General features: G+C 40.0%; 1 protein-coding gene across 2 annotated transcripts; it reads right to left on the bottom strand.

Moving 5' to 3' along the window:
• Positions 1 to 48,214: 48,214 nt before the first annotated feature.
• LOC139210866 (rab11 family-interacting protein 2) lies at positions 48,215 to 59,802 on the bottom strand. Of its 2 annotated transcripts, XM_070841051.1 has the most exons (7): positions 59,660 to 59,802; positions 58,673 to 58,765; positions 58,170 to 58,541; positions 54,472 to 54,878; positions 52,282 to 52,627; positions 50,954 to 51,023; positions 48,215 to 48,660 (listed from the first exon to the last, which is right to left on the bottom strand). In XM_070841051.1, the coding sequence occupies exons 3-7, from the start codon at positions 58,520 to 58,522 to the stop codon at positions 48,439 to 48,441; spliced, it is 1,398 nt and encodes a 465-aa protein (XP_070697152.1). In that variant the 5' UTR covers positions 58,523 to 58,541; positions 58,673 to 58,765; positions 59,660 to 59,802; the 3' UTR covers positions 48,215 to 48,438. The 2 variants fall into 2 exon arrangements, with proteins under 2 accessions (XP_070697152.1, XP_070697151.1); XM_070841050.1 differs by having other exon boundaries at positions 58,170 to 58,765.
• Positions 59,803 to 72,089: the final 12,287 nt, after the last annotated feature.

The raw sequence follows: 72,089 nt of genomic DNA, 5'->3' as shown, positions 1-72,089 counted from the left end.
GGAACCCATCTTTGGATTAGTGATGAACACAATAAATTCTGAAATAAGTGGAGGAATATGTACATCCCTTTCATGGAAGACGCTTAGGTGATTGCTGCCACGAGAGGATTTGTCAGCATAACACAGGATCTCAAACAATAATGTGTGTGTGATAGGACACCATGGAACACATTCATAGCCGAATTCACTGCCTGTTTTGTAAATGGATTTCTCCTCCATGAAACCGAGCAAAGGGCCAGAAAGAATTCTGCTCGGTTTCATCATCGTTGAGTTGAATACATTAAACCGTCTACACCATCATCATCATCAAAACGAGAAAGCAGAATTTAATTCTAAGAAAAAAACAAAAACAAAAAACAGGCAGATGTTTGCCTCCAACAGATCACAGGTTTTACTTAGTAATTGGTACATGTTACATGCTCTTTCCAGCAGGACCGTCATTTATTTACAAGGGTGTTGTGTTGCTCCTCAGTACAGAAAACCGGCCAGGCCTCTAAGAGGAGGCGCTGTCATTGTCACTGTGAGGTGTAGGATAACAGCTCTTGAGCAGGTTGTAATTAGAGTGGCTGAGGTGTAATGAGGGTGCAAGATTCCTGTTCCTGAAGCCGGTGCCAAACTGGACCGGGGTGCCGATGGCACACTGTTGAGTGGCGTCCCAGCCAGTGCAGGGTTGCCACCTCGCTGTCTCTTCCTGCGACTTGGAGCAGCACAGTGGACACCTCACGGAAAGCTGCATCATATCAGAGGGGACTTGTATTCAAGTTGCTGAATAATTTCACACTAGTTTCTAAGCTGAACTGGAGAGGCTCCCAACAGGTGGTAGTAATAATAATAATGATAATGATCCCGAGGAATAATAATAGAGTTATTAAACTGACTCTCAAGTGGAGAACAGAGGCAGTGCTTTGGCTCAAACGCTGTGTAAGACGTGAAAGAATTTGTGGTTTACTGATTTACTCGTAAATGAAAAGGTTTGTTCATCCTGGATGTTGTTTGAAAACACAACCTTTCCTGGCCAACTCCTCTTCTCCTTTGGTCACATTTTAACTTGTTCACAAGACGTGCACACTACAATTCCCAACACACACACACACACACACACACACACACATACGCGTCTCTTTTTGCACTCTTGGCAAAATGAAAACTTCTGTCAGAGTCAGATTGAAATTTATATCAGTTTGTCAGGCGCAAGCCAAAAATGATCTTACTGCACATTATTTTGATAAGTTTGGTGCCAGAGATAGAGAAGAAATGGAGGAACGAGGGAGGAAAGTACCCCACACTCCACACACCAGATAACTGCAGAAGCCAAGATTCCTCTCACTGCTCCATCAGTAAGTGCTCAACCTGACCCTAAAAAAACCCTTTGGTAGGGATGCCTCTTTGCATAATATTCCACCCCCAAACTATACTCTCTAAACTGCATGCAATTTTCTCAGGGACGAAACAGCATCAATCACTCTCAAAATTTTCAAAAACAATCCAGCTGCACAGTGCGATGTGTTTATTCAACATTTAAACTGCAATGCACAAATTTTTTGGGCCTTTTTTTTTTAACAGTCATGTATTGGTTCTGTACGCTAACATACTATATGTGTATATGTGTGTGTGTGTGTGTGTGTGTGTCTGCTTGTATTACTAACTGTGATGTGCCAGGAGTTCATCAAAGTACGAACTGCTACTACTGTACGTGACTGAACTTTTAAATTAGTTTGTGAGCAGTTCTCCATCTGACACTTTGGAGACAACGCAGCTGGGGAATCGGTAATGAGTCAAGGGCGGAAAAAAAGTGTTATGTCAATAAAGTGTTGACATATAATTTTCTTCCCTTGTTTATTTATTTTCTTAATGAAGGGAAAGCCTTTATCTGCGGCTGAACCACCACCATGAAATTCTTTTCTTGGCCGTGTGTGGAGTCAGCCACAGTGTAACACAGTTACACCATGTCAGGGCTGCAGCACAGAGCAATGTGACTCATTACTGCTCTGCTAGAGAACATAACCACAATAAAACCACCCCTCTCCGCCAGGGCAGGCGGCGGGGGCAGCCACTGTATTTGTGTCCGGCCCTGAGGGTGAAAGGAGTGGGTGAGCTGTGGTTATACTGTCTGGGTCAAGTCAGGGTTGACTTTTAGAGTACTCTGATGTTGAATATGAAAAAACTGTTATAGTGAAAATTATGATAGCTCAGGCTCATAATGTATTTATTCCTTACTGCACTTTTACTGGGTGAGACCATATTTAAATAGCCCATTACATTCATGGATATAGCTAGAACAGCGGTTTACTGCAATATCTGTCTGGAGTAAACTGGAACTGAGGATTCTGGCATGTGGTGAACCCTTCAAGGACGGGCATTTTCCCGGAGTCCTGTCGGGCTAACGGGAGCAGACCCCCACAGGCCATAAACTCCATAATGTAGGCCATCACAGCAGCTAGCCCGTGTAAGTCTGACTTCTGAGGGGCTTCCAAAATACCATGGCAGCGCTTTCATTTCCCCACCGCTCGCCAGGCAGCCTCAAGAATGTCAATATGAATGAAAGAATGTCTCAGGAAAATGTTGAGAGGATTAATCAACACCTGTACTCCTTGGATATGGGTTTACAAATGATTCTAGACTAAGAGACAGTACAAACTAAGCAAAGCAAGACCCAGGATTCATCATTTTTTGCATTCATCATATTATGAGTAGAAATCCATAAAGTTTGTCCTACCAAAGGCTTAGAGGAAACCAGAAAAATGTATTTGTCTTTAAACATGTTTGCAGTGACACACATGTTAGACATGAGTAAATGTACAATGTGAAAGAAACTGGGGAAGATTCATCCTCATACCGTGAGCTGACACACTCAACGAGCTCTGCGACAGGATCCTCTAATGCATAAATACAAGTTTATAACTGATACTAAAATCATTCTCAAAGCCAAGTTGTTTCTTACTTTTCAAAATTCATTTTCCCATTTCTGTGCAGCTAAGTGCCAGCTGCAAATGTGCAGTGATGGAAAAAATAGGGAGATCCTTTACTTAGCAAAAAATAGCACATGAAATTTCAATATATTCAATATCCTGTATTTGTATGTAAGTAACTATACCTCAAAATACTCATTTAATTTAAATCTCAGACAGCAAGATGTCAAACAAATGAAGGAATACCCATTATAAAATATCTGTTTTATTCAATAACAGATTTTGTAGAGCTCTATCAAAACATATCCTACCATCAAAGTGAATTGAATTTGACTTTCGGTTTCTCAAAGTGATTGCAACTTCTTCGTGTGAACCTTCAGCAGCAATCTGTTTTGTGCCATCTTTTGCAAACATCTGCACCCAAACACGTGAGAATAACAAGTATCACAAATGTGCTATCAGTGAGTACACCTATTACATTCACACTTATTCTAATGAACAAATTATACTGCATTAGTGCAACAGACGCGCTCTGTGACCCAACACTGAATAATATACAGCTATGTTGTCTGTGCTGATATGTAGAGAGCAGATGATGTTATGAGGTGATAATGACCGAGCCGAGGTAATTGCTCTGCCAGTAGGAGACCTGTAATCACTGCGCTGTGATTATGTAATGGACCTTGCTGATATTGAACAGGTGAGCCGAGAGTGAGTTGATTCATTTGGAGCATCCGCAACAGGGACTTCATTTACATGCATACACAAGATTACAGCTATTAAGGCATGAAAGGCAGTACAGTAGGACTTAAAAATCTGTGTGAGGTATGATGTTGCTTATTAGCATCATTAGAGATCATTGCATATGTATCAACCTTTATCACATCTCTTAAAGTCTCATCAAGTTGTGTTTAACGCATTCGTTGGTGATGAAGCTCATGTTACTAAATCACGGGTGGCTACTTCACTCAATTATTACAAGTGTCTTTTATTGAGTCTTGTTAAGCTCAACAACAATACTGTCTTAGTCAGACTATAGGTAATCAATATGGTGTTTGGATGTCAACAAACCCACTACAAGGCTCATCCAACTTCAAGGATAAGGCTGCTGATATTCTATATTTATTTGTTTTAATCAATAAATCCAATGGATAGACCAAAACTAACAATGAAGTGATCCTACAACCGTGTTGTCTGTGAAGCCAATGCCTGATATCATATCTATTCTGCACCATTCTTGTCCAAAAACACATTGATAAGTCACGTTCATTATGATGAACACACGAGCCAGTCCTGCTGCTGTAAATACTCAATAAAACACTAAATGTGTATTTAGGGATGCCATAAGGAGGAGATTTTCCCACCAGTTAATTAACTCATTAGCACCGGTCTCATGGATTACACCTGACATTTTACAAGAGGAGACATTTGAAGATGTTACTCAATATCTGTAGAGCACTCACTTTGATCTTTTACATAGATATTTTCCTTAAATCTGACAAACTGAATAAGTGCTTTTGCTTTTCCATAATCTCTGCCATTGCCTCGGTCAACTGTCTTTACTCTGTGACTTGTGCTACTCTGTGCTGCAACTCTGCTGTACGTAGCAGACACTTTCACTTTATAATTGTAATTGTATTGATAACATGCTTAGCATTTTACAAATTAGAGGTTTTAATTTGAGTTTTAAACATGGGTGCTGATACGCAAAAATGAACTAAATGTTTATTTCTATTAAAAAGAAAGAAAGAAAATCACAGTGGCAGTGCTGGGCAACTGGTGTATTCCCTGCACACTGTGTAATACCAGTAACGGCGACTACCACAGCAACCCTGCCCATCCCAAACAAATGCACTATTTATTCCTGTTAGAAATATGGCTGTTAAAACCTACAGTGTCCAGCTGTTTGAGGAAATAGCTGAGCTTTTTAAAAAATGAAACTACATATTTGTGGCTCATTGTTAAAGATTTATTAAGAGATCTCCAACATCTCTTCTACGTCAGTTGCACCCAATTGCTTTTTCACCTCTGTGTCAGATGAAGGTCAGAGTGGTGAGAACGTTGAGCAGAGCCCAACCTCCCTCATGCTGGACCTGTCTAACCCTGTCCCACTCCTCGGACACTATCTGTCTCCTCAAAACAGGAGGATCCACGATTCCCAAGCAAGGTGCAGCACGCTGCTGTCACTGCCCACCTCTTCATTGCTTGCACCTGCTAAAACATTTGAGGTATTTGAGCAGCAGGGCAACACATTTGCTTTTCATTTAACCTGCCTTTGGAGACCTTTGAAGTACATAATAGCAGAGCAGCATAGGTCCCCTCCCACCCCCCTTAATCATTTACCTAGTAAAGGCGCATTCTCTGCAGCTAACCCATCAAGCGGAAAACGAGTTTGGCCCGCTATTTCTTTCTCCCTCCCTTTTTACCCTCCCACCTTTCCTCCCTTACTCTCTCTCGGCCTGGTTTGCTCTGTGTGTGTCACCCCCTCCCCTTCCCATTGTGAAACCCTCATGCAGTTGCTCACTGACTCGACTGTATGTGAATGAGGGAGGCATGGAGCCAATTGTTGGCTACGTCTGGGCGTGAAAGGTTTCAAGAGATGGGGTGGCTGGCAAGCCTATTGATACAACACGGCTAATTATCTTTTGCGTCCAATCATGAAGAAATTTATTGGCAAAGGGAATATAGCCTTTGTATTTTTGGGCAAGATAATGAGACTTGTGTGCTTCAACAAGAAACATGAAAAAGATCTGGTTATAAATTCAAGTTGGGAAAGAAGCCAGACTTGGCCTAAATGTTTAATCATCCTCAGTGATGATAGCATATGTTTTAATTTTTGCTTGTGAATGTCCTTATTAGACAGATGGGATTGTCTGGGTGTGAATGTGTGTGTGAGTGTGTGTGTGTGTGTGTGTGTGTGTGTGTGTGTCCAAAGGGGAGAGAAGAGAAGCAATTAGAGTAATTCTCTCGCAACTGTAATTTGATTATTATGTATTAGATAAATCTGTTGGCTTTTATTCCTTATCTGAGTTCTGTGAACTTTCATGGGAGAAATAAGAAATATTTCCAACAAATTAAACAACTGTTTATATTTTACATGATCCTTTAATTAGAACCAGTGAGGTGATTGTCTGGTTCAGATGATTTGGACAATTCACATGGCAGGTCAGAAGCAACAGCCAAACGTATGCTGACTAAATGCTGTGACGACATGATCCACGATGAGGGCTTTAATGGATGAACCCCTGGCAGTCACACATTAACTACCCTCACCTGTGAATGCTCACCTGGAGCTGGGAACCGTTAACAGACATTATTACACACATTAAAGACACAGCCAAGAATCAGCAGATGCTTCGCTGGGAAATGTGCTTAGGAAATGCCGCAGGGCAATCTGCCCCACCAGCTAAGGCTATTTGTGCATTGCAGTCCCTGTGAGTGTGTGCAATAACAACAGCAGACTGAGGATGTCCCCGTTACAGACAGCTGGGGTTACACATGCAAGTTTGCATCCTGTTTGCAGCAATACACTAACATTATTGCCCAACACACTTGAATGTCTGCTACATAGCTGTGGATGTTTTTTTTCTAGGAATATAACAACTGATATTAGCTTATTCTGCAGTCTTATTCACAGTGAACACAGTGAATTAAAGTTTGGAGTCCAGCAAAATGAAGAAATAAAGTCCGGCTCTATGACCATCAAACATATGTAATCGTAAAGAAATGTTGATCCTGCCACCTCTCTGCTCTGGCTGAGCACAGCTTGAACTGAATCAAATGGACGGAAGGTGCAAAGTGCAGTCAAGTGCGCTGTGCAAAGTGCTGTATATGTGTGGCGCATCCAAAGCGGACATGGTAACAGGATGGGATTGGGATGAATCCATTATCATACTTTTGTGGGTGTGGTAGGGACTGAAACAATTTGGATAATAAGGGCGTTCCCTACTATGAGATACTGAAAAGTTTGGGGGAGCGGAGAGTTCAGAGGAGCTTCTCCTGGAAGGAAATGTGGCCAGTTGCAAGCGCAAAAACATGGAGATCCACACTTCCAGTCTGCAGGTTACCCAGTGTTCTGTGAGTTATGTTGTGCTTTTTTTTTTTTAAATCACAACGATCGATTCAGTAACCACTATTCCGATATATAACATTAAATACGGTAACAAACATATGATACTTATCAAAGTAGCACGCAATTAAAAACAATACAACTATGCAGTAATGACAAAGGATGTCACTACTGCACAGGTGCACTGTTCATGTATGGTTGACCTGGTCCAACCAAGCAGGAAGCCAACAGCATAAAACGTGATCACACCGTTGCCAGACAGCTTATGACCTCATGCAGAGGAAGAGTGTCTGCTAGAGCTGCATGATTAGGGCCAAAATGGTAATCAGAATTGTTCTGACCAATATTGAGTAACACAACAGTGCTTTCAATCGCATGTTGTGCTACATTCCTGCAGTAGAAATGTGCAAATGTTCAACATCAGAATAAGACTGGTCCTTAATCACAGTGTATCTCTCTTTGGCAAAATATGAATAAAGTATTACAAAATCTTTTAACCCATAATTAAATTGCTTTGATGAGTCGCTGTACAGAGTCGCGGCAATAAATGTCTGAGTTGACGCTGGACAATGAGGTAGTATTAGCAACTTTAGTAACCATTACTCTTCCTGGCCTTCGTGCAATTATTTTACTGCAGTTTGTGGTATTTTTTTCAAGTGGTTGAATAAGTTTGTTGTGTTGCTTTGTAGCACAGACACAAGTCTCTTGCACTCTTTGCTTCCAATCAAGGGATGATGATCTGTTTCGGGGGACTAGCTCTTTGCCCTCTGCTACAGATATTTGATTTAAGTTTTGCCCGTCTGCTCTCTGTTGTATATTACCCTTCTATTCTGCCGTGTGCATACACAGCAGGATTACAGCTCCCCAAAAGTGAAACATCTTGATTGCCCGTGGCTGGCTTCAAGTTTTTGAAGTGCTTGATTAGCCACTTTGTTAATCTTACAGAGCTGTAGCATAATACTTCAAACAACAGCAAGCATGTATAATAGCTGCTGAATAAGACTTCATAACAGTGATAGTTACTGTCAGGCACAGTGTTCTCGTACTACACACATAGGGGAAATATACTGGGATGGCACTATTTCTCTATATTGAGTTGCTGTGTTGTTCTTCTTTGGTGGTTGCACTATAAAGAAGATGCCGGCTGAACTGAAATCAGTAGCAGCTCTCTTTGTTACACGGTAGAGGCCTTCTGAGCCATCAAGGCATATTTGCTCCATCACTCCATTGTTCAAGACTCAAATCCACATTTAAATCCTCTCGCCTTTGTTTTCTTCCAAGTCACATGGCTGCCTCCCACTCTGAAAACTCTGTTAGCCAGTCCAACCAAAGGCATAGACAAAAAGAAACTACAATTATCTCAATCATAACTGGTGTCGGTTTATAGCTAAATGTTGAATTATCCTACATTTAAATGGATTTTCAGTGTTAGGTTTCTTTAACAACCTTTCTAGCCAATAAACATCTCTGGAAAAGGCCGAAAACTAAAAGTAGCAAGTGGTTGACTAAAACCCACACATCAATAAAAACGTGTGCAGTAAAATAAACATTAAGGGGTACTGGACAGGTTTCTGTACACTGAATATCACTCTCAGTCCTTCTGGTGCTATCAATGTCAGTCACATCTCCTTGCTCGCATTTTACAGGGCCCTTGAGAGGTTCCCTTTAATGCTCAATTTAACACAATCACCGTATGAAAGGACCACCTTCGCCACCTGGCTCTTTCCTTCGGGAGAAAACCAGGCTAAGGATCAAACTCTTGACCCTGGTAACTAAAATTGTTATGCCCCCTTACAAATTAATCTGATATGCATGCTTACTTAACATATTTCCTTTCCTCTTACCATAGCTCCTGGATCATTTGGGTTTTTTTGCCGGGTATAGCTAACTTGCTAGCAATGCTACTCCTCCCTCTGCCCAGTAGGAATGATGTACAACAGCATTAGTCCTTTTGACTACACAGTCTACTGACAGGCAATATGGACAGGAGATATGAACGAAGAGTCTTGATGCGTGACAGGACACTAGTGTGTACCCTACTAGCATCCTCAATCTGCATCTGGAGTTTTCATTAATCTGTATAGTATGACATAGTTATGTAAAGACCACTACAATCAGGGAAAGCAGAATTGCCCCTAAAGAGAAAAATAAGATATTTCTCCCTTGGTATTTGTTTGTGTTCATGTGCATAACTCCCTCTCTCTTGGTTATGTCAACCAGAACTAAAGGGCTTGTTAAAAAGGGCCAATCTTCATGTTATCTATAAATCCCAAATAATAGCAATGGGGTAAAAAAAAAAAGATGAAAAGGGGACATGGGGCTTAAATCAAATAAATCACACCTGGATCCTTGGTAAAAACTGGCAGAGCGCTCCTTATATTGCAGTTGAATTACTCCATTTGTTCCCTGAGATATTTTAATCCCAACTGACCTCAAACTTCCCATGAACCAGGGCCTGAACAAAAGGCCGCCCACTGTCCTTGCAGTAAATCTGTTGTCTCCCTTCTGGGCCCTCAACAGGGGATCATAGATCAGCACTGCTCTGCAGCTTGCTTCAATTTACTCAATTAACTCTGGTAAAGCACTTGTAAGTTCTGCAGATGTTGGTTTATTATCGAGGCCTAAAATGTACAAGTGGGTTCAGGAGCTCGGGGTTGTGGCAAGGTTCATGAAGGGGGGAGGGGACAAACTGATTTCAACCCTTAGTTTTAGTAAAGAATATAGATTGATTGATACAGATTATGTTGTTTAAAACAAGCCAAAGCATCAGCAAAGTAGCTTCACAAAGAAACAATGTCAATCTTTACATTCAGATATTCAAACCTAGCGATTAACAGGCTTGATTCAGTTAAACAATTACACAAAAGTTTAACTGGTATGACAGAGAAGTCCACTAAAGATGAGCGCACACAATGTAAATTATTTCCGCTGCCGAAGCTTCCAACCAGCTTCTCTGAATAAGGTTCTCTGAAGACCTCAGCCACATGCAATGGCTTAGCCCCTCCGCCTGAATCATTTGCAGATGACAAACCTCAAGTGGCTCGAGGTAAATCATGATCACAACATTATTGCAATGCTTACAATTATCTCAGAAATGACCTCGCACCTAAATAATTTGTAAAAATATTTTACATGTTTATCTCCCTCCACTTATCAGAACATCTCTGATTTGCTAAAACATAAAACTTTTTTTTTATCTACTGCTAACCTCTCTTGGATAAATCTAACTAAAACTGACGTGAGGAATGTAAAGTATACAGTAAGGAGGATGCTAATATTAACCATGTGTGGTTACCGTCATCATAAAACATTCTGCCAACACCATCCATGTGTGCCCATATATTTCCTTGCTTGGCCAACTACATTTCAATTAAGAGCAGCAACATAGGATGACATTCATAGTGCTTTAAAATAAGGTTTTGACAAATTATTTTCCTCTGTCAAGCTAATATGCTAACTGCTGGCTTGGCTCTATTGAGCGAAGGCTTATCTTTGGGCAGTTGGTGAATCAGAGGCCAAGTCAAAGTTGGGAAGCTCTACAGTTTAATGGCTTGGCAGTTGATTTTAATGTGAAAAGTACTGCTCGTACACAGGTACAGCAGCTTCAACCACAGCATATATTTCTAATAACCTTAGTCCTCTTAAACACAACATACCAAAACACTGGCAGGAATATTGCTCTCAGTTGGTTTGACTTCACTCTCAAGAGCTGATAGAGGAATCTTTAGCTTTGGCTAATTCAGCTTAAAATTAAATATTTTCCAACAGTTTTGATAGGACTGACTAAAAATATATGATTACATGAATAATAAGCACAGTGTTGGTAACTTGGATAGCGCTGTAGATTTTAGGATAGTGTTTCTCAGAATACGGAACAGACACTGATATAATTCAGTAGTGCTACTTATTCAGCTTGCCAACTACTCTCACATTATGAAGTACTATATATCACTGCTGCCTGTTACTCATCATAGATTAACAATTTAATCAAAATAGGGCCCACATCAGCTCTACATTTTAATCATCTTTGCTGAGCTTTTTCAGTTTTTTATTCATTTTCATTATAAACAGATTTTTTTTTTTGCAAAGGAGAACCATGATTTATACACATTTCTGGCCAAATTTTATGTCCTCGCACTTCCAAAATGTGGGTTGTCTGATGTTAGAAGACACAGATCACTGCAGTTGACAGTGTCATATGAAGTATTATTATAATAATCTAAAAAGCGGTCATCGACAAGTCTTTAAATTCACTCAAATAGCTGTGAAAGCTATTTGAGTGACCTTTTATTAGGATGTAGCTCCTCCAAAACAAGAGGTTACGGCTCCAGAGCATTTACTGTAAAACAGATTAGCGCTATGCAAATACAAACTGTGACATGCGAGGCATCATGAAAGAGATGACACTCACTGTGTCGACATTTTCCCCCATTTAAAAGATGAAAAGTAAGACAAAGTCTTTTGGGAGGCTATAAGAAGGAATTCCCCGCTAATGATATTCCCTGTGGGAAGAAAGTAATTTATTCAAGTTAATGCGTCTTATTTTCTGTTCAAGGTGTTTTCCACGGAATTACCAAACAAATTTAATTGTTAATCCATCTGCTTTGAAACAACCAAGATCTTGTTCAATAAGCTCTGAGTCAGCTTGATCCAATTATGCTACAACGGAGACATTTGTAATCATTTGCCATCACACCACCCCTGCAACCTACATAGATACATGCACAAAATCAGCTTATGCTATTTGGGAGAAAGCATGAAACTTGTGCTTGGTGAGCACCAGAGTAATGCAAACTGTTTGAAATGAGGAAGTGACCCCAGAGAGTTTGAGGTCAAGGGTCTTAGGGTAAGAATTGTAAATGACATGTTCACCCTTGGGCTTTATCTAATAACTTTTTGCGGAGAGGATGAGGCCCACTCATTTCTCCACTGTCTTCATTGACAGGTCTTTGGGGAGTGATATGCAAGTATGGAAGTGTGATGAACTTGTTTTCCTCCTCTAACCCCCCACCCCCCCAACCCCCACCCCTCAACACCACCCCACCCCCTTGCTCTTGCTGTCTCCTAAATCACTTGTGCATATAGTGGTGTTGATTGTAAGCAGATACAGACCTTCTGTCCAGTCCAATGCTGAATTATTGACCACGAGGAGTTTTTTTTCTTTAATTGCGAGCTTTGCAGATTTGAAATGATCAAAGTAACATTTTCAAAATATTAATCATGACAAAATTTGTCCATCCTTTTAACTGCTCAATATATAACAGGCGTAGCTTGTCATGAGCAATTTTCTTTGACATGTTGTTAACCCTGATGATGTTTGACATCTCTTGTTGACAGAGGAGTTAACTGTCTCATGCTGTATCTGTAAGTTTCTGTATATCTCTATTAAATAAATATCGTTTATACACACTATTATAAGATGTGACATTAATTGTTGTATCTTTATGGGGTTTTCTTCTTACGGTAGTAAATTCATTTTGTCACTTGGTCCCACAAGTTTCTATTTTCATGTCTAAGGCTGATATACTGTGCATTACTTTTAGTTTTACTCTGTTATTAAAGTAGTAAAACATCTGATCCCAGACTAAATTAAGCACCAAGCTGGTGATAAATTCTTCTTGTTTCCATCTTGATTTCAGTGTAATAGGTGATTAAAAAAACAAAACAACTGCCATTTTAGTATTCTGGCAGCAGGCAACGTTCAAACATTGCCAAAAAAACTCTTCTCAGATGTTCAGAAAATATTTCTTATTAGATAAATATGCTGTTTCTGGGTAGCTTATTCTGTTGTTTATGCTGTGGTAAATGATATGTGATTACCACTTTAGGTCTGAACACCTATGAAAGGCCTATAAAAGACCTGAAACTGCAGTGTCCGTGTGGGTTAGACCCTGGTCTGCTCCTGGTTAACTGAAAAGATCTTAATCTTCTGGGTAGACTGAGCCCAGCATCTGTGGTATTCAAAGAGGATTGATGGGCAGCATTCCTTGATTTTTACCCCTGCCCTTCCCCGTGCCCCTCCTGTGATGTAATGACATTATCAATTAGCCCCCATTAATTTAGCAAAAACAAATAAGCACCTCAGTACACCTCCCTTCAAGCATGTGGTTCTGATTTCCTGAGTGTTTGTCAGTGGCAAGTGGCCGTTGTTTGGTTAATCTTTTGGCCAAGGTGGCGTGGCCAAGAGAGGTCATGCCTTTCTCCTCCCTTCAACTCGTTTCCTCCCTGTCCTCTAAAGTCTGTGCCACACTGTTGACTTTTTAAAATTTGTCTTGTTTGTTTTCTCTGCAGTTGTCTATAATATAATATAGTCATCTACAATCATGTTAAGATTGGACAGTTTCAGAATTTTAATCTAGATATGACTAAAGGCAATATAAAGTTAATGCAAACCTGAATTGAGGTACAATAAATGGTACATAAATTGAGTTGAATAAATGGTATAATAAAAAATATAAGCTTAAATTTAAATTTAAGTGTTTGTCAAGGCCAGTGCTATACAGACTACAGAGACAGTCTTAACCAGTAATCTAATTGATTAAGTCATTTTAAGATTTCACATGCAAGCCTGGTACCTATAAAAGTGATACTATAGATGTATAGCAAATGCTAAATTCCATGTTAGCTACAAACAGCCAAACCCTCAGAAGCTCTGTTGATTAGGTAAACAACAATGTCTGTGGTTAATGGTGTGATGTTGTTTTCCATGTGCTTCACCTGAACTGGGGTGGCTGTGGCTAAGAGGTAGAGTGTGTCGTCCATCAAATGGAAGATTGGTGGTTTGATCCCCAGCTCCTCCAGTGTCTTCTGGCAGGAGACGAGACCCCAATTTGCTCCTGAAAAACTTCGCTTCCTCCTGTGTGAATGGGTAACTGAGAATGTAGTTTTAAAGCGCTTTGAGTGGTTGAAATGACTAGAAAGGCGCTATACAAGTACAGACCATTTAACATGCATAACAAACTTTCCCAGCAACTCATTAGTTTTGACCCTAAGATCATATGAAGACTCCTCTTAGGAACAGTGTGGCACTGTAAATGCATGTCTCTTACTGAGGACTAAACATACAGTAATCATTACTACTACATAATGTAGCCTAAATATAAACCACTGTAGTCATTGTAATTTTTTGGAATATACAGAACAGCCATACAACAATATAAAGAGAAAACAATGAAGGAAAAGGAAAGCATACGCAGACATATAAACAAACAGCTGCACAAAGTAAAGGCCCACAGCTCATTGTGATGGGCAATAAATACAGGAAAAGATACAAGATAATAAATAACTGTGACTTACTCCATTTAGAGTTACATTCAGGGAGGTGGGGGTTTAAGCTTAGCTTTAATGTCATCCATAAATGGTTTCCAAATTCTCTCCAAGTCGTCAGAGGAGCCACGTATTGTAAATCTCTATTTCAAGTTTGAGATGTTGCATCACCTCCATCAGCCACTTCCAGTGGAGATGGATCAATCTCTGTACTAAAAAGGGATAAATGTTGTTATTTTGACTTTAGTTCCAGAAAGATTATTATTGTTCTCTTCTACTATGCCAAAAATGGATATCATGAGATCTGGCTAGATTACCATTTTGAAAAATCTGACAGTGTTTTGAAGACTGAACTCCAATACGTGGACAGATGAGTCTGCTCGAGAGGCAGGTGAGAGTGTGCATCTGTCACAGGTAGACACTCCATCTGGGAATAATCAGAGAGTTTGTCTTTGAAGAAAAGACAACGATCGGCACCCTGAATTGAATGAGGCCGTGCCGGGCACAGACTGAGGCTGTACGCACCCCTTCCAGGTGTTTTCTCCACCGCTACGCTGCCAAAGCCACCAACAAAAACCCCTACGTGTAGATCTCAGAATCTATCATCTATCTATCAAATTGGGAAAGGCGAATCTATCAATCCATCAGGCAAATTGGGAAAGGCGTTATTAGCTTTAATATAACTACGAACCTGGAACAACCTAGAGGTTTGGGATTGTGGTAAATCAAATTAGGTTTGCAGTTATTCAAAGTGGGAGAATATTTAATCTATAAAAATGCCTTCATGTTGCCTTTGACATTCCAAATACCAAAAGAGTCATCTATGATGGACGGAGGGCACTTGCTGTGACAAAGTAGAGAGTTATGGGATTGTTCTTAACATAAAGTAATGAGAGACGCATTGGAAAAAACAAAGAGGCATCCGAGTTTCTCAGATAATGGGATGTTCAGTAGTGCTGCCCCTTAATAGTTAATCAGTGGGAAAAGTCTTAGTCATTACCGCTTCTGTTGGTGTCGTTAAGTGTACTAAAAAAATCTTTGGTCAGACGCAGCTCTAAATTTCAGCATGCTTATCAGATTGAGCCCAAAAGGAGTGTGAACATTACACGACCCCGAATATTTTAGGAGGATATTAATTTTTACAGCATTGATTCTGCCTGCCAAAGTGAAGGGAGATGAGACCACCTCAAGTTCATAAATAGTACGCCCAAATAGCAACTTAAAGTTTGCCTTAAACAAGTTGGCTATCCCTCTCGTTATTGCCACACTTGAAATGAATTTGTTGTTGTTGTAAATGGCAAATGGGACTATAAAAGCCTTTTGCCAATAGGGATCAGCTCACAAAGTTTAATTTACAATCGGACATCAAGTTGTGGATGGATTCATACAAGTTTATTATATCTTATATATAAAAGCAGGTCTTCTGTTTCAACCTCTCCTCTATAAATTCCCCCACAGCCCTTGAGGGAACGCAGACCAATAGCCAAAGGTTAAATAACAGGAACAAAGTTGGGAAAGGGGGCAGTCCTGTCTTGTTCCCCATTGCAGGGGGAAATAGGAAATCGAAAGGATTTGGTCAGCACCAAGGCCAAACCTTCCAACAGCAGCAAAAAGAAAAGTCTCATTGCCTTCTCAGCATCCAAAGAAATAAGAACTTAAAGTGCTACACAAATACAGAAATATATACAAATACAAAACTGCATGTTGACGCCTGAGGTAGAATAGAATATTAGAGAGTAGAAAACAAAATGATGTTTTTAACAAACCCAGTCTGATCTGGCGGTATGATTGATGGGAGAATTTTTTCCAGTCGAGTGGCAAGCATCATGGCAAATTAACTGGTATCCACATTTAAAAGACTAATGAGTTGGTAGGAACCTGGCTCCCTAGGGTCTTTACCTTCCTTTAATAAAACTGATATAGATGCCTGATGAAAGGTAGGAGGAAGAGTTAAAGGCATCAAGTAATACGGAGGAGATTAATTTAGAGAAAGCCTTAAAGAATTCAGAGGGAAGCCCATCAGGGCCAGGGGTTTTACAGCTTTGCATACTTTTTATTGCATGTGTAAAGTCTTCAAGGGAGAGAGGCTCATTAAGACTGGCCTTGTGGCTTGCTTCAATTATTGGAATTTGTAGTTTATTTAGAAAGCCACTTACTAATGAAGGGTCACATTTGGACTCCGAGGTATAGAGAGAAAAAGATTTAAATTCATTGTTAATCTCCTGTTGGTCAGTAGAAATTTCAGAGGCTCATTGTGCTGTTTCTAAGTGAATCAAAGGATGATGATGTCTGCAAATAGCTGTATCCATAGTCTGAACTAGGATGGGACAGACACACACACACACACACACACACACACACACACACACACACACACACAAACAAACAATGAAGGATGTATTAACCTACCAAACAATTTCAATACACATAATATGGATTTTATGTTATTTACAAGGACTTAAAGCTAAGTGGAGACACATCAAAATGAGCCTGAGGAAAAGTTGACAACCTCCGCTGTGAGCCCCTGCGTCCCAGAGGAGCAGTTCATACATAATACTAGACCCCTGCAGGAAATTGGGGCTTTCCCCCCTGTATCTCTGTAAAACATATTCCACTGTAACAAAGGCTATGGAAAGTAGCCCACTTTTTATATTAATAATGAGGTTAAGACTGACGCTTATAGATTAGCCCGCAATGTCTGGCTGTAAGGCTGCACAAAGATGAGAAGTTGACCCCTTTCTCTAACTAACTGTGAGGTGGCACAAAGGAAAAGATAAAGTTACAGATCATACAGTTACGGCTGCTCCTGAAAAATACTCTTTATTTTGGAGAGTTTGACCAGCCAGTCTTTCATTTCCAAATATGAATGGTTTTTTAATTAATGTTTAAAACCAAAAAAAAACGAAAAAGAAGTAGTAGTAGTCAGACGAACTGACTCATTTATGTCTTTACTGGTTAACCTTTTAATTTAACAGTCTATGTTCTATCTATATCTACACTTTAAACACCCATCACTAAAGGTGAACACTAAGATGACCACAAACATTAACTGAGGGTCAGTGTCCTAAATACTAAACCACCTGCTACTGGGTCAGTGAATGTGGATTAGCTATAGCGGTCTGTTCTCTTTTCATTCGCTAAATCTTCTGTCTGAATGGTGTCACGCTGCCTTTGCTCAGGCCACATTGACACTTCTCTGTGCCACTTCAATACTCATGGCTCATTTGCCAACAGGGACAGATTTTATTGTTTCGGAGGACCACTTTTCAGAAGTGGTGACATGCTCAATACCCCCCGATTCAACTTGAACTTGAACTTATCATTCAAAGACCATCAGGGGATGGAAAAGGTTAAAGAGTTTATCTGCTCGCAGATTAAATGAAACAGCAATGATTTTGGTTATGACAAAATCTTAATCTAGACTCCTGTGTTTTCTTGATAGCAGAGCACGTGTTGGTTATGTGATTGCTTCCCCTGCCTATCCTATTTACTTTAGACTGAAGGGAGCAAATCTCCAGCTTCTCTTCCTGGTTGCCACACAGTAATTCCTGAAGAGAAATCAAGGACCTTGAAGCGTGTTAATGCTCACATATTGAAGTCTTACAGCATGGTTAAGATACAGTACCTATGAGGGAACACAGATAAGAAGGTGTGGACAGTGATGCGAAGTTTCTGTGCAGCATGTTTGTGTAATATTGCATCTAAACACCTCAAAGGTGGTGTGACTCATCTCTGGACTTTGCACCAGGCTTGTGCTTAGCCAATCAGCAATGTACATATTTATCCCACAATCAACTCTGGATTAGGAGCTTTCTAGGGAACACTTTAAGGGAGACTTCTGCATGAGGTTTTGAGTGTTTTCAGAAATGCAGCTGAATAATATTGTGAAGTTATTCATGTCTGTTGTGTGCATTGTTCCCAAAAAACAGTACTCTGTTGTAATATCAAAAAAGTATCATTGTCTAAAAAAGCTGAAGACACTACTAGAAATGTGCCAACTTGCTGAGCACTGAATAAATCACGTTAAAACAATGTGAGGCACTAAAACCATTAAATTACAATCTTCCCCATTTGGCCACTCTTACTCACTCTTTGTAAAAACCTAGACATCAGTGACAAGTAGAAGAAAGGAAAGAAGATTAAGTATGAGGCTCAAAAACAAGCAATCCATGCTATTGAAAATATATATGAAATTTTTGAAGACATACAAAAAAAACAAGATTAAAGTAGGATAGATTAAAAACAGAACAGAAAGCAAGACAATAAAAACCAGGTGTTAGCCTGACTTGGCCTAACTTACTCTTCGTCATATTCCAGGGCATCTGACAGCAAATGACAAATAACACTTTGAATTCAGGACCTCCACTTGTAACACAGTATTTTTTAGACTGCATTATTTCTATTTTTATTTAAGTATAGGATCTGTGTACTTCTTCCATACATTGATTATAATACAAACTTAGTGTGACTTTAGACCACTGACTGCTCAGACAGACATTCCAGCATGATCTATGAAGCCTCACTTCAAGCCAAGTCATATTTAATTCATTAGCTGTCAGGCTAACTTGTAGTTTAAGCGTTGTTCATGTTTGTCTCGTTTTAACTATCGCCTCTAGCACGTGTACTGTGAGCTATTATAAAGGCTATGATAGATAAAACAATATTCTACACAAACTGGGTATGTTGGTGAACGCCATCATCATCGTCTGACCCATAATCACAATGAGGATTACTGTCTAAGACATTATTGCTGTAATAAAGCAACAGCTTCCTTTTTTTTCTCCTCTCACATATCCACAGCTGCATGTATGTATTGGCTGGGGGATAAGCGAGAATGGAATTTCTCCTTTGATTTATATGATGGACCTGGTTTTGACCCAGTCCTACTGCTGAAAGCTTGCCATCACCCCATTTAGTTATCAGTGAGCACTTGAGAGTGACCAGACAAGGTTTTACGCCACGTTTGGGTCATTCTGGGCAGCTTGGGCATTTAACAAGTGGAGTTTCTTGACAGGTGTACAACTAAATATGTCATGCACGCATGTACTTGCAGCTTAATTTATCAAGTCTTTCCAGTATTACCTGTTACATAGTTTACAAGTTTACAAACTGTTTGGTTATAAGACGTACAAGCAGAAGCCATCCCTAGTGTGTATGTAAAGCTGCATTGTGCTATGTTACATACAATGTAACAGGCAGGCTGATGAGGACTCACAGAAAGTGAAGACTGCAGTAGCTCCTTCTTCTTTTATCTTTAGAGGAGCTATGTTAAAACCTTCCAACGAGCACTTGTAAAATGTCTTTTGGTAAGCTGTGTAGTAGCTGGATGAGCAGAAAGGAAATCTAGAAATAAATAAAGTGGATTACATCCTCTGAAAGCTCCATCTTTGCCCTACAGCCGACTGGGTACCTCTCCTGTCTGCATGATAATGCTTTTGTCAAGGCTTGTGACCCATTTGGTACAAAGCGGGAAATTACGTCATTTGCAAATGTGCTTTTATTCCATGATAGTGTATAATTGTACAAATGAAATGAGATTATCTCTCTAGTCCTCCACAAACAGCCATGCAGCTTTATAGGGGGGGATTGGAAAAGACTGATAATTTGCCAAAAAAACCCGTGGCGTGGAAGCATGTACTCAACCTTGGGCCCAGGTTATTTTAAGGAAAGCCAATCTTTGATCAGCCAAGCTGAAATGGCTAAGATAAGTGCAAGCTACATCTCGCGGCAGGACCGCGCACCAGTCTGATATTGCTATTTCCTCCCTGGTTTCTCAAGAGCAGTAAATAGCTGCTGCCCCCACCACTCCCCTCACTGCACCTCCTTCCCTCCCCCTTATCTACTCCCCACTTTCTTGTGGAGATCTCTGTCACTTTAATCCACAGAGTCTGCCGCTGGTTAACAAGGAAATCCTGTGTCAATTATCACCAACCACTTCCTGCTGGGAGAGCAGCGGGGAATCAAAGGGGCCTGAGAGTCTTTCACACCAGAGAGGAGCAGTAGGCCTAATTAAATGGCCCTTGTGTCCCGCTGGCTGCCGGTGGCCGGGTGACAGATAGCCCAGCCCAACGATAACCTCCTTCAGCTGATGATTGTTTTGATAGGGCAGCTAGTAGGCACTTTGGGCGCCCTAAGGTTGGCAGATTGCGATCCAGGAGTCCAAATTAACTCACATCCAGGACACAAAGGTTTATGGAGAAAAATGATGGATGAATTCTTTGAAATGTATGTAATCATAACGTAATGTGGGTATAACAGATGTAATAGATCTATTTTGAAATGAGATACAAGCTGTTAAAGCTTTACAGTACAACGTGCATTTTTAGAAAGCCACCGTAAGCTTTCACAAAAAATTCAGTCTCTTAAAGCCATAAAAAAACACTGATTAAAATTCTGGTTTCATAAATCTGGGAATGTGGACCCGCGATGCATCATTTGCACACTAGTGGGTGAAGCGTGCATATTAAGATTTGATATGCCATATTTTATCTCGATTCTCAAAACCCTGCGTTTGGGGAAAAAGGGAGGTTATTTGAAGCTCAAATATGCAATGCTTAAAATGACAATTCCCAGACCACTTTCAGGTGGAGGTCTGTGAAAGCACAACTTAAGGTTCAAACTGCTTTATATCAACTTTAAGCATCGTATGGGGTCAGCAAATCACCAGCCTGCCTGCCTTGTAGTTGTCATTTCACTCTTAACTGTCACTTACAGGTATCTTGTGTCGCCTGCATAATGTCAGATTAAGCTATCACCCACAGTCACTGCCAAAAGTAGCTCTTTCTGTTCATTAAAAAAGTTAGCTTCTAAAAACTCGGCAGAATTATCATTTCAAATGGTGCCTGTATGAAATATGTTTCCCAGGGATTGGCTATGGATTGTGCATGATTGATAGAATAGGTAATTTAAGGGTCAGGATGAAATGAATGTGAATAAATGTGTGCAGAGCCTGTGCACAGTCAAACTTTATGGAATATTTAACATTTAAACAGGCTAAATATAGTGCTGGAGTTTTACATTGCAGCCAAACATTTAGAACAAAAAACCTGCAGCTGGATGAAGTTCATCACAATGTCCTCCTCTCTACCTCTCCCAGGCTCCACTCCCGCTGGAGACAGCCTCAACCCCCAGTGCCTTGTCCACCTTTAAATTTTCATATGGAGGAAAGGGGCTGCAGAAAAACCAATTTACTAACAGAGCGACATCATCTGTTTGGCCGTTTATCTCTGACACACCACCCCTCAGTCCAGTGTTGACAGTACATGATATTCCATTAATCTGCCTAATGAAAATTTAACCAGTGTTATAAACAAATAATTGGCCATTATCCTCTCAAAGATCCCGAATAAATTACTTGGGCGTTTTTCATGGCTTCTGAAAGAAGAAGAAGCCGGCCCCTCCTGATTGATGTTGGAATAAATGCGGGGCCGGCTCCGACGCTGCGAGTGGGTCTCGGCTAAGCCTGTGATTGACTTAATGAGAGTCTTTGGGGTGAGTAAATGTTCCAAATTGCTCAGTCATTAGCTTTTGCTCGGCTGTCTGAAGATACCCCCGGATCTGCAGCGCGGGTCTCTCCTCTTGTACCATTCCGCCTGCAATTACATTTTCATTTAGAGCAAACCTCTGAAGTCCGATAGGCAGGCCCCTTTTCATTATGCTGGCCTCCTTTTTCTTTTTTATCTAAATGGTGTGAAATGTCTCTTCATTTAGACCAATTAAAGTTGAAAAAGACTGCGCTGTAATGAATTATCATACAAATTATTTACTTAATGCCACAATCTCTCTCCCTCTCTCCCGCTCCTCCTCTCTCATCCTCCTCTCTCTGGCACCAGGGATGCAGAAAGTCAGGCAGACGGGGAATACGGTGTGAGAGAAGACGTGGTGGGAGTCCACAATGGATCTACTTTGAAATTGAAACTTCCTTCAAAACGATACATATTTTGCTGAGGTTATGTCTCTCTTTGGCATTTATCTGTGTCTGTCATGAACCGCGCTCTGCATATGGACAATTTTGACTCATGGAGGAGGATGGGGGAACCCAGCATCTGAACAAAGGGAATAGTATGTCGTCAATATAGCTCATTTCAGATATTTCATTTCAGAAGATGTCTAAGCTCTTCTTAATTAAGGACAAGCTTATGGTTTCAAATTAACTCATTTAATTGAGGGGACCAGTTCTTGTCTGCAAGATGGTGTGGAGAATGTCTCCAGTCTCCTTCCGGAGGCTGTTGGCTGACACATAAACAGTGGGAGAGTTCACAACTATCACAGCAGCCCCATCCATACCTCTGGGACCGCCTCTCTCGCTCTCCCTCCTCAATGAGACGCACACTGCCAAAGACTCCCTCCATTAGCTTTTCACCAGCAGAACAGCTATTCAGCGCATATTCTCCAGCCATTATTCGTGTTAGCAGCCAATGCACCATATTAGGGCTGTTTTTCACCAGCCGACATAATGGGGAGAGGAATGAAACGGTATATTTTCTCTCAATGTTTTGTTTTTTTAAAGCCAGTCAATTCACAGCCTGATCGTGCTGGGTAAAGCTGGTGGAGCTGAAGTGACTTGTCACCATGGAGACGGCCGCTTCTACTTCATGCCAGAGCAGTTCTGTTAAAGCCCCAAGATGAGGGGGCAGCACAGAGGGGCTGTTAGTTTGTCCCCAGCCCAGCCACCCCTTCCCTCACTACAAATGAGGGGGACTGGCCTGACCTGAGATGGAAGCCAGATTTGTCACCGGAGGCCATATTTAAAAAACCTCAAGCTGCTGAAATGAAAAGTCCCAGCCTGGATAAATTACTTTTACGTCCCGCAAAGAAGTTTGAAATCTATGGGGAAAAATAAACTCAAGAGGGGTCAGTTTCAGAGGAGGTGTCAAAGTGTTGTTAAACTCACTGGGCAATAATCTTAAGTACTCTGTGATTTGCGCTAATTGGTATGAAATCACCCACAGTGCTTAAGTGCAGCTACCGCTTCGGTTTGCTGCATCTGCTCTATGTCAGGGTCGATTCTTTGTGACAGCCTGGAAATACAAATATAAAAATGCCATATGGATCGCCCACCTTTGAGCTTAAGTCACAGGTACAAAGAGGGAATGGATTTTCACCAGAAAATCTTCTCTATTGCTTTTTGCTTTCTTATCAGCAATAAAGAATACAAGTGTTATTTGCTGTCATTATCGGGGAACACATAAAAGCTGCAGATATTCTCTTGCGCAAGGGGAGCTATTCTAAATACTGTAACATGAAATGATTTAAACACAATGACAGGATTGGTGTTTGGCCACTTAGACAAACAGTTGAAAGTGGAGGCGCGACAGAATGTCACAATATTTCCAAGATCTGTTCATAATGCAAAGAAATATGTTGAGACAAGTGGTCATGACAGTAATAAATGACTGCTGTGAGAGGAGTCTGTATTCTGTACCACCTCACTTAGATCTGTCATGGGATAGCGAGTGTCCTGTAACCACATATGGCTGAGGCTATTTGCTCTCTCAAACATCAAGCTGGCTGAGTAATCATACCCAAGTACTCATTATGAGGGGAATGCACCCTAATGCATGCTAATTGCTGCTTATTAACCTAATACTTCCATTAACAGAGGTAACTCATTTTGAAGCAATATACAAACAATAAGGAAGCCAATTATAATTGTTGATAACATTAAAAGGAAGGTTGCACTAACATGAAACCGTGCAAGGGCATTTAACTAAAAAACCCCCAGATTCGAAACCTGACTGTTGCTGACTGTCTGCTTTCATATCCTTTAAGAAATGCTTGTGGCTCTAGTTTACATGAGCCAAAAGCCAGGACAGGTTAATCCTGAGTGCTCATGTAAGTAGCCGTATCTTCATCCCCAACTGCAGCTCATTGAACAAACGTGCAAGTGATGACTTCAAGTGAATGAAATAGCCACCTGTCATGAAATGTTTCAGTCTCGGAGCAGAGTTGTGAGTTGTGTTAAGCGGTTAAGTGACATGAGAGGTAATTCTTTATAGACCTGCAGGCTAACATTACCTCCCTGTTACTTTAACACAAAAGGGGCTGTTTCTTCAGTATTAATAACCAAGCCTCACCTAAAAAATTAATTTAAAACTATGCATACACTCCTGAATAGGAGAGGGTAAAACTATTAATTAAAAGTGGAACAGGTTCTTATTTTAGTGGAAAGTGGAAAAATTATGAGCCTTTGTTAAGGAAGGCCCAGGAGCAAAGCTTTCATTAGCCTACATGCATGGCAAAAGCAATTCATCAACTGTAATTTTGCCTCAATGGGCAAAAAAGAGGGATCAACCTCAGCATGCTATTTATGGAGATTTACGGAAGTCTGGGAAATGCTAATGTGATTAACATTTATCTACAACATGTTTCAAAATGGCCCTCATGTCCACGTTTTGCCTTTAAGATTAAGTTATTGCACTTGCTTGAGAAAAAAAGAAAAAATATAGAGTGATACAGAATCTGCTTTGCAGTGCAAGAGCACACAATGATGATTTTTTTTGGAGAATTCTGTCACATTAGTGAGGATTTCTTTCCCCCCGAATCCCCTCCCCTCTCTCTAAATATCTCTCTTTATGTATGTCTGTCCCTAGATGAAGGCGCGGCGAGCAGAGCGGCGCTTTTGTCCTACCGGAGTGTCTCTCTCGAAATGTGAACTGTTCCACGGATTAGCTGAGCAGAGATTTATTTAATGCATCCTCATAGAGTATTGTTGAAATCTATTTTGGGATACGGAGCTTGCCAAGCTCTAAGCCTGGTAATGTATGCCTGCTACAGTTTAAGAGAGAGGGTTCACAGACCCTCTTTATGTTGGGATCATAAGAAGTCATTGAATATGAAAATATTGAGGGCTGGTAGCACATTTATTGTTTTCACACTGGACCCACAAAAGGCTTGCTTCCATGGCCTCCATGTTTGTATGGCCTGTTTAAATATTTGATGTCCTAGAGAATGATTGTGATATTCACCAGATAAGATACTCCACATGCATATGCCATGAGAGGCCCCTATTTAAGATACCGGCTTAAGGTTTCTGAGAGGCCAACAAAGCCATGGATGGAAAAGACTGCAGTGCATTTGCATTTAAGCTGTGGATTTAGGAACAGCTAGAGCAGAATGAATACTAATAACGTAGTATCTAATTTAAAATGCTAAGTATTTACCTTTGAATTTATTCAACCACAAAACCTTACAAATAAAATCAAAAGAAACATTTTTTATTCAACATCTATAATAGTGCGTTTACAGCATAAATGCTGGTCTATGCAAAATTCATGAAGCATTTATTATATACACGTTTCTGCTTTCAGTTGAAATGCAAACTGCATTAGGCCACCGGTCAGTTTCAAGATGCTGATATCAGCAAAGTCCCAAAAACGGAACCAACAATCCAGACTCTGACTACACTTCCCAGCATGCCTCCGGGGGATAAGGTTTGGACCGCTTCTCCTCACAGTGAACGGGTAGCAATGTGACAGAGAGTGACACAAAAGAGGAAAGCCAGGGGGTGTGCAGGAGTGGGGGAGAGGGAGCCGGACAAAAGAGAAGACATGGGCTTTGCACGGAGGACATGATAAAGCCAGGAGCATTATCGTCAGTGTGAAAGACGGGGGCCATACTTCAAACGGGATTTTCTCTCCATGACAGGATACTCCGCTGACGCAGAGCAAATAGCTCTCTGTAGCAGTATATAGCTTCAGGGCTTCTAGGCTTCTTTATAAATTCAACAAACTACAATGCAACGATAGGATCTCATACAGAGGAACCAGAATGCTCAGTATCAACATTATAGATAAGCAAATATGGCGGCAGCGAGGAGAAAATACCAAGAAATCACAAAAATATATTTTATTTTATTTTATTTTATTTTGTAATTGAGAAAAAGTGGTTCTTCAATAAGTAAATGAGACTCACTTGAAAGCAATGCTGGTAACTGATGCATTATTTTAGCTGCCATAGTGGAGGCATTAAGCTTTACAAATATGACTCTTGCAAGGAAGCCACGGGGTTCAATCAATTAGTCTGTGATTATTATTACTTCTGTTGTTATTACTAGTCCCAGCAGCCAGGCTGTTATGGTAACCCTAGACGCGGTCCATACTACTAATCCCTGCCCCTTCCCTAACCTTAACCTTTACTCTTTTAATCAACATCATATTCTGAGCAAGTGGGCAAAATATTTACATGTTATCTCTCGCAGCGTTCAGTGAGATTTTGCTTTCACTCTGGGAATTCTCTGCTGAAGTTGTTTGTGTGCTTGCATACATCACTGTATATGTAAGTGTGTATGTGTGTGTGTGTGTTATTCTGTCCGGGCTCCATTGTTGGTTTTTCATCTTTTGTCTGAGCTGAAAGTCACAAGGACATTAGGGTCCCAATAAATTAGAGGAAGAAAGGCTCACACTTTAGATGGTCTGTCGTGGGTGGTGTAGTTTCTTTATATAGATCTGTCTTGCACATTTAAGAATTTAGGCTTGGCCTTAGAAGTTGTGGTAAAATACAAAATATTTTGAGTCAATAAAGGCAAAAAGGCAGTAGTACAGCAACCACAGCTAGACAAGTTTATGTCCCAGACTGGTGGAAAAGCTCATCTTTTATTTTGTTCAATATGCAACCCATCTGTCCTCAGTTCTGAAAATGACTATTGAGAAGTTTGATCCTACTGCAAATATAAACTGGACAGCAAGATAAAGGAAAAGCACGAAAACATTGAAGCAAGCAAACATCAGAGTGAGACAAAGATATTTCCTATGCAAAGCTTGCACACAATGTCATGTGTGATAGCAACGAATCCCGTCCAAGTCACACGCAGGGGGGTTGGTGGGGAGACAGAAACGAGGTCGGCTGCCTGCATCTTCCAATGATTCCCCCTCTTAGCTTTGATTCCGCTGATCCAGTATCTCGCCATATAGCAAGGGACACAAAGCAGATTTCAGCTTTGGGCTAATCTCATTAAGAAACTCTAACCACCCCTATGAGTAGTGGGGGGAAAAAGCAACTCATTCTGCACTATGCCAGAGCCAAGGCTCAGGGAGGCAGGTGTAATGTTACATAATTAGCCTCTAAACGGTAAAAAGGAGATTATTGCAAATGGCCTACCAGCCAGCACATGCAGTGGACCTGGTCCCTGAAGACTCGCAAGTCTAGTGAAGCTGAAAACATCCCTGGGGAATTGATGTGTGAAAAAGGAAAAACAGGTTATTTGCAGTAAGTGTGTGGATAGGGTGGTCAGGACCCTCTGTAATTTGGTCCACTTTAATAAATGGACATGAGTCTGATTAGGGTGTAAGTAGGGGAACTTAAAACAAAGTGGCAGATAGCCAGTTTGAGGCAAGAATCAATGCTGCAGGAACAGACTAGAAACCTGAATTGACATGTAGCTTAACTTTCCTCCATCTTTTTCCTCTTTCTCTAAATGACTGAAAATGTTACTTTTAGACACATAAAAACAGCGTGAAGGGGGATTTAGTGAGGCGCAACTCTGTGCTCCTGCTGAGATGTCTTGTCAACCACCAGCAGGGGCTCTGCCGCTGACTCCTGCACAGAAATGTTTAACAGAAGAATTGATGGAGTCGGTCTGATCCAGGGAGCCCACACCTAGTCACTCATAACCTCCAGACTGGATTACCATGTCAGATTGTTGCCATATGTGGCACGGCGCACCACTCTGGCAACGACAGTGATCAACTACTACCGTTCACCATAACCATCCAGCAAACATTACTGCCAGACTTCAAACACTGCACAGACTCAAATAAAGGATTTCTGCACCACGTCGAAGTACAATACCCCATATTGTCCAGCAAACATGCTAATTAGAAAAACAGATGATCTGAAAGTCTCTCTGGGCAGAGCCAGTTAGGGCAAAGAAAGAATGGCGGCATTCCTTTGTTGCCTCTTCAGACACGCTAAAGCATCGGCTTGTTGTTACATAAAGTTGTATAACAAATGAGCCTGGGCTCTTTGAACTGGCTGACCACACAAGCCTGGAAGAGTCACTAGGAGCCCAACATGTGGCAGCAATAAGATGGCCCCGCCCTCCGCAAGACATGTGGGAGACACTGCATTCCAGTGGAGCTCATTAAAGCTAAAAAACAAATCCAACAAACACTGCCTCAGTCTCAAAGCAGGACCATGAAATATGTAGGACAAGCTACGGCAAATGACGCCTGCCGTTACTCTCATCTATTTATCGATTTTTTGAATCATTTGATTATTCCCATTGTCTGTTTCACACAGCACTGAATATGGAGAAATCCCAAAACTCTCATAATCCTTAATTCCATTTGCTCGTCATCTCAGTAACTTTAATGAGTCAGACTGACTGACAGCTGAATTTTCAGACACGTTTTAAAGACACTGACATTTACCACGGCTTTTATAAAGTGTACAGATGTGGTTTAGCGTTTAAACCTGTCATTGAATTTGGCTTATTTATAATGCTGTTTGTTCCACCAGTCTGCCCAGTTAAGCTATGGGTTGTCTGTTTAACTTGGCTATAAACAGACTGTTGCTGACTGTTTGAACTCCTCCTCATACATTCACATGAGCACAGGGCATGCTTGCTTTTTCTTTTACTGTTATTGTAAAATGTGACATGATATTCAGCGTGTGTACATCACAACATGAGGACGTGCATTATGAGGATCCTAGAGTGTATTCACTTAAGATTGATAAAAACTCAATAAAATCAAATGCCCACCGGGGAGGCAGTTTTCTCGCTGTAGCAGACATCTGGCATGATTATTTTCAGCTCTTCAGCTAATCCTCTCTAAATGTAAACTGAAGAAAAATGTGCCAAATGGCTTTAGAGCAAGACTGAATTTTGGACTTGTGGAAGATTTAAATGAGTTTTATAGAAATGTTAGAGGCATTATTGGAAAACACAGTGAGACAATTGTAATTACTTTTCAGCCTGTCACATTTATAATCATTATCCCACTTTTTAGACATGCCAATTTTTGACTCCTGTTAACCATTGCAACTGTGAAGAAGCCACATAACATACAGCAGGTTTTTTTTTTCATGTTTTGATGTGCTTTCATCTGTGTTGCTGGGCGTTAGATGTTTGATATGTAGCGTTGTGACTGGAAACGCTTGAGTCGTGTGCATGCCATTCAGAGGTGGCCCAGTAAGAGCTAATCTACTTGTCAGGGTTGACTGCCAAGCATATCAGCCCACACACTTCACAATATGACTTTATTCATACTGTAGATCTGGGACATTAACTGTCTCTGCCCACCAGAACACAACACTTACGCCCACCGCTCCCAATGAAAGAAACCTACATTATAAGCCTGTGCAAGTGATAAAAAACTGATCCACGTCCTTTACACCTCACATCTACAACCCCCGTCACCTTAAGACTATAACCTGAACTCTGTTGAGACACACGCTCACTTTGCTCAGACATTCACTTTAGTGGCCCTACTTTTGTTTTTATGTGAGGAACCTACAACAATCCAGTGTGCTTTCACATGCCAGTTGAATGGACTTCAGGAAAACTGCCAGCGGGATGTTTGGACAACGCTTTGCTCCACAGTGATTCAGTTCTTATGCAGCAACATTTAAAATAAAAAGGCTTACCGGGCTGTAATGTTTACAGCAGCTGTATTATTAGGGACTCCTCAGATGGCTACCACCACATTCAGAACAAAAGATCCAGAAACATAAATGCTTTGTGATTAAATGAGTCAAACCAAAAATTAATTTCATGATGACTCTGCTCTGACAAATGTGGCAATGGCTTCCAAGCCGATGACCTGGAATCCTCTTAAACAGAAAAACTGCACATCGCTTCCGACTCAGAGCCAAGAGATGCATTTAATCTGTCTTAGGGCACATTGTACTATAAGAAAAGTGGTTGGCATGATTTATTGAGCTTGAATAATGGTCCCTCATGGGCATTTCATAAATCTCTAATAGGGCAGTGACCTCAGTCGCCAACACTTCATAAATCTATATCAACAAAATTGGAACTTCAGAACAGACATAATATGGCGAATATGTCTTATGTGTTTGCCTCAATTAAAGAAACTGAGTACAGGTCAAATAGGCAGGGTTCATACATACATTAAGAGTAAACCGTTGAACAATTATTTAGAAAGTAATAACTCCTTGATAAAGAAGAAAGGACACACAGACATCTGCAGTCTATTAAAGGCCTCACAAATTTACTATGAGGCGGAAGAGGAATGTCAAGTTTTCACACTAATTTAATACAGGGTCTTCCTGACCCAGCTATTATGAGACGGATTCTTTTGCATAACATATTGTAATGATAATTTTAACTCTAAACCATAACGCAGAAAAGCTGTCACAGGGAGGGCCGCTGCCAGATGGAAGAAATATCACTCTGGACCGTTTTATAGCGAGACAAAATGAAAATAAAAACATATCCAAAGTTCACAATAGCAAAGCTTTTCAAATAAACCAATAAATAAATGAGAGTACAAATGTCTACGCCTCGGGGCAAAGAGAGGATCTTGCTGCCAAGTCACAATCTCAATCTCAGTTTGTAGTGCACCACAAGGGGCAGTGTGCAGTGCATGACAAACAAGGGCTGCAGTGCTGTTATACATTTGATTCACTGCAGGGGTGGCCTCAGGGAAGTCAGTTAAGGTTATCAAGTGTTTATGGCTCCATTTTTCCACAATGACATGTGTTATAGGATAATACAAGAACAAGTGAAACAAATGGAACCACTCACAATAAAATGTGCATGTTTCATTTAACACTGTTTCGAGTAAATACATCTGATCCTTCATTTGATACGGACTCACTAGTTTCCTGTCTTAAAGGAGCCAATACTTTTATTGCACAGGATGCAGCCTCGTGTGCCTAAAAATCATCTAACCTAAATTTTTGTTGCTCTTCAAGCCTGTACTGTTAATACAATGTTCCTAGGGCAATATGCTATACTAATATTAACAAGAAGCCTGTGCAATAGTCCTTTAATTCCAAAATGACAAACTATTAATTTTCAATATGCCATTAAAATGGGCAGAGTGGAATGCTGAATAATTTATATAAGCAATTAATGGCCTCTTAGTGGACGGATTTTATTTGAATTAATGGAGCGTCTTGCGCTCCTGTTTAATTTCCCAGATTAGATTGTTTCAAAGGAAAGGAAATAAGTTTTCAGAGGTACAGTACTGACAGTGGCAATGTGTGTGCAGGCATGTGTACGCTAAATGTGTGTGTAAATTTTTTTGAGGCATGCTTCGCATTTGTATTTTAAACCTTTTAAGCATTTGTATTTTATGTGCCTTAAAAAATGTATTTGGTTACAGATACAGTATTTTGAACAATTACAGAATGAGTTAATATGTTCTAAGCTTTAGCGGGAAAATACTGGCCTTTTTTATTTTGGAATATTTTCAGAAAATGTGGTGTTTAATGAAAAAACATAAACTTTTTGTATTATTTTTCTTATATAAAAACACAACCTCACATTTTTCCCTATAATTACAAGAACCTCTCAGTGTGTTAATGTAATTAGAAAACATTACTAACTTTATCCTTTAGATCATGTTAATTATACTTTATTTTTCCATTCCAATTAAAGCATCAGAATAATATGAAATAACACATTAAATTGTTAAACACTCAAAGCTGTGTATAGTACACTGGGATGCATATACAGCTCATACATAACATAGTTATGGATTTACAATGTGAGAGTAGGGCCTGTATGGTTAGTTTCTCATCAATGTTTACTGTAAAAAAAACAAACCTGCCAGCCGAGAAGAGGACAAGGTAGAAGCTGGGGGGTTGTGAGGGTGGAATTTGAGAGCACAACCTGAATCACTTTCAATCTATGTACTAAATTGATGGCGATGAAAATAAGACTCAGACACACAAAAAAACACTTGTTTGCAGATTAATGTCTTGAATGGAGGATTGTGAGGGTGCTCTTTGTCGCAGGCCTCACATTGTGCCTTGGCCCTCACCTGAGACTAATGCTCAAAAGACCTGAAACCACACAGGGCTGAGCAGCACAAATGGGACGAATAAAAGAAAGTTTACTTCACAAGTAAAATGATGTAGATATTAGTAATAAACAAGTAAGACAACCCATTTGGGTGGATGATGGTAACTGCAGCACAGTTTGTGTTTTTCCACAATGTCACATTTAGGCTCTAATATTCTCCGGGAGAATGAATATATTTGTTGACTAACAGCATGGATAAAACTCTTAAATATTCAGAATTTTTAATCTGGTTTAACATTTCCACCCGTTTTATGCAAATTACAGTCTATTAGCATAATCTCATTTGAGAATACATCCTTTTAAAGTAAAAGATTATAACCTATTTTTTTAAACACATATAAATCAAATGTTATATTGAAATGGTAATGTTTTAAAGTCTGTGTCCTCTGCAGAAAAGAAGTGCATTTACATATATACTTTTTTTTTTTTTGCATTAGTGGCTCAACTCTACATGAAAAGATACAAAACAAAGCTAAAACCTCCATGAGGGAAAACATCCAACAGCTTATATGTCTTGGCAAACATGAAACATCCATTTAAAGCGCTACAATAAACAACTGCAAATGTTCTCTTTGTGTTATTTTACCCAACATGTGTGTACATACATCAGTTCTAGCTTATTTCTTATACTTTTCTGACACCAACACCGTTGTTGTTGACAAGATTAAATCAATTTTTCTGGAGAGGAGAGGAGAGGAGAGGAGAGGAGAGGAAAAGGTAGGACATTACCTCCAGGCATTTAAGTGGAAACAGGGTCTGTAAAAGCTTCAGCGAGATATTGAGGTGGATAAAGATGTAAGAATGGGCCATTATGCTGCTGAGGTGGGGGGACTCTATCTCTCTCCGTTCCCTCCTCCTTCCCTCTTTACGTCTGCCTTGAACTTGTAAGGAGTTCAGCAGGTCTGAGCCTACAGTCCAGACAGGCCTCTGGAATGCGAGTGCGGCCACTCAAGCCCGTCTGACCTGCCACCATACCAGCTCCATTTCACTGGGCTAACTTACCTATTCATTTACAATGGGGCTTCAACTTTATCTTCCCTTGTAACACAACATTAACTACCAAAGAGCTGGAAATGCATTATCAGCCCGCCCCAAAGCTTGGATTGCTTCCCTCATAAATAAGATCATTATACGAGTGGTAATCCCATTAAATAGATCATTTTGCAAATATCTAAATCCAATTAATAAAGTGTTTTCAGAGGGGGTGCAGCAAACACTGCCTTTTAGAGAGCTGACATGCTGTGACTCCCGTTCTTTGTTCCCCACTCCCTTGGTAGCAAGGGTGATATTAATAAATACAACCCCGAGCCTGAATCACTCTTTGAAAGAAAACTGGGATTCAGTTTTTGCTTGTTCTAGTAGAATGAAAAATTAAGTGAAATGTCTATGTTCATCAAACGAAAAGATTTAATTATTAAAAGCTCATTTTACTATGGATTTGAGGAATTTTCCGACAAAAATAACTTCTTTCCTTACCTTTCACTCTGGCATGTATTGCACTTGCTTGCATAATGTGCTTATAGGATGTCCTTATGCTGTAATCCTATAAAAATCCCTAGCTGGACTGGGCCACATGAGCTAAAAGCTTTTAAATGATTGCCAGATGGTTTAACAAATTAGCCATTTATTGAATTAATCCAGACTAGTTTTCTAAATCATTACCATAACTCATCAGTGGAAGTGTCCTCCAAGTGCCCTTTAACTTTTGGGCATGTATTGACCACGTCACTTTTGACCATGACACTTTCTCTGGACCATTAGCCAGAATATCAGATAGACAGAAAACTGTTCTACTAATTAATTGCCCTTGCATAAACTAACCATCTGTGAGCAAAATTATAATACTAAAGCAGATGCCCCTCAAGTGCTTGTGTTTGTTCCACTGAACTAATAAAGTGCATAATCCGATAAAGGATGATATCCTAAGCTTTGATTGTGCCTGAAGTGGTTGTTTTACCTTTGTGGAAAGTGCGTCTGGCATGGTAAGAATGTTTTCGTATCTTTTCATGGTTTTTAATTGCCAGCTGACGCTGTTAGGAAAACACTGCTGTGGTTAAAGGAATTAGAAAACAGTGCCCCTGGGTGATGTTAACACGTTGCACTCTTACATCCAAAGCACATGTAAGGCAGCTGCCACTGGATGATCTACAGTATGTGCCGTTTATGTGGCTGTTTATGGTACAAAGTGAAGAACACCACAGCTTTAATTGTGGTGTTGAATGCGTCTTTCACTATCTAGATAATTCCTTTGTCTAGGGGGTTCATTTGAATAACTCTGTGATAATTTAAGTGACACTGACAACAGATTCCACTGTACTTCAACCTGCAAAAGAAATCACAACACCAAACATATGTCTGCTCATACAAGTGATACCATTTGAGTGAAAAGGCTTTTAAAATTGTGGGAAGCTCCATGTGTTCAGTGAAGGGAGGGAGCAACTTTTCGCACTGCAGCAGACCACAACTCCGCATCCTAATGACAGCGTCATTAGAAGTATCATGGCAGTAATTATTTTCTTCATCTGAGGGAGAGCCTACAAAGAGGGGCTGGTGAAAAACGAAAACTGAGGTTGGGATCAGTCTCCCCCTCCTCCAGTCTGCTTTCGCCTTTCTAATCTGTCTTCTTCTAATGAAGAGAAGGAAAGTGAGAACAGTGGAAAGAAAGAGATGTCAAGATTGAGGTCGGCCGCCCCCCTCGCAGGGTCAAACTCGAGGGGTTAATACCTGGTGTCCGACACTGCACATAAACTCCGCTGAGCTCATCACACTAATTAAACAGACACACATCCTCTCGGAGCTCCGATGGCCAATCGCTGCCAGCTAAAAAAGCAGTCCATTCATGGAGGTTGGCAGGGTGTGCATGTGGGGTGGGCTAGGGAAATGCTACCTGCCCTTCCTCAGTTTGATTAATGTGAAGAACAATGGCGCTCTTGTGGCCCGCCAGCCTCACTCCACTTGGTTCTGGTTCACCGCTCCAGGAGAGGGGACTGCATGTTCCAAACTCGTACCCCCAGACGAACCACCGCCTAGCCTAACAACATCTCGACAACTGCTGTCTCCCCAACACCCATCTCCTCGTTCTAAGGCTAGTAATGACAAAAAACAGTCCAATCAAAAGCAACAAATCAAAATAATGTGAAACTGTGGTAATATATGGGGTTATTGTTTTCTTTTTTCATTGTTTTCTCTTGTGAACCAGTTAAATAGACTGTGGGTGGTTATGCTAACTATGTCAGGGATTTTTTCTATTAAAGACACTACTACTTACTCGAAAGTAATAACAAAACAAAAGCAATTCATACTGCAGCTCTTTCATGATTGTCTTAAAGCTGTCGTGTCGGAGAGCAACACAACGGACATTTATTTATATGAAAATGTCATGGATTATTACTTTAATGTCTCATTTGTTTGTCTTTCCACAGACTTAACAACCCTTAAGTGGATGCATAACTTACAAGTTAAGAGAAGTCAAACCCTTTGTGTTGATGGAAACATCAAGAGCCGCATTAAACTACTGTTTCGTGGATTCCTGATCTAACTTTTATCAATTGTACTTGACCATCTTTGTTGCTGTCGGCATCAAGAGCAACAGACAGCCAGCAATAACATTAAAAGAATAGAAAACATCAACGTCATCTCTCTGAGGGAGTGACAGCATAATGTTACGTGTCAAAACTTGCGCGACATAATTGATTGCAGCACTCCCTGAACTCACAACGACTTGCAGAGCTTTACCAATACTTTGCCAATACTCCCTGCTTCAGCTGTATCAAAACAAGGAGACAAATTGAGCCACCTGCATGTCTCCAAAGCTTGACAACTCATCTCACTTGCAAATTGCAAGCATTTTACCCCCCTACAAAGAAGTCTGTAGAGGCTTGCAAGCTTCTCCCCAGCCAAGGTTTGATGGGCCTTCATGCAGCTGAGTGACACTTTGAAAACAGTGGAGACATTTCATAATATTGGAAGCCAGAAAAAGAACACGCAAAGTCCTAATGATGATAGTCCATATGGCCAAGAGCACAGTGTTGGTAACACCCTCTGAGATGTTTGGAGAAGTGCTACACAATTATTTGCAGTGAACTTGTGTTTAAAAAACACACCATGACTGGTGCACTTGAGATTTATGAAGGCATGTGGTTTTCTGTATTATAGGGTTTATATAGGACGGGATTCTTATTTTTGTACGCCTTTGACAAGCACTGAAGAATTTTATTCATCAGTTAAAAAAGTTGCACTGAACGCAGGTCACAGATTACTTCCTGAAACATTTGCTTTTACTTACATTTAGTTTATACCTTTTAAGGACAGACATATCTCATCAGTAAGTATATGTGAACGTGCACATATTAACTGAGAATAAATGTAAATTGAAGGGAAATTGATGTCCGTTTATACTGCACATATGACATGTTCACATGGGAAATGGTTATCAGCAGGCTGTGCTGTGGTTGTGCTAATGGGACTGTAGATGATTTACACTTACTGTGTATCACACAAAAAGAGAATGAAAGAAAGACAGAGAGGGAATGAGGCCAGAGAAAGATATTTCAATTCCTTTCATTAAAACTTATTACCTTGTATTTTATGGTATTGTAATCCTCTCTATGAGCAATTTGTAATAGCATAAACCATTATTTATCTCAGATTAATTAGATTAAAGACCTTTTAAATCTCGTCTGGTGCAGAACGCCCATGGAGCTTCTCTTTTCACGGCGTAGGAACACCAACAGATCTTTCCTGACGATCACTTTTTGTAGATTAGCGGATTGTTATTAATTGGTCAATTGGCTAATTGTTCTTTTTCTAATTAGTCACCGCAGAGGAATAACGGGCTTTGTTCAGTGACCCTCATTTACAGTAATGTACTTGCCACATTAGTTAGGATTCACACATATCCAGCTCACATGCAAGACAAATCCTAAATTATTGGGCAAAAACTTGTACATGGAGAATCCCAATAAATCCCAAAATATAACAAAGATACAAATCATGTCACTGACCTATAGCAAAATAAAGGCATCAAACTCTACACTAGATATTACATTTAAATTTTAAATCTTATGTCTAGAATGAGAGGACTAAACAATATCGATTTTCATTGGTGAAGCTACTTGAACTGCAACAAAGGCAGAGAGAATGCTGTTAGCAGACACAGTGCTGCTAAATGATGCTGGGCTCACACTACAGGAGTTTCAAAATCCCGACCGATTTTGACATCGGGTTGCATCGCATACACGTGGAGAATCTTCACAGATGGTCTTCTCTCTGAGCTCAAACATCACAAATTCTGTAAATAATGGGGCATCACATGCTACAGGTCCACCACCTCAACTCGAGTGATCTTATGTGATCTAATAGGGAAGCGAATGTAAACAAAACAGAGACTAATGTGACGCAACTTGCTAATGCAATTGCAGAAGGCTAGACGAGTCTGGGTGAAAAAATGATCAAGGAGACGTAGCCAACATGGGTTGTCTGTTCTTCAGCAAGAACTGGAGGTAAGATTTTAACAGTCAGTTTTAATATCAGTCAACAGTAGTGTGCTAACATTAGCAAGCCTTAGCATACTAGTCAAGGATATATAGGATATATGTATGCTGTTGCTTGGTGACACTATCAGCTGCTCAAAACGTTCCATCATCTCTTAGACTTGTCTCTCTCATTGGCTATTGTGGTCTGGCTCGGAAAGTGTTGACGTTATTATCCTGAATTAAATCCTACATATCAAACGTGTTTGAAATGATCCAGGTGGCTCCGATGTGTCTGTGAGCAGATCTGGACATTTAAGATTGGATCTGTAAACTCCTATTATTACCAGACACGCCAGATTTCTCCCCCATTTGTCAGGATAAATCTGTAGTGTGAGTCCTTAGTCACATACTACATGTCTACAATGAGCAACAAACAGAAAAAAGATTCAAATCATCACCTCTTTGGTAGAAGCAGTATATAGATGTATATGTTGTTTCTACCAACACTGTCTACAATTATCAAAATAAACGAAGCGCACGTAATATGGTGATTTACATCCAAATGTCCCTTCTGAAAGCGGAATATTCCCATCATTATTCCCATTACTGCAAATGTGGAGCAATTTCTCTCCCTACAAACTACAAGTGTTCAGCATGTGGCTTTACTGGTAACCAACACCTAATGCTTTCTGAAATAAACAGGTAAAATGCTGAAATAAGTGGGCCGTGACCACTGGCTTCAATCCCTGGCCCATCTAGATGAGCGTGGGCTAGGAAAAAGTCACAAAGTATACAGCATGCTAATCAGGGTAAAAAATAAATAAAAGGAATCAAAACATAAAAAGAATGAATCAAAACTGGGGAGGGCTTAAAGCAATGTGCTTTAAGTATTCAGATGTAAACTTAACATTTAAGATCTAACAGGTGTGTGATCACTGAGAGAAAGAGCGTTTAATGTTGTGTAGTTTCAGCACCCTTGTGTGGTTATTTCATGTCCTCATCTAAGGAGACAACAACCATGTTGAATATCCAACAATGAGCAAACCCATTATTACACTTGCCTCACTTACCATTTTACTGTAAGAAAATACACACATACACATCTTATCAAACTACATTACAAAGTGGTCCTGTAAGCATTTTATTGAGATGCTGAAGATTTGCCCTAAACTGAATCATATTCAGACAATGGATATGGACATTGAGACTAACACAAAACGACACATTGAAAGCCAGGATGGCAGTACTTCTCAAAGATTTACTTGATTTCTGGTTGAATCGTTGAGTCTCTCTTTATTAAAGAGTATGATCTTGACCTGCCCTATATGAAAAGTGTCTTCAGATAGCGTTTAGGAATTGGCGCTATATAAATATAGACTGACTGATTTATTGATTGATGTTAAAGACTTACATACAGCAATCTTCAAGTACAGGCAGGTGGTAACTACATAGTGGCGTAGCACAACTCTATCAAACGAAGCCTTTTTTCTACAAACTTTTTGGTTTTCTATTTCAAACATAATACTCTAAAATTTGTTTGATTTAAAAATATGGAGATGACAGATGATATCCAACTTAAGTCTAACTTAGCCCCAAAAAAAAAACACAGGCGGTGTTCCTGATTCACTGAAGTAACAGGTAAGTACTGTCTATTAGTACAGTGTCCAGTGATGTCACATCCTCCTCGCCATGTCGATTACTGTAAACTGACCATTGCCATCATCTGTAAGATGACCAGAGAGCGCAACTCAACAAGGAGCTCTGTATGAGAGACAGTGAAGCCAGACACTCAAAGACATTGGCAGACTTCACTGAGCTCGGCCCAAATTTACAACACGCTCCCCTCAAACCTGGGCTTGTTTAGCTGCTGGCAGCCGAAGGCATCAGTCAGATGTATGCCAGCTGAGCCGAAATGTGCCCACAGAGTACACACTGCAGCATCACTACCAGCACTCGTGCCCTCACCTTGTCTACCTTGGCACTTTTTGAGTTTGATGGGAAAAAAAGGCCCACTGCAAACGACACGTCAAGTGCCAGACAGCGTATTTATACATCTTAATTAGCAATAATGAAGCCCAGTCCCTGCCAACGATCTGATGCCAGTGGTTACTGTGTCGTGTTGACTAGGCTGTATGTCTGTTGTTTGCCTTCTACTTACATGAGAATTGCACAAATAAAATAGGTGAAAGGACCCTGTGTTTTCACTAAAGCCATTAGATCCGATAACAAACATGTAATGATGATGGATCTTCAAATGCAGGTAACACTTGAGGATGAAAATGTTAGTCTGAATGAGCCTGTTACATCACTTAATGATAAGAAACTAAGCTTATATGTAAAGAGAGGTACAAACCTGCAGGCTGCAGCATGCCTCAGATTTACAGAAGACTATGAATGAGCAAGAGATGATTATTGGTTGCTCTCACAGTTTGTCATGTCCCAGATCATTCATTTTACAGGACCTGTCAGGACATGGTGAATGACTGCAGCAGATTCTCATGATGTTTTGTTTAAAGTGCCCGTGATTTCAGGTTGTGTTTGGATGCAAACATGTTTAGATCTGTCATCAGCGATAAGTTTGAGCCCTGCACAGCGAGACATTCTTTATGAAGGTAATGGAAACAAGTTGCATGGATTTTTTACCGTGAAATAGGCTACAGCCATCCTCCTGACGTCTGGATTTATGGCCTGGTAATTCCCCTCTGGAGTAATTTGGCTGGTACATCTGCAGCTTAGCAGCATTCCAGCAGAGCTCTCCTGTGCTGTGAAGTCAGGAGATGACTGATTGATTGATTGTATTACTCTAGTTTTAGCATGGCTTTACTGAGCTATAGCAGTGAAGTTCTAATGTGATCTATCCACTGCAAACTACAACTGCGCTCGATGCTGGCAGCGAGCGGCCCGCCTGCTGCTGAGTTATCCTGCTGCGATGATCACAAATCATAGTTAAAAGTGAACTTAGCATATTAACCCACAGCAATAACAATACACACAATGATAGGTTTTTGTAGGTTTGAGGAAATTTAACAACCTTCCATGCAGAAGAAATATGTGGGATACATAAAGTTCAATTATTAAGACGTTTCTGAGTACAACATAGCTTTTACTATGTAATCTTCTGCTTGATCATGATTATATGTAATTCTTCACTGTTATATTGTCACTGTATAATAACAAAATGGGGTAATCGGTTCAAGTTTCTAACTGCTTTCATACTCGTGATCCCTCTACAACCTCACTGTGGTTCCAAACCCACGGTCTGCTGGCAGCTCATGTTTCCAAGCTTTTTCTGTGGTGCTACGAGCTCGAAGTGTTCCTCAAAACATCCAGGCCTGCAGAGAGCACAAAATATCCAAGTCTAAAACAGGGTCTCACACACGGTGATCTGACTTGAGTAAAAGTGATATTACTGGATGAAGTTATGCTCTGATCTCCATTTAATAAACCGGTGAGAGAATTAACTCGTCAATTTGCATTTCATTATGCTTGTTAACTGTGTGGAGTAGCGTTTTCATTGCATTAAGCCTATTTAATAGGGTAATGCTATTCCAAGCTAGCATTAATAACAGTCTAGCTAGCGTGCTAGCAACAACTACCTGCAAACCAGCTCTAAAACATTAGCACGCTAGCTAACGGCTAACGGTGGTTAGCAACATTACAGAAACGTTAACGCTACCTTAACATTACAGCCAAATATTGTACAGTTTGATGCAGAACAATATTAGTATCAGTACCAATAAGTTACTTGAGTTCTAGGTAAATTATTTCTTGTTTAATTTTACGGTAGGTAGCTAACAGTAAAAATGTGATGAAGTAAACTGGGTTAGCTAGCTAACGTTATAAGTTAGCTAGATTGAAAATAAAATAAATGACGCTAAAAAAACGTATCAATAACAACACAAACTCCTACTAACAACCAGGCTACTATAACTCAAATAACTTCAAACCCAAATAACTGAGGAAGGAGTAGCTGTAACATGTCAAACACAGACTGAGCTCAAGTGAGAGCTGTCTTAGTGCCAGTTCACCTGACTCCTGACCACTGCCTCTCCACTGTGCTGCTGTTGGAGCTCAGGTCTTTATCTGAAGTAGAAATGTTGACGCATAAGCATGTAATTTTTTCCGATCTATCTAAAATTCAGATATGGGTGCATAAAAATAAAAAGAAAGTATGTAAAATACTATGTTTGAGTAAGCAGGGCTGGCCTGGACGTGCAGGACGTACAGTTCATGCAGAGGGCCTGATGCTTCCTGCTCTGGCCTACACTTCACCTCTAAATTGTTTTTAAAAACCAGCACCTCACTGCTAAATTTAACAATGATTCACTGGCTTGTATTATCTGAGGTTTTGATAAAAGTCTGTGAAACCAAAAAAAATGGGTAATGAGTAAGGATCATTAAAAACTTAAGTATTCTAGTGTGAATCCTTCCACACATATTAGCTGCTGTGTGTTAACAGATTCCCTCCTTCCCCTATGGTTGTCATCTGGCTTTGTTCACCTGATACCAGACGCGTGGCAGCTATCAGAGGAAGACAATACCATCAATACAATGCACAACGCCGGGATCTGCAGCACGTTTGACACCTGATTTATCTCAAGCACCTATTCAGATGAGTTAACTATCTAACAAAGAGTCCTGAGTTGGAGGAGTGGGTGTGGTCTGATCCCCTGGGGAGTTTGAGGGGTTAACCTTGACATCTGGCCCCCGATCATCCAACAAGTTCAGGCCAGCTGCCTAAATAGGTCTGGTTTTTCCCCTAAAAACACCTCATCCATCTGCCGAATTTCTCCTCATATAAGTTTCTCCATGATTGCCTGAGGCACTTCCATTCACAGACGCGTGCGGGGTGACACTGATCCCTGCTATGACGCCCATCCATATTTAAAGGGGAGCGCAGGTGACCTGTGGGTGGCCCTTTCTGGCACGCTTCTGCACCCACAGAATCTTACATAACACGTTTGTTGGATATTTCCTCAAATTACAGCAATATGATATAATGCACAATGAACTAATGGGCTGTAATCTAGGAGGCACTCAGATGACACGTGCCACTGCCGTACAAAAGCTGGGATGTGTGAAATTCGATCTGTTGATGAATGTGTAAGGATGACAATGAGTATGCCAATTAGCTTATGAATACAACAGGTGACACCTACATAAAGCCCAATTACACACGTATTTGTGTTCAGTGACTCCCAAGGCAGACTATAAGTTAACACAGGAGGATAAAAAATTAATCATGATTCATGCTGCCAATTGTGTCACCAAGGCAGAATTATCTTGAACTTAACTTTATTGGCTTATTCTAAATGTTACTGACACTTAAATTTAGCTTAATATGAATAATATATATGATAGCCTAATAGTTCAATCAGCACATGTGGTTTTGTCACCTGTAGCATTCAGTTGTGTTGGAAGTTATTTTGTATTTTCCTGGTGTCCATGGTTACCGCTGCTATGCGTCTTCCATCGTCAGATGTAACACGGTGCTGTGCAGTGGCAGCTGCTGCGGGGTTGAGGTGCACCTCTTCAGGGACTACTAGATTGAGGTGACAGGGGAGAGGTCATGTTTTAACCTGCTATGTGGCAGGGTGACGGGGAAGCAAACCCACCCACAAAAGCATCAGCCGGTAAACAACACAAGGGTTTCTTGTCCCAAAAGATTTCACACAGTCGTGTTGCACACATAGGCAAATTAGAGTGGAGTTTTAACAAGCAATCTTGCTACTCAGTTGTCAAACGATGCCACTTCTCTCTTTGGCCAGGAAGGCATGGGAATTTCTCCAGAACAAAAGGAAGAGCTGCTTTGAGCAAGGAGAAAACAAAAGCTTGACACAAATCAGCACAATTAAAAACACTAATTGTGGTTTAACTGCCAGTGAGATCAGAGCCGATTGAGAGTGGCTTTTAATTTACCCATAAGAATAGGACAGGTGTTGAACGAAAAGAACCACTGAATAGCGAACCACTTTGTGGAAGATTTGCATCAGATTTACAATGATTAACCAGATCTGCTTCAAAAAGTAAGCATGCGTATTACAATATTCTAACTCCATCTGTGGTTATAAAACCCACAAACAAAATACACAACAGCAGTTTTCATTTACAGTGAGTTTATTGAAAAGGACAATACAATCTTGCTTGTGCCTTTCAAACTACATCCAGTAGAACATTGGGATTTGATTTTAATGGTGGTGATAATATCTAAAGGTGAATGTTTGAAACTTTAGTACATGGAGAAATGCATCACCAACTTCAAATAGTGCTTGTGTTGGCACTTTACATAGTCACCATTAACAGCATTATACTGTTATCATAATACATACATCTTCTAGACCCCAATGTGTTTCCAGAACTACGGTAATAAAAAAGCCATACATTCTTGTCCCCAAACATCCACGTATGAAAGTCTTGCATATTGGCTATTATGTGAAAATATTAAACAAAGAAGCTCATCTACCATCTCCAATGAACATTTGTTAACCAACTTACAAACTGCACTACTGTGAGTTTAATACAATACAAGAAGGTCGTGTGATTGATTGATAAAATAAAGTAGCTGATCTGGAGGAATTAATGGTTTCTAGATCAGGAAAATGCCATTTTACCTGGCAAAAACGTAAAGTGTTACATTATGAAAACATGTGATTTACATGCAGAAAGAATCCAAACACACCCATTAACTTTATCTTGTTACATTACAAGGCATGTACGCATCGGCTACCTTCAGAAGTAGACCAACACGTTGGTATCAAAATGTAATTTTAGTCCTCACCATGTTGGGGCACTAAACTCAACTCATGTTTAAAAGTGTTGGCCTGTGTGCACCAGCCTCCATACAATTCTGTAAACTCAATGGTGCTTTGCTAACTGGCGAGATCTGTAATAAACACAGTCATCATTTCCTTCAAAACTGTGTGCCACATTACAAGCACCGTCAGGGGATTTAGCGGGAGCTTAAGTCTTAGTGTCTGGCAGCTGTATGTGGCCTATGGCAAGCAGCATCATATTATCAGTAGAAGACTTAAAAGACTGCCAGAGGAGGATTGTGAGATCCGACTTGAGCTTTATGTCATCTTCATCAAAAGGTTCAATGCATGCTTCGTCAACATGGAGAAAAAAAAAATCACCATATGTTTGCGCCATTTTTTTTTTCTTCTTCTTTTGAATGAGGCGGACATTCACCTACAACACTTGAAACATACTTCAATGCATGTGCAAAACATGTGCAATCTATACAGACTTAAATTATGACACAGGCCATGGCCAAATTTTATAGGAAATTTTGCCTCCGAGCATTTTGAGCGCTTTGCATATTCAAACACCGGCATTAATTGGATGACAAATATTATGCAAAGCGACAAGGAAGAAGTATAATAATGATGTTGGGCTTTTTTAGCAATGTAGCCCTTTACGCCGTTGTGCTAGAAAATGATTTGAAAATGCTTTTCATTTAGATTTGTGTTTTAGTTTGACATCTACCAAAGCACCAATTATATTAAAGCATAAAGCAAATGTAGCAATCAAATGGAAAGAAAAAATGACAGGCAAAATTAATTAATTTGAACTACTCACCCATCATTTTTCATTTGAACTAAATAACCTCAGGTTCCGAATATGTTCATATTTTCAAAAACCTTATCTTTAGTTATTTCATCATACAAGCAAAGCAGTGGGGCTTTAGGGCATATTGTGGGCATACATGTGAATCACCTGTTCCCTGTTCTGTACAAGTGGTACTCTACGATACACAATATGACTAAATTGCTAATCGCTGCCAGAAATCCACGCATTTGCTTTGCTAGCAAGAGAAATTATCTACAAAAAGGCCTGAGATAGAGAAATGATTGAAAAGCCCAAGTATTAATTAAATCACAATTTGACAATGCCAGTTAAGCTCAAATGAAAGACAGGTGGTGAATACTAGACTTTGCCGTACTTTCACCAAATCCTCAGAGACAATAAATCCCCGAATGCATTTTCAAACTTTTGACAGCACAACAAAATGTGCAAAAAGTCAAAGGAGGTGAAGTGATATTACAAAGTAACTATACAGTATGTACAAGGGAAGTATTAAGAGCTCAGCAAGGTCCACGAACTGGCTGATTACCACTACAGACTAGTTAAAGCTGTTGGTAAAGTCTGTAACAGGAGGAGATGGAGAGTTAAACTTCAGCACATATAGAAAGGCAATCAGTGAGAAGCTTTAGCGTGATGGAAAACAGATTTTGATTTCTTAATTAATCTTAATTAATACTCAGCCTTTTACAAACTGATTCTAACAGTTTTGGCTTTACAGACTATATGCAGCTCAGATAACTTTTTTCCTATACAAAGGATTTTACCTAACATCTGCGTCACATCATCGCACATCCATAATGAAGATGTCTGAGCTCTGTCAGTCTAATAGAAAGTAGGAAATGGGGGGGGGGGGGGGGGGGCATAGTAAATTATCTCTTTGGATATACCAAATACTTTAAAGGCAGGCAAGGTTCAATGGCCTTGTTAGTGTACTGTATATTATTATACATTTCAGAACTAAGCAAACTGGAATACATTCAGTAACAGGAGATTTTGGCTTCAAGTCCAAAAAGAGATCGCATACTTTCAGAAGAAATAACTGCTTTCACAGCAGCAGGAATAATGACTACATGACAAAATGTGTTTCTGAGTGGTGACATATTCATGAATAATCTAAATTAAAAGTGTTTTTAACAGTGGACATTCCACAGATACAGTGTAGCACTTTGTCTCAGCTGTGATTTGGTGTCATACAGTGTAGAGGTCAAATATTTTGAAGACTTGAGACCAAACAGTAATTACAAAAGAAGGTAAAAATACCAGAAAACCAGCAAAAAAGGTGGATCGTCATGTGATAAAGAGGTCTGAGATATCATTGAAAATGTGTGCAACTTTGGGGAAAAGGCAGTTGCTATGATAAATCAAAGCATGTTTAACACTGTACATCAAGCTGCTTTCCATTAAGAACGTAAACCTAAACATCAGATTATACTATTGTTGAGCATCTAGCTCAAGCACAAGTAAAAAGGTGATCAAATCTTGGCCTCTTTCTGAGACTGAAACCTTTAAGTAGTCATTATCTAATTGTAGTACCAGCAGTGCAATCCAACAGCTGCCCCGAAGCCCACTCAGCATTTGTTCATAAATTAACAGAATTAATGAGTGCGGTTTAACATTGAAGCAACACATGTTGTTATGAAAGTACCATCACAGATTGAGGCGACATATGAGATGACATCAAACAGTGAAATGAGGACAGTTTGCTCCTGACATGGGTTGTCAAAAGTTATTGGTGACCTGAATGACACTCATTGGCTGTTTACCTTGAACAATTAGGAACCGAATCTCATTAGTGCTCAGTGAACTGGTGACTTACATCTCATGTGACTGTTAGGACTGTTTCAAAGATACATAAAAAAAACTGAAATATACTGAGGCACAGGACAATAAATTTGTGACTGGAATTTCATTAAAGGTAAACATCAATGCCAATGGGCATTAAATAAGACCTTAATACTTCATTAGATATATTGGATTTTTTTCAGTAGCGTTTTTACCATAAAGTACCATACAAATACATTAAAATAATGTGTATATGTAAATGAGTTATGACATATTTATAAATAAAGATTGTTCAGCATGTATCCATATGTGCAGCTATGTACCATTAATACAATCATCAGCAAAATTGTATTTAAAGGAGATAAAGGCTGGTCAATCTATGGAGGCTGTAACAAAGAACTCCAAGCTTGTCCAGTGAATTAAATCAATATGAAGGAATGAGTTAAACTCAAAGATGTGAGTAAAATGTAAACAAGAACATTGCCAGCAGGATATAAAGCAAGTTAATGATCATTGCACTTAAAGTCAGTAAAATAATCACCTTCAGTAAGTGACTGAGAGACACTTGGTACGATAAACTTGTCACAAAATGATTTGTCATCACAAATTAAGAAAAAGAGAAAAGTCAGTAAGAGTAATAAGAGTAATGTACTTTGTTCGTTTTTTTAAAAAATTCGCAACTCAGTAAACTAGAAAAAAAACAGACTCCATGATACTGTCCAGCTATTTCTTACTGTAACTTTCCTATAGTCTTTCTACGAATATCCATCAATCACACAGGCTACAGGTAGGAGGGCAGAGTTCATCCACATCTGTAACATGGAAGAGGCTCGAACAAAGCAGACGCCGCCTCTGCTAAATGTGTTTCATACTTCAGACTCATGCAGTAACTGCTGCTTCACCTCATCAACCGCTCCTCAGCAAAGAGCACAAAAGTGCGACTACAGCATCTGGTAAACATGAATTTGGCTGCAATTGCACCACAAGAGCTTCTGGGCAGATGATGACAGCTGTATGTGCAACAGATCTCTGCGGGTTCACAAGTGCATACAACACAGCTAAATACAATCTTTTTCAAAAGTATGGATTTCATTTGACTTGAATCGACTGATGAACTTCTCTTATCCTGTTTAAGTACCTAAAAAATGCACCCAAAACAAATATTTAAACAGGATATGAACTAAAATCATTGAAAAAAGTCTATACAAACTAAATCTACTGAATAGAAATGTTCTACAGCAAAGACATAACTCAATCATAAATTTGGCTTTGATCAATCCCATTTGTTCCCACTTATTTTACCACATGATACCAATACAACTAAACCTTCATTAGTGACTTCTCACCCCACGTCTTTTCTTTCTACTTTTTACAGAGTTTACCCGCCTTCTTTTTTGGCTCATAGGGTGTCCGTAGTATGCTCGGCGTCTCCTCCATGACGCGCACAAGTAGGTTATCGATGTAGTCTTCCAGCTCCCTGATGTGGGCGTCTTTCTTTCTCACCACTTCTTTCTGCTTGATGAGTTCCTGCACAACTTCCTCGAAAGATAAGTTGCTATAGGCGGCCACGCTTTCCAGTGTCACCTGAAACAAATGGACAACAAATTAAATGCTCAATTTAACTCCCGCAGATCTTGAGGTTACATGCTATGTAGGCGAAGTAAGGATAATGTACAGTCATCAGCCAGTCCTGAATCACCGTGTCGGGGTTCGTTTTGCAACAATGGCCGCTGCTTGCTGTACATTATAACAATAACAGATCGTAGAATGCTGTCGCTGACCCATCAGAATCCAATATTCAACAAAAGTGTGAAATAATAAAACAGTTGAATGATCCTCTATGAAATGTCAGCATCTGACAACAGAGGCAAGAGTAAAGATACCGTTTAAGGTTCACTCACAATGAGAGAGAGAAAATAGACTAATTAGACGTGTTAGCCTCATGTGACATAAACAGTTGTGTGTTTATCTCCGATTCTCAGTTGCTAATAAAGGCTAACTGAGAGTTGTTAAGATGAGACTTCTCAAGGGATTTAGCACTGACATGTCTGTAAACTCTATGGCAGATGTTATGATCTAATACGAAGAAACTCTTTTAGGACTTAACTTTGACACTATAGCAAGCAGCCAACATTTGGACAAACTTATTCCCACTTTTCTTTAGTTTCAAGCATCTAAAAGCATGATGTCTCTAACTAGGAAAGGTTCAGGCAAATAACAAGCCTGCCAGAATGTGATAATAAAGATTTCCCCCCAAAAATGGAATCTTTGTTTTTGAGGGGGAAATGCCAACCTGCATATTTCTGCAATTAAAGGTCAGGCTAATAAATACCAAAATAAGGAGGCAACCCAAGCCCAGCTTTGCTCTTTGAGGACAACCTATTTGGACAGAGCAGTGTGGTACGGTATGTGCAGATCATATTGCGCGGGTACGAGAGGAGCTGTAATCGTTTTTAATGAGGGACCACTTTATCGCTTCAGTGCTGGGCATCCTCCCCCGAACGGATGGAGCAGCAAAGCCTTCACCCTGTTTAAAATACCACACTTATCAGCTTCCACTCCCATGCACCATTCAAGCCTCGACTGCTGGGCAAAGACAATGCAGAAAGACCTGGAGCGGGACTGCTTACCAGGTATCTTATCGCCTCTAACAGCACAGAGGCTACTGTGGGGCGACACAAACCAAAATGAAATATTTGCCACCGAGATTAAATGTCCAATGTAAGGAGGGTTTCAAGAACAGAGCTCGGTAACCTACTCCCCACACACAACACAAAAAAGGCATCTCACTGAAAGACACTGCACTTAAGCCATCTGAGAGGGAACAAGAGAACCCACTGCCATATGGAAGTGGATGTTGGTTTAACATACAAGCATGTGCACACGCTCGCTCGCTTGCTCTCTCTCTCTCACACACATATACACACAGACACACACACACACAGCATAATAATCAGGAGCTTTAGTGGCGGGTGACAAAGGCCTGGAAATGACCATGAATTGGCAAAGTAATGATGACCATTTTTCTGCGATCAGTAGTGAGGAGAAGATAAGACGCACACTTGGCATTCTCCAGTTGTGTCATTACAGTTTCTAATGAGCTCAGCTTTGAGAATCTAAAAGCTCAGTCCTTTGAAATCTCTCACTGCACTCCCTCCCCCCCTGTGTGTGGTTAATTAGGGCCTTGAAGCAGAGGAAATGGGAGCTGCCATTTCTGCGAGGCACTGCGGCATGCACGGGGGCACATGTGTGGATACCGACAGCCCTCAACACCCACAAAGAAAGGTGAGGAAAGCCATTATCAGCATTCTCTTTCTCATTTAGGCATCACTTTAGCTACTGCTCCCCCTGCTCCTTCTTATATACGGGTTTTGCTGTGTAATAGACAGGCACATTTTAGGTTTTTTCAAATTGGAAATGGAAAAAGAATTTAAACTAAAACACAAACTACAAAGGCTAAAATGTCACGTATAAATAACATAATAATCGTTACAGAAAAACAAATGACATTTCTATGCCTTTTCTCAAGAAAAAAAAAAAAAACCTTCCAATTACAGAATCGGTGCAACACACCGCTATGACCGAAATTTCACACCACATCAAATTATGATCAGATCAGACGTGATGACCGATGTGTCCAGCTGCTAATTAGTTGAATGGCACATCTGAATTTTCAGAAGTCTCAGAGATCAGCGTCACCAGCTGCTATGTCAAACGAAACTTCTCAATTAAAAATCTGCATGACATTACACAGGAAACGACACAGCTGAGACAGCTGCAGTAATTTCTCCTCTTTTCCATCCAATATCATCGACAGGTGACACAGACGACGTGCAACAACATCACCTGACATAATAGGTAGTGCTTTCTTTCTTACATTTGTCTTGCCATACATGTCCTTCTTCTGGCCAAAGGTGATGTCTTCGTTTCTTGTTGACTTTTTATCACTGTGAAGCAATTAAAGAGAAATATTGGATAATGGATGGTGACTGACATAGTTCATCAAGGAATAAAATATGCATTATGGCTGCACTGTGAGTAAGTTCATCACTTAATAATATACTTTAAACCACCTTTTTTATATTCCTGCGCCAGATTATAAATGACCACTGAGCTACTGTATGACAAAGGCAGCAGTAAAGATGATGGACTAGTGCCTACAGAGATAAGTGGTTAATTGGGTGGTCTATCTCTGCAGAGGATCTCATTACTATAGCTCAGAGGGCTCTGTTATCAAACCCAGGCTCTCTAAAGAGCCACTAATGACACCTTCCACTCTGATAAACCAGAACTTAGCCATTTCTCACCAACTCTTTATGTAATACAGGAAAAAGATGTAACCGGCTCGGTGGAGATGTTTGAAAAACAAGACTTGCCAACAGAATGAGAGAGAGAAGGGGGTCTATCAGATAGTAGATTTCAATCAACAAGGTATTCGAAACTTTATGGGAATGCGGTAACCAATATCCTGTAGTGCACTGGTTGTCTCATGGGGTTGCAAGATCATGTTTTAGGATTGTGAGATGATTTATGGAATATGATGAAAAACATACAGCAGTGACATGCTACAAATCACTGCTGTGCAGGTGCTCAATACAGATTTTAGCCATGAAAGAAATAGCTATGTCTCTCAGCCAAACACATGTTGCAACATTTGAACAACAAGTTTGAAATCAGTTGTTAAACTATCCCACCAAACCAAAACCTTGCAACAGTTTGTCTCATTAATGTTTGTTAATGTGAACTGTGCAAATCAAATGTATTGCACATTTATGCAGAAGTGGCTCCCTCAGAGGGAAGTAGTCTGGATATCTAAATTGATCACTCTAAGCCCGAGAGGGATAAATGAGAAATTGGACTGACGACATTCCTGTAGCGTCCTGTGGATTGTATTAGTCCTCAAAGAACAGATGTATTTATGAGCAAGTGGAAATTTAGTTAAGAGGTGGATGTGTTGACTTTAGAATGACTTCAAAATTAGTTAAACTGAAAGTAATAATCATATTTTTTTTCAAAGTATTATGTTGGATGTTTTATATACTGTATCTGTGGTGATTTATAGGTCGAGTGACACGCAGGAAACCTGCCGAAAGCAAGATAGTGGAACATGTTTTATGAGATGAAACAAGCATGGTGTACTGAAGGAGTGTTGTGTAGGGTGTTTTCATTTTTATGAACCATAGAGAGCAAACAAAAAGGGACTACCTGGATTTGTAGTGGGAGCTGAACGGGTTAGTGTCTGCTTGTGAGTCTCCACTGAAGGGGTTGGGGGAACGCAGGTCTCCAGAGCTGCCCGAACGCCCTCTGTTGCTGGTCTTGCGGCCTTCCTTCTTTCCCGTCACGCGTTCCAGTAGGCTGACCTTCTCCTTTTTCTCCTTCCTCTCTGCCCGGTCCCACAGCTGCCCGTGCTCCCCCTCGAATGGGTTGCGGTTGCGTGGGAGCGTGGCATACTTCTGTGGCAGGGTGTCACTGATATCAGTAAAAGGGTCACTGTGTGCCTCGCCGTCCTGGTAGCCTGGCACCTCGCTCTGGGAACGCCTGTGAGGGCCGCCTGAATTCCCGGGAGGAGAAACCAAAAGCGGGACACCAACATATGACAAAGTTATGATTAAAGAAATATCTATGCAAGTAACTAATCACACTTACATACACATATCATCAAATACTAATATGATGTAATTAGAAGAGGTAAATTGTTGTTTTCTGTTTATAAGCATGTTTTACAGTGATAAAGGAACCCCTAACAATAACCACTTTATGTTGAGTGTTTACTCGTTTTTGATGGTAACAGTCATTTAGGACAGCTTGTTATATCAGACCTTCAGACCTTTAAATAGGTTTCCCTGCCCTGCTTGCCAATCTGAGTAATCACAGAGATGCTTGTAAGACAAAGCGAAAATCATCACAATGTAAGTGGATCAGATGGCTGTGCAGTGGCGATTGCACAGATGGAGAGGGCAGTGAGTAGAATAATGCTTATGATTTGCACATTTAGAGGCCAACAGTTGTTGGTAATGAATATCAGAGACTTCTGACAGTTAGCTGATTGCTTGCAGTTAAAGTTGGCAAAAGTATTAATTTTACTGACTCAGCACAAACTGACCATGTCTTATCCGTTGGGTGTAACATGATGGCTGATCAAAACCTGACCAGATAAAGATTCCCAGCCTTTATTAAAGACGTTTCAGTCCACCCCAATCTTACCCATAGTTCCACTGTTTGGAGAGCATGTTGCAAGGCGCAGCTCAGTGAGTAGCCAAAAAAGCAAAAGCTTCATTATTAGGTAAAGCAAAGTAAAACACTTTTTTTCTCTAAACCGTGATGGTCTCTAGAAATTGTAATAGCATTCAATGTTAAGCACAAAATAGTCAAAAGCTATAAACTGTATAATAATAATAATAATAATAAATATACACTGCTCACAAAAAGTTAGGGATATTCGACTTTCAGGTGAAATATATGGAAAATGTAAAAAGTGAATGCTACAGTGATATTATATCATGAAAGTAGGGCATTTAAGTGGAAGCATGCAATGGTAATTTTATTCATCTTAAACAATTTATTGAAAGAAAATCTAACAACAGTGGTGGGTATACCACAACAAAACATTTTCAGTGTCTCAATAAATTGGGATGTGGCCAAAGGACGTCCACTCCTCTCCTTTCTGTGACTCTTCCAGTCTCTGTATCACTGTTACAACCTGCTGATGACATTCTGTGACCCTCTAAGCTCAGTGAACACCTCCGTCTGAGGACTTCCTGTTTGAAGCCTCACAATGGCGAGGTGCTGCTGATCAATAGTTAGGTGTCGTGTTGGTCTCATGATGTCAGAATGTGAACAGCATGATGAGGAGGACTGTTTAAATACCAATTCTAACTGAAGCAGGAAATGTATTGGTCGATTCATGGATCAAACCTGTTGTGAATGTTGCTGTTAAGCTTCTTGTTAGAGAACAGCAACTTGTGCAAAAAGTACTGAAACACTGAACAGTTGGACATGTGCATTCAAAGGTTTAGAGAAGGTCACATTAAGTTCACCTGGAAAGTTTAGAATGCATTTTAGGTTCATCCTGAAATTTCACCTGAAAGCCGAATATCCCTAACTTTTTGTGAGTAGTGTGTGTGTGTGTGTGTGTGTGTGTGTATATATATATATATATATATATATATATATATATATATATATATATATAGTGGTCTGTCATTTTCGTTCTTGCTAATGAGGCCTTACATGGCTGAACTTTTTGAGTCATCAGTCTCTTCCTTCTGCCACTGCTCTCCATTCTTGAAAATGACAATATGTGGAGGTAGCAATATTGCACCAATCACTGGTGACTTCACTTGTTCAAAAAATTGGTCAAATATAACAAATATCAAAACAAACATATTTGCTCACCACTCTCTTCTATGGAGTTCATGGAGTCCAGTTTGGGCCGAAAATGGGTCCCAATGAGATCTGACATTGAATGGGCTGCAGAGAGTTTGTGGGTCCCAGCGAGAAGTGGTCTCTTGACCTTTGCTTCAGGCTGGGGTTGTGGCTCTGGTGCGAAGGACTGACGGGTAGGTTCTGAGTCACATATGGCAGAGCGAGGCAGGATGGCTGAAGATGTGTCACAAAAACCACTGTCATGTTTGCGGCCTTTCATTTTGTCCTTAAGTTTGGAAAAAGGCGAGCGGGGCTTTTCCTTCATGGAGAGGTCAAACATGCTGGCTGTCATGTTATTCCTCATGAACTGGATGCTGACTTGGATGCGGCCTCGTTCTTTCCTCTTCTTCCCTGCCTTGGACTCCAAGGAATACCAGCTAAAATGAGAGTGGAGGCGGCTTAGGCTGAGCAAATTCAATGAGACAATTTATATAAAAGGAACAGGATTTATGAAAATCTCATGGATTAATTACACATAATTCAGGCAGTACACAAAGTCAGAATGTGTTAAAAGTCCTCCTTACACTGTCAAAGAATACGACAATTGGAAAAAAATAGCCAACAACTTTCTAAAATGCTCTACCTACTTCTTTGTGAACACATAAAAGGCTAATTTGAGCAGATTAATCCGAAAGCTACACAAAAATGCTGGGGCTTAAATCATTTGAACTTTTTTTTGACACAAGTGAGAATACAATTTATCATTCAGAGGATAAACATTATTCTTTGCAAAGCGAACATAAGAAATAGCCTGCTGCTGAATAATATAGACCATTTCAGGCCGCTTTTGGGCTCCTATTTGTTTAACCCCTCTGCTTTTTCGACTGGAAGTAATGGGATTTATGCCTTCACTCTCAGCGACATAAAGTGGCATTTGCACAAATCTGGCCTTTGTTCAGAAATGCAACGACAAGCAATTGGAAAATTGCACAGCCACGTCGCGGGGCAACCCAGCAGTTCATACATGCTAATGAGACATATCCTCTGTGTTATGGGGATTGTGACAATGTCTTTTAAGGAAGCAGCATCAGGATGAAATAACTATTAGTCAATGTATTCTGTCTATTTTTGCCACATTAATGTGGGACATGTTGTGGGTGTTTTCTAAACTATGGTCACATTAACATATTGGTTTTTGTACTCACCCACAGTTTGATCTATACATGTAATTGTTAAATCTTACACTGTTTTGTCATGACGAACCCTCAAACTGAGTTGACTCGAATGTAACATTTCAAATTGGATTCAAAGTCAACGTCAACACATATTTGCAGAAATGTATTTCGTGCAATTACTGAAATTTTTTCCAGGATTTAAATGGAAACGTGTCACATCCCTTGAATTCCAGCATGAAAAAAACAGTTATCAGCTCAATCCAAAAAAAGTATTGGCTTTTTAAAAACCACAGCTGTTGAATGCTATTCTAAACTGTCTAGCTCGTGGCTCAGGAGCCCTGTCATGAAAGGCCTTGCTGGGTCCGATTCCCAGGCTGTGCGCCATGCTCAGTCTGATCAGCAGCCACAGCATGCCGTTGCCGTGGGGCCGGGGCTGCACCTCACGTGTGTCTCAAGGCCAAGATAAACCTCCCTGTGCTTGGAACCACAATCCTCCCACTCGGGCCCGGGCCGCTGGGAAACTCCTCACAATCAACAAACACAGGTGTGCGATAATTATGGGCTGCCTACTCAGATATCAAGACGGGTTTTCCTCCCCAATATGTCAGTTCAAAAACATCGCGGATGGGCCATGGTGAACACAGACCCACTGTGGAGTGTGGATGTAGTATCGAGGGTTCCGCCGTCATTGTCAAGCATGCCTGCAGCGTGGGATTAGGCCAACAAGCAACGTGAGCATATCCATTACAGAACCTCCACTGAAAAAGTACACGGCCTCGAGGTGCATTGCTCAGGCACCTAAAACAAATAAAACCCATCCACACTGATTATAACATATTGTGATTCTCCCAACTGATGGGTAAAGAGGAAGTGTGCTAATGTCTTTCCATGCTGAAGTATGCAGTGTGCTAATTAACACCAGATCCAATTTGGTTATTCTGTTCCTGTTTGCTTAATGTCAGGTTAAAAACGTGTGTGCGTGCTACACTTGTAAGGGTCAAGTTGGTTTGGTTTAGTTTTCTCTACATTTATTCATTTTCTTTATCTGCTCACCAATAGTAATTCACAAGGGGGTGAACCACTAGGCATAGGGCAGTTAAACAGCTGAGACAAGTCAATTGTTAAGGAAAAACCTGACTCAGTTTGACGGACAACAACTATTGGCCACCAGTATGACGCCTATATGCAATTTGGAGTCTCCAGTTCACCTGACTTGCATTCCCTTTAGGCTGAGGAAGACATCCAGAGCATTGAGACAAAATGAAACATGAGGAGTTAACTCTACACAAGCCCGGCAAAGATTGAAACCCAAGTCCCTCTGACCACATTGCCACTCGCCACCTTTGAAAACAACTGTATATATAGGAGTGCCTAACATGTTTAGCAAGCTCCACTAGTTTCAATTAGGCCAACTGGTGCTCAACATGTCAGTAATTAAGCTAAAAATAATCTCTCAACAATGCAGACCAATTCATTCCTAAGCCTCAACAATAGAGGGTCAACAACATGGAAAAGTTCAATAGTTGTGTTGGATACTTTAAAAGTGAAGAAGAAACAATGTGGTGTTTCTGTTAGAACAGTTCACCTACTGGGCTACAAACAATTTAATTTCTTCTCTTTAAATTAAAACAGATCTATCCAATAAAATGTATTTCTAAAACAAGTGCAGAAAGAGAATAAAAACGCCAATGCTTTAAATCATGTCGTGTAAAGAGGTTAGGTCATACACCAAATTAAAAACAGAGAGCAGAATATAACACACAAAACACAACATGACACATGAAGAAAATGTGACAAATAACAACTAATTTAGCCCATGCCGTAATCCACTTATGGCTGGAATAGTTCTGCAAATATTTTCCACTTCCTCTCAAAAGTCCATTCCTCTACCAACAGCACATGGACGCATGACTGTGAGCTGGAGTCGTAAAAGAACTTAAACGCTATAAAAGCATCACAAAGAAAAATGCTTATGACTCTACATGAAATTTTCTGGAATCAAAAGTCAAGACTCAAACAAGACAACTCAACTGAGTTTAGTCCAAAATTTCAATTACAATACAAACCAATGCAGGAGCTCATTAACTTGGCCTTTTAGTTTTTGCACCACATGTTATATTATTAACATATCAGTCACTGTGGCTCTACGAGTATTGCAACATTTAGTGGGTGTGGTATTATAGAAGTGCAAAGACTGTAAAGATAACAGATGGATGATTCATGGCAGCACACTGGGGACATTAGATTCAATGTTTCCCAGTTTAAATTTCCTTGATCAACATATTTTAGCATATTGCCAAAATATGTTGATGTAAATAAAGAGGAGGAAAAACTCATTTTGAGAATTTTGCAGCAGACATTTTTTATCTATTTGTAAGTTTGCTGCAGTAGTTTTCAAATTGAATTAATTCAGGTAATGTCTGCATATGTACGTCAGAGTAAAACGATAACTACTGCTTATCTGTGGAAAGTAAAAGCAATGCTGGCCTAGTACAAATTCAAATCTCTTGGACTTGGAACTTCGACTTAACAGCGACAGCTTATGATACTTACTCAGTTTTCTTTCGCTCCTTGTTATCAAAGATTTCATTGAGGTTGATGGACCTCTGACCCAGGAACTTGTCCATCCCAACTAAGGACCGATGCATCACTATAAGGCAGAGTTCATATACTTCTGGGTTGCCCTCCAAAAGTAAACCAGGTAATTCAAAGGAGGCTTCTTCTCTCCAGACAGGGTTAAGCGTCTTCTCTGCCACTGATGTTGAGTACTTTTCTTTGCCCAGCTGGATGATGGTGTAGGCATCATTGGTGCCATTTTTGCCCTTGGGCTGTAAACCGGTTGCTTGAAGAACAGTGGCTTGGACATGGGTTGGAAACCACTTTTGAGACTGCTCACCCAGTGACATCGTCGGCACTGGTTATCAACTGAAAGCCATTCAAAACAAACTAGATGATAATTTATGCAGTTAGGTTTTTTAGTGAGTGTAATGTGCAAAAAGCAACAAACATGATGCACTATAGTTTGTTGTCCATGTCAGTGTGGTTTATGCGCCTACAGAAGCAATCATTACAAACAATGACAAGTCTGATAAATTCAGCAAGCCTCATCTTCTGTCAAATCACAGATGTCCAAGCCACTGGTGAGTCATCTGAAAAAGAAAAGAAAACACAGAAAGAGACAGAACAGCATCAGCAACAGAACCATGAAATGACTCATGTCACCAAGCCAGCTAAGGATTTCAGCCAGCTTTGATGGCAGTCATTTGTACCAAGCCAGTGCCTTTGAATTCATTACTGGAAATATCGAGACTAAAGCAAGAATTAGATTGTGCTGTATGATTTGTAGAGCATCTATTAATACATCTCCCCATGCTGGAGTATCAGGATGGAAATTGATGATGTCAGAGTGACGCATTTTGGTGTTGGTCACTTATCATATAATTACTGACCCACTGAGTCAGTAAGATGATGGCATGATTGTCTCATACTTTTCTTCCAAATGAATAATAAGAACATATTGAACCCTTTTTCAAGACAGACTGTATAAAAGATACAGTCTATGATTTTCAAGTAAAATGACCATGTGTAATGACAAAGTGTCTTTGCTGCTCTTTTTTTCTTTTCTTTTCTTACTGATCATCTCCAGGTTTTATCTCTATACGGCTCATCTCTAATGTCTGTGTCTCTGTTTATCAATTTGAAGAGAGACTGGGGTTTTTCACAGAGAAAAAACAATGGAACGCAGATGTATATTATAAAACTGTGAAAGCCACATGAAATGTATTAAGGTTGAATTTACCCTCAAGTCAGCATCTTTCCACAGGTCTGTCACATCCAACTTAGCAGTTATTTAACTGGCCATGGTCCACTTGCGCTTTTAAAGCAAGTTTGTACACTACAAGGAGGACACATTAACTTATAACATGAAGTTTTGCTGTTTTTGTTGTTCTAGTCTGTTTCAGGCTTCAGGATAACGTTAGCAGTATGCGGCTAGCTGCGGAGCTAGCAACCACACAGCCCATCACACAGACACAGCTACTTACCTCGGTGTCATTTTCACCGACAACAGAGGGACAGTCAGCACTTCAGCTCAGCAGAGACCGGCTTCACTATTACATTCATGCGACCTTTTCTGGGGCCAATGCCAGCTAATTTTAGTTGTAGCCGCTGCTGCTGCTGCTGCTTCTGCTGCTGCTGCTGTTGTTGCTATCCACTGCTGTCGGCCAGCCGCGAGCTTTACTTCCTAGTCTGACGTCACTTCCTCCTCACCCCGCTGAAAGTTCAAGCATTTAAAGCAAATAATGACAAAAAAAAACTGGCTACAAAATGTTTTAAAATGCAGATAGATAATAATAGATATTGCGTAAGTATGAAAACAAACATGAGAAAATAAGAACACACGATGTATCCCTCCGCCGTGTAGTAATGAGAGGCTGTATAAATTATCATTATTATTATTTAGTTAACACGCTCTCCACTGTGAGATATGGTCATGTGTGTGCGTGTGAGAATACGTGCGCTGGGGGGAGGGTGCACTTTATTTGAAAGAGGTAAATCATACAAACATGGGAAGTGCTTTTGTCTCATGAGTGGGACAAGGAGGTGCAGATAAGGGGTTCACTTGAATGAACACAGACATGCTTGTCACCCCACTTGACAAGTGCATCTTAACCAAACACACCTGCCTGTGTTGGTTTTATCGTTCTGCCACAACCATGCAGTGTGTACACACCGCTGGCCTGAGGCTCCGGCTGGGCCATCCATCAAACTGAGATTATTGCACTTATCTAGAGCACATCTCTGAATGAAATGCTAAGGCTTAGTGAAATATTAGGCTGTCCAAAAAATGTGAGTCAGATAGCATTGAATACATTTGAGGATCTCACCCTCATGTTTTTGCATGAACTGTTGGTATAGATATTAGGTGAATGATTACAGCACAATGTCAAAGGATGTGGATCTGGCAGCATGTAGGTACAGTAGCTATGTATCACAGTTATGTATTTGAAAATGTCCTTTTAGTATGAGCCTATATTCCACATACAAACTACCATTTCAACTAATATTTACCCAAAGAAATTATTGACATACAATTTTATATTCATATATTTGTTTGTACGAGCAGCTTGTATGTACACTGCATACACTCAGTTGCCAGATGTCTTTTGCCTAATTTTATACCCATTTCCCCAAACATCAGCCTGACATCTTTGGAAAGGAGAATTTAGGGTTGGATAATATGATGATATCAACTGAAAGATGATACAAATTTGTGCACTGTACAAACTACACCTTTAATACTGTTAGCTATCCCTTTCCCTCTGAGTGTATATTTTGGACAATGTTGTGAATCAGTGAACAGGAATGTTTTATGGCAGTGTTCAATTTTTGAACATTTTTTGCATCAATGCGATGGAGTACCAGAAGATGGTACAAGGCAATGTCTTATTCATAAACACTTTATTTTTCTTTTTTTTCTGAAAATTCACCAAATCACAAAATATATGAATGAAGTGCTATAAGATTGCAAATGACAGAGGATTTATCCTATTTCTCCGGTCCTAGAGACAAATCAATGAAAATGCTCCAGGAGTTTAGAACTATTGAGGCACCAAAGGGTCAAAATAAAATGACAAGAAAGCATTTTGAAGATTTGATTGCTCTTGCTCTTGACTGTATGGTACCCGGCGGGGACAAAGTTTGAAGATGGACATCACCCCAAAGACTGCAGCAAGTCCAGTCAGATTTTGTCTATAGCTGAAGACAAGATCTGACACGGCATCCCAGTGTAACGCTGGAATATGCGTAAACCGTTTTAAGTATTCACACTACACAGCTCCTGGTTGACTTCCAAGTGATTTACCCAGTCCCATCACTGCTCACATTCCTTTTTATTTTATTATCTGTTGTGGTTAGCAGTGTCAAGTTGAGCTGAATGAAATAACAGCCAGAGGCATACATCTAGACCACCAGGGTCATGACACTTTTCCGTAATGTGACAATAAGTCAAACACTTTCATATATTATTTAGCAACTTAATACCACTGTACTGCTCCTTCGTGAGATAAAACATGAAAGACACTGCATTCCAACATCACCTGTATGCTTTTATTACACTCCTCGAGCAGAGAATACATTGGTGTATTTAAAAACAAAACACTACGCTATAAATTTGAGAGTAGTAACGTACGGACGCGTTCTACTTTCTGAGGGAACAACGGTGAAGGTCATAAAGTGTCCAACATGTAAGTGAACCTGCCTGCATGGCCGGATCCACATGTTGGACCATATTAGCTGTGGCCTTTAACGGCCGCCATCCACTCTGTGCACATGGTTCTGGTTTAGGCCCCTTTCTTCAACACTATATAGGTTGTATTACATTTATTAAACACTTTAAAAAATCCCTGGCTGCAAGATTGTCCATGTGTTGAGGACAACAGAAAATATATGAAAGAGGCATGAGGCGCTGCAGGGAGAAGGGAAACAGTCGTGATGTCAGTGCTGGTCTTAATGTGGTGCAGGTCTAAGCTCTGGACGGATGACTGATTTAAAAGGTATAGCTTTTAACCGAGCGAACAGTTAGATCACAGATGAATTTTAATAAAAAAAGAAGGAGAAAGGCACACAAATCACCTCTGCTTTGCTCTCAGGAATGTTTTTGTGCACCGCTTTGATATATAGGTGCAGATGTGCGACTGCAGCGTGACGAGCAGAGCTAAAAAGGCCTGCTAAGCTGGGGCAACATGTCAGCCCGGTGACTCCCTAAAGGTCTTGATTTCTACCTCGTAACCTCAAAAAGAGTAAGTGAAACTAACGCTAGAAAAACTACAACCTCCACAACTCACTTGGCAGTGAGCTGTACGTGTGCTTTTTAGTTTACCGACTCATTTTTGTACGGGGAAATGTAAAGCTGCTGCTTGACGCATTCTAAAACTTGAAAAATGAAATACTTAGGAAAAGAAACAACAACAATCCCACTAATTCTGAATCTAACCAGTCAATTAGTAGCGGTTTCTTTGTGCAGGAGGTGTTCATCCCTGCATGCTAATCATAGTATGTGCACAGCTCTCAACTCTGCAACCAATAATTATACAAGATGTCCTCTTCCTTGGTTTACCATATTTCACAGCGCCACTACAGCAAAGCTATGCAAACTTCCTTTCCTGCCTTTGCAGAACAGGCCCTTGTAGTCCTTATAACCAGAACGATTGTTGTGTCTGCATTTTCAACAGTGACACACGGCACAGGGCTCCGCCAAAGCTGTGTCAGAGGCTGTGGGTGCAGCCGAAGAGCGAAAAAGTCTAGTTTAGGGACTTCAGTGCTATATTCTACTTTTTGCTTGTGATGTAGTTTTGTTGGGCTATAACAACACAAGCTCAGCATACGGAATATAAAGTGGTGCTGCAGCAGCAACGATGCAGCCATTGTCCTGTACTGATAAGGTAACACAGCTTCATTTCCTTCACTGTACAGTATGTGGCGCTATCATGCTTAGTGTCATGCATATACACCCCTAAAGGCCCATTCTGAGCCAGGGAAAACTGTGATGGTGAAGACATTAATCAACCCTTATCTGTGGTCATGAGCCCTGGGTAGTGATTGAAAGAATGAGGATGAAGGAGCCCTGAATAGAACATCTGCTCCTTCACATTGAAAGGAGCAGATGTTCTCGTGGACTCCTGGAAACCTCCCTGTGAAGAATATTTTAGGCATGTCCAACAGGAAAGAGACCTGCTCTCAGAACACGCTGGAGGGATTTCATATCCTATCTTCCCTGAGAGCACCTTGGCTCCAGACCTGGTTAAGTGCTGGGGAATGGCTGGATGGATGGATGGATTTCTATCATTTCTATTTCTGTCGAGTGTATATCTATGGGTGTGAGGAAGGCTTGAATGTCAAATATATGAATTGGAATTTAGCAACAAAAAGAAAAAAAAATCCAGATTAAAAGCAGGTTCACATCAGTGCCAGATTTAGGAGCCTGCTGACAGCAGTGGGAGTTTGTTGCAATATTGAGTTTCTCATTTGCACAATGCTTAGATGCTTTTACCTGAAAAGAGTGCGTTTCAAGTTGATTTGACTGTATGTGTATGATCGTGTACAGCTAATATCTGTCTGCAGCCACATGCCTGCTGTGCCCACAATCTTTACATATTATTAATGAAGAATTATTTCTGTCTCAAATCGCATCACTGTTTTTGAGGTGTTAACTAAATGATGTCTTAATGGAATTGATCCTAACTATAGCACTTTGAACACTTAATTAATTCAAATGAGGAATGATACATTGTTAAAATAATGATCTAACAAGTAATCAGAGAAACAAGCTTTTCCTCTTCTGTGTGACCGTTGAACCTACCTGTTTCTGCAGCTGACGTTGTGAATAGTTCTGATCGCATGTAAAGTGGTGTGATGGAGAAAACAGTCAAGGTTAAGCGTGGATTGACACTACTTTTACATTCTGCAATTGCAAAGAGAAGAAATGCAAATAGTGGCTTTGCCGCGTCCCTTTAGACCTCTAAATTAGTGCATTCTTACATGCACAGTTTAATGTCAGCAGCAGGCTCTGAGGTCATGTTTTGTTGGGCAGGGGAACAGGTGTCCCTCCTGCACCCGTATAAAAAGACTCTACAGGCCAGAGGAAGCACCCACACGTGTATGCCCTGCAGTCAGCCCCGTACAGGATGAAATAATTCATCAGAACTGTTCAGAAGAGACATTGTGAGGCAAAGTTCAGAGGCATGCTAATGACAAGAGCATGTTCGCTGAGAAAAGGAAAACTGTCAGCCCTGAATGAATTGGGAAAGGCAGAACAGAGGTTAGGCCGTTTCAAACTCCTTATATCTTTGTGTAATCCATGTAGAGGGCTTGCAAATGTCCAAAATTGGTGGTTTTGTAGCACATGGTGCATGCATTATGCTGCGCCCTCTTGGCTTTTGTGGATTTCTGCAGTCCAGTTCTGCTACAGCACGGCCTGTTGGATGTTCCCAGGTGAAAATTGTTGGAGAAAGTGTGTTGTTTATTTGCATTGCTATTTTATCAATTGGAAATATAACACACGGGCTGCTTTATTTTGTAAAAATCCTGCTGCTGAAGAGAGATTTTTGCAACTTAATTTTACAGTGGAATGATTTAAAGTCATTTAAAGTAATGAATGTAGAACCTGCTCTAAATGAGTCTCTCCATATTACCAGATTACCATTTTGTTGAGACGGCGAAATGTATAGTGCACCCTCATTTGCATAGCCAATAGGATATGCAGCATGTGTAGATATCTTAAGTGTTTCTGTTAAAGAGTGAGACATTTAAATGTAAAACAAACATGGGGAGAAAAAAACACACACACAAAAATATAAAGTAGTATTACCTTAGCCCCTCAGAAAAAAAAAAATGAGTGGGATGTATCATTATGTTTACCAGTCTTCAAAGCTAGAAGCAGAATGGAATCAGCTTATTACCAGTTTCTACAAGGATAAACATCCCACACAGCTACTCAGTCTGCACAGTTTTGTAGCAATTTGCCTATATTATGTATCAAATTAACATTTCCTTCTACATACTCATACACATTTAACACAATGTAGAGAAGTCGCACTCATATACAGATAAGATGAAACTTTAATGCTTTCCGTAGATATAGATTTTTGCAAAATTACTCAGATTTGATATGTGCATGTGTCATCTTAATATGACTGCAGCTGCACAATGAATTAAGCAGCTATGGTAGTTTATGTCAAATAGCCCATCTACTGGCAACTAATTACAGTACTGCATATCAAAAAGCAACTGTTATACAGACAACAATTTTCGGGGATAATATTTAGTGTAACAAATGTTTGAATTTGAGTGGTGAAAAAAATGACATGCATCTTGGACCCAAGGCATCTGGGGAATAAAATATTTTATTTCAAAGTCACACAGTTCATGAGCCAGCAGGTGGAATGCTTTAAAATGGCCACTTTTTATCAATAGTGAGCAAAACATTTCTCCAAAATCTAATCACCTGTTCCTTGGAGCCTGGCTTTAACCAAAAATCACTGAAAAGATAATTTATGAAATATCCTGCTAACAAACAGACTAAAAGGACAAAAAGTGTGTTTCATGTTTGAATTAAAACCTGCAATGTAAGCCCACCTATGCACCTCATCAACTAAATTCATGTAACAGATGTGAATAACACACATATACTGTAGAATAAGACATTTGCATTAATAACAGTGCAGTTTAATTCTTCACCAAATCAGTAGAATTTAAATAAAATCTTGCATCGTACAGAATGAATGTTTCATTTAAAGAGCAGCGACTGTGTTTTCTGCTGAGCAGTAAAACATGATTGATGGGAGACTGTGCAGCTAGAAGGCACTGTAAATGTATCTGTGTGTAAAAAAAAATAAAAATCCACTGACAACCATTTCCTATAAAATAGCACATTTTCTCCCTCTGTTATTATACACAATGCATGTTAAAGTGTCACAGTGCCCCTGAATGAATAACCCACCATGTGAATGATGTATAGATGGTTTCGGTGTGTGTGTTTTCACCAAGGGAAATCGCTCTAAACCTTTTCTTCAGGACTGTGTTCATGTGTACAGCGTGCAGTGAGATGGAGGTAGAGAGTTTTGACGATTTCACAAAAGTTGCATGTGCATAATTACACTGCGACAGTTTTAGCAACTGATGCTAAAAAGCTGGAATATTGGCCTAAATGTTTCCTTGGCAGCTGAATGTCAGGGAGGTCATGAGTGAAAAGATAATGTCCCCCCACCTTTGGGTAACACGTGCCCAAACAGATGACCTTTGTATTCACACGGCTAAAGGCCAAGAAAGTGCGAGCATCTGCAACCTGCAATGACACATTTCACAGATTACACTATTGATGACTTATCAGGTTAGATGATAGCTGTCATTATCTGCTAATAATGGATGTCAGTAGCCCTGTAGGTGAAGAGTTGAAAGTGCACACTTCTCTCCCGTCAGGAACATGAAAAATTTTTTTTAAAGCCTGTTTCTGTGTCTTAATATTGTGCAGTAAATTCGTGACACCAGTAAACCTGATTCCAGTGTGTGTTAACTGGGGTCACCAGTGTCTGCTGAAGGTATCTGGTCTTTGTTCCCTGGAGTCGGTCCTCGCTCAGGTCAGACACACTGCTGCTCCTTCTTCTCCACGACGCGTCACTGACACTTCCCAATCTCCGCACGCCACATCTTCACGTTGCTCTTCCAGATGTTGCGATCGTAGCAGCTTGGGCGAGTTCACCACCTCTTGCTGTCTGCATTTAACATAAGTCACTTCTTTTCTGTACAGTTAGTGGGAAGGTGTCTTTTAATTGACGCGGGTCCTCGTACTTCTGTGAGGTGGTGATATTACTGATAATTGGGAAATCATTTTTACATTGTCAGAGTGACAACAAAGGTCAAGGTCTGTGATGGAGAAATGCTGAAGTATTGTCTAATTTTTGAGTCATATCAACCACAAAAGGTTACCTAGATGACATTAAGCAGGGCTGACATCTCTGATTGGCAATTTGAGGCTCATGACCTTTTGAGATGTACACAGCCGGTACTGTACTGTGATTTCTTGATATTAAGATTCCTAATTTTATTAGATCTCTTCTTTGTTAGTTTTTTTAAGCATGAGGGTGTGTAAGACATCTATTCATCTGATGTGTGTGTTACACCAAAGCTGCCTCACTGCTCCCACATACTCACAGTCACCTCAGCAGCAGTAGGAAAAGACACTAATGTCTTTCATGTCATTGCTGCACAACTTACACACACAAACTGCGTGTTAAAATAGTTCATCAGTGTACCGAACAGCTCAAAGGGGAATCAGAGTCTTCATCAATGAACACGCGGCCAACTGAGTGTATCAAAAATTCCAGTTTGGCTCCACTGGTGCTGTCGATAATATGTGAAACAGACTCAGACCATGTATGCTGATGGCACACCTGACAGTTAATCCCTTAAATTTGAATTGATTTTGATAACAACGCTGTGCTCTGTAAGCCTTTCCATCTGTTTGTAAATAGTTACCCATTTTCAATTATGAATATGTTAAAAACCTCATTCTAATGCCTGCAAAAACAGGCACATTCAAACGTGGCTTTTTTGCCACAAATGTGCTATTTTCCAGCAGAAAGGCCAATTTGATGCTCATCATGTGCCCTGGTGTACCTAAGAGCTGTTTAAAGAACATCAATGCAAAGAGGGATTAAATATTCCCGTATTTTGCTAATCATTTATGAAATGCATAATTATCTCAGCCGCTTGTTGAGTGGATTAGGAATCATTGATTCTCTCTCTCTCTCCCTCAGTGTATATATATAGTGTCTACCTAACCCTTTCAAACTCCCCAATAGAAATATTCTGGATAATACGTACGTATATAGTTGGCAGAGCTGCACCCCGGTTCATATTTCATGCAATGTGAATGACTAATCCATGAAATGTGTGGGTGGGATGATTAACACAGACACCAGCACTGAAAATATGTTTGCTTTGAAACTCTGAATGTGACACGAACATGAAACTATGAATAATTGGCAGAGAATGGGAGCCTGTGTAGATTTAGAACTCAGAAACACAGTTTATGACTAATTGTGTTAAGTGAAAATAAAGTGCACTTTTGTTCCTGGGATAATTAGCTTTTTAATGTTGCGAGGGTGATTGTAGAGGCTCTCCTGGGCTCCGCTGCTTTTGGAGTGAGCCCTCTAGCTCTCCCATGGGGTAGTAGCGCTTGTTACATGCAGCCTGCAGGCCAGAGTGGAGAAGGGAAGGCACACCAGCATGTACTCAGACAGTTGTTACTGCTGTTTTGGAGAATTAATGATCACGTTTCCTAATCGTGAAAAACAATGTTATCCAAGTTCTTTTTAGCAGCTTATTCTACACACACACACACACACACACACACACACACTTAATACATTTAGCTAGAAAATGCACAGTTTTCTAGATAATAACGATCATTTTTGTTCACAGCCAAGACTGAAGTCTTTGTACAGAGGATGTGCATTTGCACAATTAAAGGGGGTAGACAAAATAAGGTAAGACAGTACTTACCTTTAATGAAACTGAATTATCATGGCAAAAACTGCTACATTGCTGGGTCATACATACACAATAACACTAATAAAAAAACAACACAAATAACACAATAACATGCACTGAGGCTTTTAGTCATAGTTAATTTGGCCTCTTTGGGGCTTTGAAAAAAATTCATATTTTAAAATGCCAATTGTCAGACCTCAGTGAAGTTTACCTCAATGAAACGTCAATGATTGTAAAGATATCTCCATTTTCTCTTGTATTAAGTTTATATTTTGCCCACACTGTGTAACAATCACTCCTTTTAATAAAGATTTCATCTAGGATGGGTATGCTACTCATGCTGCGCTGGATAATTAGAATCAGTTATTGAAAACATCTTTAAATGTGAGTGAAACTTATTCCCATAGATGGAAACTATTAAAGGGGTCTGAGGGAGCGGGGAACTTAGCTTCAGAAAGAGGTGAAGGAAGAGGAGGATTTAGAAAAAAAGAGGACAAAATAGGAGGCGGCGAGGAGAGAGGGAGAGAGTAATTACTGGATGTAAAGGCCACAAACAGAGCTCCTGCTGTCGCTGAAAAATCAAATCTGTCAGCAATTAGAAGGAACCCAAGCAGCACTTGTCAGTGGACAATGGGGCAAGAGGTAAGGGGGTTAGCAATTATTAGAGCTGATAGAGTACCTTTATTTATCTAAACAGCAGGTTAGTTGCCCAATCTCCTCCTTTGTCACTTGTTGCTTATGTGAAAGGGGCACCACTTAATCTGAATAGTGTTCCTTGTGGCAACCAATGGGTATTATGCCCGGGCCAGGAGCTGGAGAGGGCTGCTTTTCAGTGTAGGGCAGAATAATCCAAGGGTTGATCTCATGCTCTTGCAATGCTTCCTTTGCTCAAAGCACTGATCAGGATCCCTCACGTTTGAAGCTATTTATTAGAAGTTTAGGGAGGAGGGGGGGGGGGCACTAGTCTAAAACATGTAGTCATTATCAAAGACTTCTACTCCTTGAAGGGGCAAAAGCCCACAGAGGCTTGGAGAAGGGATTTGAGATGTGTGGGGCTTATTTTCATTGAAAGCCAACTGCAAATACAGTCCGGGGTAAAAACTCAGTGGTTCTCAGAGAAATATATCAGCATCTTGTATAGGGAAGACTCCTTTGTTTAGTCAATGAAAGACTGAAAGAGAAATGTTATTAAATGGTGGCTCGGGAGGGAATATTTTGGAAGCAAAAGGCTCTTATTAGTGCTTTCTTAGAATGTAAACTTCTCAATTAGTGTAAGATCAACATTTAATACTTTATAACTTGTGAGAAAAAGAAAGAGAAGTTCTCACCTATGGTTTTGACACTGTTAGGAAAATGTGTGTCGAGCCAGTTTAATAACAAAATGTAATGAAGCAAATATCACAAACATCCCTTTATTTTGAGCCACCGCACCATCTTCACAGTACACATAATGTTACCATTGACCACAGCACATCCCCTCATGCGTGTTGATATTTATTTACTATACATGCCATGTGGCATTTATTAGTACTATATTTATTTTCCCCTAAAAATACATCATTGGTGAGAAAAAAAAAGTTTGTAAAGTTTAAAACCAGCTGGATGAGTGCTTTGTTTCTAGTGTTAGTACGAGCAGCGCTGCACTCATACCAAATTAATATCATAATATTTTCTCATTGTGTCTATTAAAAGGTAAAATTTCTTCGTGCGGTTAATTGCATCAGTATCTCTCAGGTGCAGAATGCAGGAGCTTCAGCCCAGTTTTACATGAAGCAGCATGCAAGAATAATTCAAGTTTGGCAAGTCAGCAAAACTACAATGAAAGAAATGGGAAAGGAAGGAGTGACTATAAATTATTATATAAATTGTTAAGTTTATGGTTCTTTAAAAAAAATCCAATGGAAGAAAACTATGTTAATAATTAAGACCAAACTGAGAATTAAACTATGCAATTTGCTGATGATGTGAATTCATTCCATTAATGACGTGTGTGTGTGTTGGTAATGTTTTCGTCTTGAACTGTGGGAGCTGAGAGCTGCGAAACATCAACTCAAATGTGCAGTATCTTATAATATGGTTGATAACTCTTGTGCTGACACAGGCTAATTTCCTCAAACATCCTTAACTGGAGAAGGAATTAATATCAACTTGACTCTCAAGTGCTCTGTTGTTCAATTAAAATTCAAATAGGAAATTTCATTAATAATGTTTCAACTAACTTGAAGAATAACAAGAACTGGCGAAGTTTATTTGAAGTATCGTTTTGAGGAAGATGGTTATAGTTTCTGGTTAAATGTCTAAAATAATCTGTCTAATATTGAAAATAAATATTTTTTATCTGCTTATATAGATTGGCTGAAGCTGCCTGAAGAGCTAAGAGTCATTTCCAATGTGTTTGGGTGAAATTACAGTAAGGTTATTGCTTTATGTTGGTGCTTGTAGCTTTTTCAGTGGAGCTGCAACAATTAATCGACTGATTGTCAACAACTAAATTAATCATTTAAATTATCACCAACAGTTTTGATAATAAAGTAATCAGCATGGGTTATAACTTTTCTTTCAAAAAAAGTCAAAACTCTTTGATTCCAACTTCTCAAAAAATGAATATTTTCTGGTTTCTTTACTCCTCTGTGACAGTGAACTGGACATCTTTGGGTTGTAGACAAAAAAAAATACTTTTGCGGACGTCATCTTGTGCTTTGGGAAACACTCATCAACACTTTTCACCATTTTCTGACATTTTATAAACCAAAAAGCAAATTAATTAATGATTAAAGAAAATAGTAGACACTGAAAATAATCTTAAGTTGCAGCTGTACTCCTCAGCAGCGCCTGGACATGATATCTCCAAACAGTCTCACTAAACAGCCTGTCTTACTTCTGGCCTCCTGAATCGTAAAGAGGTTATTTGTGGCGATACTGTCCTATTGTCAATAAAGAATGCAGAGTGTAGTAACGCGGTGTCTTAAATATTCCTTTATATATGGAATCCAGATGCGAAAAATATGAAATCTCATAAATCATTGGAGGCTGATTAGCTCTCTATGTTTGGCCGTTGAAAAATGCATAAGTACATCACTCATGGCTCAAAGCAGATTTCTGAAGATTACAGAGTTGCATATTTTCTAAATAGTGACAGATTTTAATGTGGTTTACAGAGCACTCAGATGGGAGAACAAGGAAGCAAGATTCATAAAGTGGAGACACAGACGGCGGAGTCTTTAAGTCGACATGTAGGTATTTGCCTGTTTCTCACACATATGAACATCTGCTGCAGAGATACATTACTTTATTATGAGACTGAGCATGTGAGGAGCATATTTGTACTCACTGTAAGGTATAAACCTAACTTTATACAAAGCTTCACTGCACAGTGATATCTATTTATCAGTTTTCAAGGTTGGAAAAAGAATCTATTCATGT

The sequence above is a fragment of the Pempheris klunzingeri genome, chromosome 12 (genome assembly GCF_042242105.1).
Source record: "Pempheris klunzingeri isolate RE-2024b chromosome 12, fPemKlu1.hap1, whole genome shotgun sequence".
Taxonomy (NCBI): Eukaryota; Metazoa; Chordata; class Actinopteri; order Acropomatiformes; family Pempheridae; genus Pempheris; species Pempheris klunzingeri.
The sequence above is the reverse complement of the archived record's forward strand: the minus strand, read 5'-3'. Positions and strand labels throughout refer to the sequence as shown.

What these genes read in the sequence shown, in the direction of transcription:
- LOC139210866 (XM_070841050.1), bottom strand. Translation starts at nt 58,522, where the DNA reads ATGTCACTGGGTGAGCAGTCTCAAAAGTGGTTTCCAACCCATGTCCAA. An exon ending in GAACTCCATAGAAGAGAGTG is followed by an intron (nt 52,628 to 54,471) that starts GTGAGCAAATAT and finishes CCGGGAATTCAG; the next exon opens with GCGGCCCTCACAGGCGTTCC. An exon ending in ACATGTATGGCAAGACAAAT is followed by an intron (nt 48,661 to 50,953) that starts GTAAGAAAGAAA and finishes CATTTGTTTCAG; the next exon opens with GTGACACTGGAAAGCGTGGC.